The 72,089-nt window shown below is 34.2% G+C and overlaps 2 protein-coding genes across 5 annotated transcripts in view; one reads left to right on the forward strand and one right to left on the reverse strand.

Moving 5' to 3' along the window:
• Positions 1–13,369: 13,369 nt before the first annotated feature.
• LOC134275334 (uncharacterized) lies at positions 13,370–40,173 on the forward strand. Of its 4 annotated transcripts, none has more exons than XM_062757614.1 (4): positions 13,370–13,478; positions 19,179–19,331; positions 35,250–35,633; positions 38,149–40,173. In XM_062757614.1, the coding sequence occupies exons 2-4, from the start codon at positions 19,289–19,291 to the stop codon at positions 38,661–38,663; spliced, it is 942 nt and encodes a 313-aa protein (XP_062613598.1). In that variant the 5' UTR covers positions 13,370–13,478; positions 19,179–19,288; the 3' UTR covers positions 38,664–40,173. The 4 variants fall into 4 exon arrangements, with proteins under 4 accessions (XP_062613598.1, XP_062613612.1, XP_062613604.1 ...); XM_062757628.1 differs by lacking the exon at positions 13,370–13,478 and adding an exon at positions 18,182–18,201; XM_062757620.1 differs by lacking the exon at positions 13,370–13,478 and having other exon boundaries at positions 19,171–19,331.
• A 29,209-nt stretch (positions 40,174–69,382) lies between these two features.
• Positions 69,383–72,089, reverse strand: part of LOC134274733 (uncharacterized) — a 4,470-nt gene continuing 1,763 nt past the window's right edge. Inside the window, exons 4-7 of the mRNA XM_062756971.1 lie at positions 71,830–71,834; positions 71,288–71,538; positions 69,971–70,435; positions 69,383–69,454 (exon numbers count right to left, since the gene is read on the reverse strand). Coding sequence (XP_062612955.1) covers positions 69,435–69,454; positions 69,971–70,435; positions 71,288–71,538; positions 71,830–71,834 — 741 coding nt within the window. The 3' untranslated portion in view covers positions 69,383–69,434. The remainder of the gene's footprint in view (positions 69,455–69,970; positions 70,436–71,287; positions 71,539–71,829; positions 71,835–72,089) is intronic.

Raw genomic sequence — 72,089 nt, forward strand, 5'->3', positions numbered from 1 at the left:
AAAAATGAATAGCAAATGTGAAATATAAAACCGTATCTCAAAATTAAGAGACCTCAAATATACACATTCTAGGATCAAATAACTTAAATTTTGTTAAATAAAATATGTTTAATACATATCAAGGGATAGTTATATGAAGACTTGATAGCTTGAGTCATCATAAAATGATCAATCTAGAATAAATTATTAAATTAACCATAGGGTTCATTATGCCCCCTTACTCATAAGAAAAAAAATCTTTGAAACGTTTTTATCTTAAGAACCCTTGATTTTGACTTTACATGATTTTGAAAATGGGTTTGCTGAAACTACACAAAGTATATCAAGTACGCAGAAAATCTTAGGCTTAACGCTAATTTGAGAGACTGAACGTCAAAAGCTTTCCATGATTTGGTATGTACCAAGCACTACAAAGTATGTTAAATTAAAGACTTTTTAAAAACTTTACTTTTTGAATAACTGCACATTATTAAATATTTTTAATTTAGACTACAGAATTTACTATTTAAACACAAAAAAAAAATTTAAGAATTAATTTTGTTCGTAAATTATATCTTTGAAAGGAACAGAATGTTTGAATCAGTTTGATGAAAAAAGGTGAAAATAACAAACATTAGTGATCTCCTAAAACTATAAATAATGCAAATCTGTGAAAAGGGCACAAAAATGGACCCCTGCAAATTTAAGAGGTGGATCAGGTGCCAAGGAGGAGTAGGCGTCCTTAGATATGATAAATAAAGGATAATAATTAAAATGATATAAACATGTACTTCGCCTATAAAGGACTTATAGGAAATATTAAACAAGAAAAGTTAAACTAATAACATTCAGTATTCAGTATACAGTTAAAGTATATCATTGAGGGAGTCAGCAAGATTCCAGTTCCCCAAGAGCAAGTCTATTTCCCGAGGCGCTTGCGCCGAGGGAGATATGCTTGCTCGAGGGGAACTGGAATCTTGCTGACTCCCTCAATGATATACTTTAACTGTTTTATTATACCGATACAAACAAGACATTTGAAAAAGTTATGTTCAATACTGTATTCTGTAACAATGTTTAATTCCAACAGGAATAGATAAAAAATACGACAAAACAGAATACAGTCATGAAAGAAATTCCATTTTATCAATAAATCAGTTCATTGTCCGAGTTTTCACTTAGTAAAATCGTACGAAAGCCCAGAAGGCTCATTCGAGATTCGAGTTTCCAAATACGAGATTCGAAATTCGAGATTCAAAATTCGAAATTCGAGATTCAAAATTCGAGTTTCGAGATTCAAGATCCAAACGAACCAATCAAAAGCGGGTTCAACATTTGATTACTTCCCTTTATTATGTTTTTACTATCAAGAAATAGTTCAATATAATTATATCAAATGGTTCATTTGATTAAATTACAATGCAAGAAAAAGTGTTATATATATTAGAAGGAAATTTATATAATTAATGGAATTTTGATCAGCAAAAAATATTTTAATTTATATTATAGATTCTTAAATATTAAATACATGGAGTATATACATTTTTGAATTGTCTACTAAGCGTCATTTTTATGAATTTCTTCTGTTAGGAAAACTACAGGTACTTGTGGGTGGGACCCCCCCCCCCCCGCACACTCTCTTTATATTCAACCCAAGGGCTTATTGGAAATTTTTTTCATAAGATATATTTATTTAACTTATTCATCATGTATACAATAATAAAAAAATGTAAAATCCCCAGAATAATCGCTCAACATCCCCCCAAATACCCACTATACATGTACATTATAAGAGAAAGATATGCCACTCCAGTCTGTTTACGTTGTACCCCCTCTGGTATTAAATGCATTTATTATGTTCCCCAAACGAAGTTGGGGAACATATTGTTTTTACTCTGTTTCTTATTATTATTATGTTCCCCAAACGAAGTTGGGGAACATATTGTTTTTACTCTGTTTCTTATTATTATTATTATTATTATTAAGGTCTTCCGTTTCCAACGGAAGACCTTCTACTGATTCTGTTGTTTCTTTTCCACTATTATTATTATTATTTTTTTTCTTACCGATTTTGTGCAGGCGATTTCTCGAGAACGCCTCGACGGTTTTTCATGAAACTTTCAGCAATGATAGGAAACTATTTGAACTTCATGCGTTTTTTTTTATTTTGCCGTCGTCACTTCCGGTCGCGAGATATGGCAATTTTTCTGTTTTTAAAGTGTCATTTTGTCCGAGAGTGTTCTCGAAAACGGTTGGAGATTGGGTCCTGAAACTTTCAGGGATGATAGATTATGACTCCGCAGCACAGTTAAGGTTACAGTAAGGAGGCGGGGCCTAATTTGTACGGGAAATGTTGACTATGACGTCACGCATAATATAAGGTCTTCAAAATACCACAAAATGAAATCATTTGCTATATCAAACAGCTGAATAACTGTATACTACATACAAACTTACTATTACATGCAGTTTTGTCGTTTGTTAAATCCCACACAACAGTATATAAACGATGCATCGATCGCAATGCACTTGTCAATGTGACGTCATCTCGCAAAAATGACGCAGTTTTTACACGGTCAAAGGCTGATCAAGTCACATTTTGTACAATGAAAAATGTCTTTTGTTCTCAAATGAAATATTATTTGCGGTAAAATAAAAAGCCATGAACTTGGATGCGATGTATATCTTAGTATTTTATTCATAAACTGTACGTGCATTTATCAGACAAGCGATACTGTCGTGTGTTTGTATGCAGATCCATTGAAAAAGTAATAGAAGGGCCCTAATAAATCGATTTATTGCAAGGGCATACCCTCAATATATCTTGTCAAAATTTTACACATAAACCCAAGAAGCATTAAGATATTTGAAAAGTGCTGCGAACCTCTTGAAATCTTTCAAATAAATTAATTATAGCTATATTCAATGCAGTTGACCAGCAAAATATTCAACCTGCCGTCCAACAAATTAAATTTTACCAATTAAAAAAGGGAATCTATATAGGTTCGCAGCACTTTTCACAAACTACATATAGTGTTGAAAAGGATTATAAAATAAACAAAGATTTTTAGCTTGGTTATGCCCTTGCAATATTGAAATTTATAGATGACCTCTAAACTGCAAGTATAATTGCCAAAGTCATGTGACGTCGACATCTTATGACAAGTCTAAATAAGAAATCTAAATGTCCCCAACATGTATATTTAAACCACATAACATTTTTCTGATATCAGTGAATTCCTAAAAAGATTCGCCCATCCTAATAAAGTGTGTATTTTTTATTTTAAAAAATCGCCGATATTTCCATTTGTAACCTTAACTGTGCTGCGTCCTAGATTTGAGAAGGCTATATGGTTTTTGTTTCCGTCGCGTCCGTCGTCCACCGGAAGTAGTTTAAAAATATGCAAAATTTTATTTTTTTCTTTTTAAAATGTTTCTTATGGAGGCAAATAGAGTGTCTCGAGTACTATTATGTCCACCGGAAGTTATTTTTTCTAAACCGGAAGTAGTCCAAAAAATGATCAATTTTCCTCGAAATTATCAGGGATGATTCCTTTCAAATCAGAAAGGAGTTATAGGTCATTTTAAGTACTTCCGGTCACACCGGAAGTGAATTATAAAGACCGGAAGTTGTTTGAAATTGATAGATTTCACTCTTGAATGTGTTCTCACGTATATTGAATAATTGATCTAAAGACATTTTTTTATTTAAAGTTGATTTATACCGTTATCAAAAATCGAACGGAAGACCTACTCGTTGCTTTCAACGAGATCTCATCTAGTTAGGGTCTTCCGTCTTCAGCGGAAGACCCTTCTATTATTCTTATGTTTCTTTTTCACTTTTCTTATTATTATTATTATTCTTTTTTTCTGCACAAATTTTGTGCAGAAGATTTCTAAGAGATGGTTGGATGGATTTGCTTTAAATCTTCAGGGATGTTGCAGGATAATCTGAAGTTTATACTGGCTGAAGGATTTTGTAAAAATCACTTCCGGTCTAGAGTTACCGCCCTTTTATCAAAATTCAGAGGACCTCCTTGTCCGTTCATTTTCTCGAAAACGGCTTGAGCTAGAGCGCTGAAATTTTCAGTAATGATAGAGGACATGTCCCCATGTTACTGGGAGTTTGGATAGTTTCCGGAAGTATCTAGTATTGAAACTCGGTAGGGGTCAAAATTTAGGACATGAATCACGAGTGATTTTTGGAGACAATTTGCATCATATCTTTTAAAGTATAAATATTTTGTAAGAACATACTGAACATCATTTGTGCAGAACAACGAGATCTTTCAAATGATATCAAGAAAAAAAAGCTGACTCATCACATTAGGGACAGAAAGGGGCCAAAAATCTTTAATCGATAACTCTTTATCAGTTAATATTTTGTAATATAATACTGAAGCAAAAATGTTTATCTCAACAATTTACAGCTATATATTATAATTTTTATGACGTATGGTACATAATTAGGGGCCACAAGGGGCCAGAATGCCAAATCTTTGACGCTTTATATCTCGAGAGTGAGAAATATTTTGATAAGTAATATTGAACAAAAGATGTTCAAAATAATGTTCTAAACAATCTGAAACCTTTCGTTTTTTGCTAAACGTCCCCATAAGGGAGTTGAAGGGTTGGCCCCTAAATATTTCTTGTCCGAATAACTCGAAAACGAAAAAGAATCTCTGAATAGTTGTTGAACAAAAAGTGCTCAAAATCCTAAGAGCTTAAAGATGAAATCCAGAAAAAGGGGCTGGACACTCAAATTAGGGGCCAAGAGGGGCCAAAAGTCTTTTTTCAATAACTTTTTAACAATCAATATTTTCCTAAACATTACTGAAGCAAAAACGTTTATTTGAACAATCTACAACTGTATATTATGATTTTAAAGTCGTACATTACACAATTAGGGGCCACAAGGGGCCAGAAGGCAAAATCTTTGACGTTTTGTATCTCAAAAGTGAGAAATATTTTGACAAGTAATATTGAACAAAAGATGTTCAAAATAATGTTCTGAACAATATGCAACCATTGATTTTTCGCTAAACGTCCCCATTAGGGAGTTGAAGGGCTGGTCCCTAAATATTTCTTTTGCGAATAACTCGAAAACGAAAAAGAATCTCTGAATAGTTGTTGAACAAAAAGTACTCAAAATCCTAAGAGCTTTAAGATGAAATCCAGAAAAGGGGCTGGACACTCAAATTAGGGGCCAAGAGGGGCTAAAAGTCTTTTTTCGATAACCCTTTAACAGTCAATAATTTGTAATACATTACTGAAGCAAAAATGTTTATTTCAACAATCTACTACTGTATATTATCACTTTAAAGTCGTATATTACATAATTAGGGGCCACAAGGGGCCAGAAGACAATATCTTTGACGCTTTGTATCTCAAAAGTGAGAAATATTTTGATAAGTAATATTGAACAAAAGATGTTCAAAATGATGTTCTGAACAATATGCAACCATTCATTTTTCGCTAAACGTCCCCATTAGGGAGTTGAAGGGTTGGCCCCTAAATATTTCTTTTCCGAATAACTCGAAAACGAAAAAGAATCTCTGATTAGTTGTTGAACAAAAAGTACTCAAAATCGTAAGAGCTTTAAGATGAAATCCAGAAAAAGGGGCTGGACACTCAAATTAGGAGTCAAGAGGGGCTAAAAGTCTTTTTTCGATAACTCTTTAACAGTCAATAATTTGTAGTACATTACTGAAGCAAAAATGTTTATTTGAACAATCTACAACTGTATATTATGATTTTAAAGTCGTATATTACATAATTAGGGGCAACAAGGGCCCAGAAGAAAAAAATCTTTGACGCTTTGTATCTCAAAAGTGAGAAACATATTGATAAGTAATATTGAACAAAAGATGTTCAAAATGATGTTCTGAACAATATGCAACCATTCATTTTTCGCTAAACGTCCCCATTAGGGAGTTGAAGGGTTGGCCCCTAAATATTTCTTGTCCGAATAACTCGAAAACGAAAAAGAATCTCTGAATAGTTGTTGAACGAAAAGTGTTCATAATCCTGAGAGCTTTAAAATGTTATGAAGAAAAAAGGGCTGATCCCTAATATTAGGGGCCGTGAGGGGCCAAAAGTCGATTTTAGAAGTCTTTTTTGTTCAATGTCTTTTTACAGAATATGGAAGATCATTACTTAAGAATGAAAATCTCAATCAAAATCTGATCTCATTTCATCAAGAATCGAACGGAAGACCCACTCGTTGCTCGCAACGAGATCTCATCTAGTTATTATTATTATTCTTTTTTCTTCTTATTTCTTCTCCGGTACTTTTTTGTCCGGAAGTGTTCTCAGAAACTGTTCACCAAACTAAGTTAAAACCTTTTTAGGGTTAGTAGGCATGTTGTGTAGATGTGCCGAACGAAGGTCATTTTGCGCGCATTCGCATGCACGTGCGGGCGCGTGCAATGAGTAAAATGACTGATATATTTAATATGGTTGTAACTTTTATATTTTTTGATAAAATGTTTTGAAACTCATTATATAAAGATATATAAGTTGTGTAGATAAGATGACATGGTCAAATTTGCATGAACTCACGCGCATGCACGTGCGCATTGCTCTGATTGGCTGAAACAGAAATCTTAATATCTTTTTTGTTTTATGATGAAATGCTTTGAAATTTATAACATAGACATGCATTAGGATGTACTACAATATGATATATAAAAATTTTCATGAAATCACGCGCATGCGCGAGCGCTGCAATCTGATTGGCTTAAACTTTAAATGAGTATAACTCCCTTGGTTTTCAACCAAACAGCATGGGATTTATAACATAGATAAACGTAAAGGACTCCTACAAGACGGTATAGTCACCATTCACATGCATGCACGTGCGTGCACGTGCGCTTTGCTCTGATTGGCTGAAACAAAAATCTCAATATCTTTTCTGTTTTTTTACAAAATGCTTCGAAATTTAAAACATAAGCATACTTTAAGATGTCCTACAATATGATATATTATAATTGTCATGAAAATACGCGCATGCACGTGCGCTGCAATCTGATTGGCTTAAACTTTAAATGGCTATAACTCCCTTGTTTTTCAACCAAACAGGATGGGATTAAGAACATAGACATACATAATGGACTCCTACAAGAAGGTATGGTCATCATGCACGTGCGTGCACGTGCAAATGAGTAAAATAGTGTAGACAAGATGATATCGTCATAACGCTCATGCAATCACATGCGCACGCCTGCATTGCTTAAATTTGAAATACTTGGTATACTTTTGGGAAAACGTTGTTTACGTCTTAAATGCATAGATTTTGCCTTCTTTAATGAAACTTACAGGGAATATGGCACGAGAAGGGAGTTGGGGAGCGTTTGGGGAACATCTGTAACGGTTCCCGTTACAATTAGCACTAGTTATGTTCCCCAAACGAAGTTGGGGAACATATTGTTTTTACTCTGTTTCTTATTATTATTATTATTATTATTATTATTATGTTCCCCAAACGAAGTTGGGGAACATATTGTTTTTACTCTGTTTCTTATTATTATTATTATTATTTTTCTTCTTCTTCCTGGGTACTTTTTTGTCCGGGAATGATCTCGTAAACTATACATCCGACTAAGGTGAAATGTTTTTAGGGTCAGTAGACATGTTATGTAGATTTGCGGAACGAAGGTCATTTTGCGCGCACGTGCTTGCAAGAGCGTGCACGTGCAACATGTGTAATGACCGATTTAATTGATATAGGCGTAACTTTTTAAATTTTTGATGAAATGCTTTGAAACTTATAATATAAGGGTATATTAGTAGCATAGACATTATGACATGGTCAAAATAGCAAGATCTCACGCGCATGCACGTGCGCTTTGCTCTGATTGGCTGAAACTAAAGTCTCAATATCTTTCTTGTTTTTTGACGAAATCCTTTGAAATTTTGAAAATAGCCATGCATTAGGATATCCTACAACATGATATATAGCAATTATCATGAAAACACGTGCATGCACGTGCGCTGCAATCTGATTGGCTTAAACTTTAAATAGCTATAACTCCCTTGATTTTCAACCAAACAGGATGGGATTTGGAACATAGATAGATATACTGGACTACTACAAGAAAATATGGTCACCATGCACATGCATACACGTGCATGTATGTGCGCTGCAATCTGATTGGCTGAAACTTTAAACAGCTATAACTCCCTTGGTTTTCAACCAAACGGGGTGGGATTTAGAAGATAGATAGATGTAATGGACATCTACAAGAAGGTATGGTCACCATGCTCATGTATGCACGTGCGTGCACGTGAAATGAGCAAAATAAAAAAAAAACACTTGAATGAGCGTATCTTTTTAATACTTTTGGATTAAATACTTTAATATTAAGTATATTAAAATATATAGATTGTGTAGACAAGATGATATGGTCATTACGCACATGCATTCACATGCGCACGCAAAATTTGAATGAACTTGGTACACTTTTGGGTAAACGTTATTCAAGTCTTAAATGCATCGAGTTTGTCTTATTTAATGAAGCTTACAGGGAATATGGCACCAAAAGGGAGTTGGGGAGCGTTTGGGGAACATCTGTAACGGTCCCCGTTACAATTAGCACTAGTTATTTTTCTTCTTCTTCCTGGGTACTTTTTTGTCCGGGAATGATCTTGTAAACTGTTCGTCCGATGTAGGTAAAACCTTTTTAGGGTCAGTAGACATGTTATGTAGATTTGCGGAATCAAGGTCATTTTGCGCGCACGTGCTTGCAAGAGCGCGCACGTGCAACACGTGAAATGACCAATATAATGTATATTGCCGTAACTTTTCTATTTTTTGATGAAATTTTTTGAAACTCATAATGTAAGGATACATTAGTAATATAGACAAGCTGGCATGGTCAAAATAGCAAGAACTCACGCGCATGCACGTGCGCTTTGCTCTGATTGGCTGAAACTAAAGTCTCAATATCTTTCTTGTTTCTTGTCATAATCCTTTGAAATTTTGAACATAGTCCTACATTATGAAGATCTACAGCATGATATATAAGAATGTTCATGAAAGCATGCGCATGCGCGTGTGCTGCAATCTGATTGGCTGAAACTTGAAATGGCTATATCTCCTTTGTTTTTCGACGAAATGCTTTGAAATTTAAAACATAGCCATGCATTAGGATATCCTCAAATATGATATAGAAAAAAATTCATGAAATCACGCACATGCACGTGTGCTGCAATCTGATTGGCTGGAACTTTAAATGGTCATATCTCCTTTGTTTTTCGACGAAATGCTTTGAAATTTAAAATATAGTCATGCATTAGGATATCCTTCAATACGATAAAGATAAAAATTTATGAAATCACGCGCATGCATGTGTGCTGCAATCTGATTGGCTGAAACTTCAAATGGCTATAACTCCCTTGTTTTTCAACCAAACAGGATGGGATTTAGAACATAGATAAATATAAGGGACTCCTACAAGAAGGTGTAGTCATTATGCACGTGCGTGCACGTGAAATGAGTAAAATTAAAAATACACTCGAATGAGTATATTTTTAATACTTTTGGATTAAATGCTTTGATATTAAGTAATATTAAAATTTTAGATAGTGTAGACAAAATAATATGGTCGTTACGCACATGAACACGCATGCAATGCCTATTTTTAAATATATTTTGTATTTTTCTGGGAAGACCTTGATTAAGTCTAAATTCCTTCAAGTATTTCTTATTTAATAGAGATTACAGGGAATATGGCACCAAAAGGGAGTCGGGGAGCGTTTGGGGAACATCTGTAACGGTCCCCGTTACAATTAGCACTAGTTATTATTATTATTATTTTTCTTCTTCCTGGGAAAATCTTTTCCGCGAATGATCTTGTAAACTACACGTCCGACTTAGGTGAAACCTTTTTAGGGTCAGTAGGCATGTTATGTAGATTTGCGGAACGAAGGTCATTTTGCGCGCACGTGCTTGCAAGAGTGCGCACGTGCAACGCGTGAAATGACCAAAATAATAGATACAGCCGTAACTTTTCTATTTTTTGATTATATGCTTTGATACTCATAATATAAGTATATATTAGTAGTATAGACGTGTTGACATGGTCAAAATAGCAAGATCTCACGTGCATGCACGTGCGCTTCGCTCTGATTGGCTGAAACTAAAGTCTCAATATCTTTCTTATTTTTCGTCATAATACTTTGAAATTTTGAACTTAGTCACACAATATGAAGATCTACAGCATGATATATAATAATTTTCATGAAAGCACGTACATGCGCGTTTGCTGGCAAGAGCGCGCACGTGCAACATGTGAAATTACCAAGATAATGGATGAAGCCGTAATTTTTCTATTTCTTGATGGAATTTTTTGAAACTCACAATGCATGAATATAGTAGTAGTATGGACAAGATGACATGGTCAAAATTGCAAGATCTTACGCGCATGCACGTGCGCTTTGCTCTGGTTGGCTGAAACTAAAGTTTCAATATCTTTCTTGTTTTACGTCATAATCCTTTGAAATTTTGAACTTAGTCACATATTATCAAGATCTACAGCATGATATATAAGAATTATCATGAAAGCACATAAATCCACGTCTGCTGCAATCTCATTGGCTGAAACTTTACATGCCTATATCTTTCTTGTTTCTCAACAAATCAGGATGAAGTTTAGAATATGAATAGGTATTATGGATTCCTACATGATATTGGTATCAAAATTGAATGCAAGGACGTGCTTGCATGCACATGCGCACACGCAATGCGTAAAATGAACAATATGTTTGAAAAACGGTAAAATTTATATTTTTATGACATTTTATTGATTTCTGGAATATAAAGATATGTTAATGGTTTAGACAACATGTCATGATCACCTTGCATGTGCATGCACGTGCGTTTGTGAACAATGCGTTAAATGACAAAAAAGTGATATTATTGTAGCTTTTAAAATTCTTATATGAAATCCAGCGATACTAAGCATATTGAAAAAAAGTTTTAAAGGAAATTTGCACAAAAATGGAGTTGGGGAGCGTTTGGGGAACATCTGTAACGGTCCCCGTTACAATTAGAACTAGTTTTGTTTTAACTTTAAATGTCGATTCACACTGCAGGCGCAGATCCAGAAATTTTTCAAAGGGGGGGGGGGGGTTGAAGTATTTTTCAAAAGCGGGGGTTGAAGGCGAAAACAGTTAAAACGTACACATACATATAGTTAAATAACTCAATAGAATATAGATACAGGGTGGAGTATGGTTTTTGAAAGTGGGACGTTGATCAATCTGGGAAAAAGTACTTGTATACATTACCAGAAAGTGTTTGAAAAAGAAAGGAAAATAAATCTCCGAACCTGAAAATCCTATTTTGTAAAGGGAGGGTTTTTATTTTGTTTTTACAACCGAATTTCTTTATATAATACAACATTAGCTTTTCACCTTACATTTCCTATAGTAAAAACACAACGAAAAAATTGGAACTTTCTTATTTCTCTTTCTCTTAAATTGCAAATCCAAAGGGGGGGGGGGGGGGGGTTGCAACCCCCGTAACCCCCCCTCTGGATCCGCCACTGCAGTCACTGTCTCTAAATATACAATGTATTTCTGTCTTAGTCCATGCTATCGGACTGACTCTGCATCACGTAATAATCCCACATTTTCTCCGTAAACAGCATTCTTTCTTGTAAAGTGGGGTAATAAAATTGTGTTTTTTTTTTGTTTTGTTTTGTTTTTTTTTTTTGTTTTTTGTTTTTTTGTTTGTTTTTTTTTTTGGTTGAGCGATTATTCTGGGGGTTTTACGCCAGCGATTTTTTCGTATTGTAAGGTTACACTTAACAGAGAAATAAGCCCTGGGGTTCAATATCAAGGGGATGGGGGTGGGGGGGGGTCTTGTCCACACGTGCGTTTTTCTAAAAATTAAGACAAGAAACATATATTGACGCAAGCGTCAAAAATCGGCCGCAAACCAATTAATTGTTCCTTTTATGGTCCCTCTAGATCCGCCACTACATTTCTTCTCTTTGAGTTGTAGCGGGAAAATTCTTGGCACATTGTAAAACGTGTTATCCTTGTCTGCTAAGGGCCAAATCTTGTAATATTCTGTAGCCTGCTAAGTCTTTTAATGAATTAACATTTAAACATATGTTTCAAAATGTTGATATATGTACACGTCATTTTAAAATAAATACGTACAACAAATCCCGTTTGAATAGAGAAAGTAAAATTGCGTAATATACATAACGCGGTCTTTGCTTTAGACTACGCCCAACACATGTCCTAATTTTCTCCGCACCTCAAACATGTCTAAGTTCATAAATAGGATTGGATGAAATATTTACCTCATTCTTCATAAGAATTTTTAATTTTATGTTTATGGTGCGTTCTTCTTTAACCTTAAGACGCTCTTTTTAATATACTACTATATTAATGTTAAATATTTTTTATCTAAATTGTTTTAACTCCGCAGAAACGCACAGCAACTTCGAACTTTCATATCATAGAGCCGACCGCCTCCTGGCCGGTACTTAGTTGACGATACAAAAATATATATACTCCTGATATATGTAATCTATTTAATATTTAAGAATCTATAATATAAATTGATATATTTTTTGCTGATCAAAAATCCATTAATTATTTAAATTAATTTACGTCTAATATATATAACACTTTTTCTTGCATTGTAATTTAATCAAATGACCCATTTGATATAATTATATTGAATTATTTCTTGATAGTAAAAACATAATAAAGAGGAGTAATCAAATGTTGAACCCGCTTTTGATTGGTTCGTTTGGATCTTGAATCTCGAAACTCGAATTTTGAATCTCGAATTTCGAATCTCGTATTTGGAAACTCGAATCTCGAATGAGCCTTCTGGGCTTTCGTAAAATCGAAAGTAACATTACGCAAATCTTGAGCTCGCCATTTCTGTTGTCGTTCGCTTCCAGTAAACTGGTTCTTTTTGATTGATATGGGACCAGTTGACTCGCGATGCATTTCGATTCATTAATGAATATTCATGAGTTTACTCGGAACATTTTTAAGTTTGTCCTAAGTTGAAAGAAAATGCTGAGGGTTCCGAATAGGTGTGTATCAGTTCATAAAAAAAAAACGTACTTTTTTGCAGGGAATCTCGGTTTATTCACGGTGATTTTCAGTAATCAGCAAAATATATCGATTAACTTTTATATAGTAAAAAATCAGTAGAGGTATAATAAAACCATTTATTATACGGGAATGTGTCAACATTTAAAGCCTTTGTAGATATTCTCAGTATAGCTAAGAAAAGAAAAGACTGATCTAAAATAGTCAACATATAAATATGACCCATTCAATCGTACAACACTCGAGTTCAGTTTCCGTCTTATCCATGTTTTAGTCTATGCCACTGCAATTTTTATATATGAAAAGACACTATTCGGAGTTACACGTGATTTAGATTGTCTCTGAGTAACCCCGATTAGTTCAGACTCTGTATTTCATGGATAACTTGTGTAAGAAATTGGGAAATCTCTAAAACGGTAAGTTATTTTTTTTATTCCTTACAGAGATAATCTTTTTACTACATACCTCCCATACAACAACGTCTCCCGATATGTGACAGGTTTACGAGAAATATATTCTGTTTATTGGTGTTTTGCATTGTAGGTTTAAATATAGCATGTATAAATACTATATTCCTCCGCTGATCATGAATGGGTGTTTAGAACATGATAAATAATAAATATTCAGAAAAAAAAATAGCCCAATAAAACAAAATTAGAACTTATTTCACACCCATTTTGATTGTAAACAGCTAAAGGAGTGATGTTAAAAAATTAACATGCAATGTTTTGCACAAACAAGGAAACTCGAGTTGTTTCATGCCCATTAACAAAGAAGATGAATGGCCCCTTATTTCTTTAAGACTAATTTATGTCACAAAGGATTAATTAGTAAATGCTCGCTGAAAGTGTATTTCTGCAAATGTTTCTTATTTCCAGTCATATATGGCTAGAGAATGACAAATTCTTCTTTTCAAGGAATCAAGAAGCGTAATTTCAAGATTAGTTGGAAAAGTGAACAAAAAAAAATTGGGGATAATGGGTAATTAGGAATCGTACATGCATCGACATGCACGTTCTTACTTCGTTCTAATTCATTACAACCATTTTTTTTCTTTGATGTCAGTCAAGGAATTGCTTTTATTCTTGATAAATTAATATGGATGATTCTCCACGAGAGTGCAAGTTTCAGAAAGGAGGCAGAAAATATGACAGTCTCTTGACCTATAATTAAAGATGTAGAGTGTACTTATTATTTAAACTTCATGTACCGGAAAACTGTCTTCCGCAGTCATTTTGCGATAGCAATATAAACAATACACTTTATCAATCTAACATCAAAGATATTGTCTGGATTAATGTGTATATTTCTTAAAGATGTATGTAGCTTATGTAGAGATTGGGTTTATAGAATAATTTCCCCTTCTTTCGGGATCCTTCAGATTAAAAGGATGAGAATTTAACACTAACTCATCTCTAACTAGAAAATATCATACACGACGTATCTATCTTTTTAACGTTAGTAAAAATAAAACTTAAATTAAACTTTTTAAATAATCAAATAACTATCATTATATCAAAGAAACGTAGGAAGCAATTTCACATGGATACTGAGGGGGGAATGGGGTAAGTATATGGAAATTCTTGACATGCAAAAAAGGGGAAGTCGTCAGAGATTACTGTAGAGAAGCGAGAATGAATTTACTTTTCTCTCCTATATATACATGAAGGAGAGAAATGGCGCAAAATTATTGGAGCCCCCACCCCCACCGCCCACCCTGATCCTGTGGACCTGTCATATGCAGTTGAAGTTATATGAATCATTTCTCATGTGTCTACTCTTTTCTTGTACTTTCTTCCGTATCATCATCAACTTAAAATTGCAAAGAAATTCCTCCTCCCTCAGGGCATTTAGGGTGCACAGTCGTAATGATAACAATTGAACGATAACAATTCTATGCATTCTTAATCCAAACAATTCTAAGCATTCTTACATTCGTATCTCCTTAACGCCACTTAAGGCTTTAACAGTGAAATGCGTTTTCGAATCATTCGTTACATAATAGTCACATCAGAGAATCAACTGTGGGCGCAGAGCGGAGAAATTATTGAGAAATAATTTTTTATTTATTGTTTAATTCTACTTGTGTAACATATACAAAAAAAACTCGATGTGTATTCACCATAAATCTTAGCTTTTCCTCGGCCCGCCTAAATACTGGAAGATAGCTACTATTACATTTCCCACAATATCTCTTTTTCGACGGACAGACATTTTGTGCAAAAGCATGCTAAGTGTTCCTATATCGCGCCTATATACACTCTCGAGATGTATATATTAAATTTCTATTTTCTAAATATTTTGATAAGATCACAACTTTCACTTTTCCACATTATATATACCATGTGTAGAGACCTCAAATAAGATCTTATCTAAATTTTTACGGCACGACGTTTGAAAGCATGAATTAGGGTTATTATTCACTCGCATCGAAAGCCAGAGGTCGTGTTAACATAGATTTGCAAATGTATGACATTCCGACAATTCATTCAGAAGTTTTCCGCAAGGTCATCAAAAATGTGCCATTACGAAAACGTCTGAATTTTTAGAATTCTTAAAAAATATCTTTTAATGATAAAGTTATTAGGTGATTATGTCACTGAGTAAAGATTTTCAAATTTTCTGCCAAAAAAAAAAAAAATCTATTTGAGGTCTAAGAATTTAATATCGATAGTGTCTTATTTTGAATCATTATGTATAACACTACACTTGATTAGGGAAGACGATGATACAGTATTACACTGTATGAAAACAGCTTTATCATAAAATCGTCAATGGCAATATCAAACAAGCAAAGGTTCAAATGACAATAAAGTCATAGCTTACACTTGTTCGTTTATAAAGGATGGTTAACGATACTGATGCAAAGTGCGTTCCAGATTTTATTTTGAATGTAAGTGTCAGATATCATCAAATCATATCTTAATGGATATAAAGTTCATCTTCATTGTCTGTTCAACCAAAGAAATCTTGGTGAAAGTAATAATTAGCTTTTCATTGTCTTCCTATGTACAGGAGATCGTGTATTTATGATCAATTTACAAGATGCGTAGGAGACATCTTATCAGTACCAGATGCCAGTCAGTGGAGTGGTCATGCAGCGCATTCTTGTACATTGTCCGATTCCTGACAGTGTATAAGAAGCAGAAAATTTGTCCAGGGTTGTGGGGTTTGTGGTGTCTGTGGTTGAAGTCCATTCAAGAATATTTCCCTGATATTGATATACCACCACTTACCGGTAGAAGGTTGCAAATTTAGAACTTCAACAGCGAGGGGATCTTTTTCGTGCCAGCATCTACTGCGGCACGCGAGGCCTCGGCTTATACTGTCTAATTCGAGGGTCAATGTCCCGCAATGGATTCGAACCCGTGTTGTTTGTATTTATTAAATATCTTAGCAAGAAAGAGGACTTAAATATCGACAGAAAATACATAATATTCATTAAGAAAATATGGTTAATACATTTACGAAAATATAAAACTGAACATTATTTGTAATAATTATTAATACTTGAAATATTACTGAATTAAATAGTAATCAAATTTATATTATCATTGTGTAACAGTAATACATAACTTAAGGTTGCTATACTCAGGGATAGATGAAACGTTATAGAACAATTCTGCTCTTTGAAAGATTTTTTATTGTGTGTGTAACGTGGTACTTTTAAAATTAGGTAAAGAGTTCAAAAAGTATGTCTTTTTTTTTAATTGAGCTTCATATAACACTGCTTTGTGATGCACGCATGATTTATGTGATAAAGTCTCCTTAAGTATATAGCATGTATTAGGAAGGTCGTATTTTCTGATCACTGTTTTTTAGAACTAAATTTTTATTTTCTAATTACATGTACAAAATTTACAATTAATGTGAAAAGATAATATATTCATATCATGACTTATTTTTTTAAAAAAATCAAAGAAGGGACTAAAAATCTTTATTTCTTAGGTCATAAATTAGCATCATTTGCCTAATTTTTCAGACAAAGTGCACAACAGTCAAAGAAGAGAGCTTCACCCCTTTAAAGTCATTAACATGACGTTTTTTTTTCATCTGTTGACCTTATATAGAGGTCACGTGATAATGAACACTAATCACTCTCTCTGACCTTTGAACTCTTGACTCTGGAATCAATAAGTTCCTTCCCTTTGCATCAAACATCTCATTTAAAGATAGATTCTGTCCACAATTTCTCATTGATGAAGTCGTTGTTGACTTTCGACCTTTTGATCTTATTAAATAAACGAGTCGGTTCCTCCGGATGATCACATAAAGGGCATTTTGTTGCTTACTGTAATCCTATACCACTCTATATATCACGTTCATTACATAGTAAGACATATATTTCTATTTGTTTGACCTTGGAATTTGACCATTTGACTAAATGGGAATATTATTTTTAAAATACATGTAATAGTTGTTTTAATTGTGACTTATGTTGTGGGATTGAAAAAGTGAAAGCAAACATTCATTTCGCTCCTAAAAACTTAAGGGTACTTCGACATTGAGTTTTGTCTTTTTGACTCATACGTTTACATGTACATATTGATAAAAAAAAAGTTAAATATAAATATAATTAAAAGATATATTAACCCTCTTTTGAATTTGTTGGTTTGGGGGTTGGTAGGGGGCTACATGTAGTAACCGGGTGTATTATGTTTATGACATATGCATAAAATGTTTAATTCTTAACTACGACATCATTGCAATAAGTTCGCACTTAGAAATCCAGGAATTTTTTCCTGAATTTTTCAGCTCCAATTTAAACCTAAGCACCTGAGGGTCCATTTGCATATTAACGATCTGTGGAAGGTAGTTACACACTCCTAATAACGGAGACAGTTCATAAATAACAGAACAGTTCGCGTGTGGGATTTAAATCTGCCGTCCATTGTAAACATTGAGTCAAATGCAAATGAAAAAGGTAGTCACAGAACACCATTATATTGTGGAAATCTTTGATATAGTGCGATATAAATCGACGATTTATAAGGCTAATAAATAAGGGTTTTTTTTTTCTTTTTTTGTAAGATGATGTTTATTTTATTTATTTATATATTATTCTTAATTCTTCTCTTGACTTTCGTGTACTGGAAAATTAAAATTTATGAAGACAACTTATACGATTTTTTACTCAAGGTAAGTTAAAATTCTTTCTGTAATTTAGCCGTTTATGCAGCATACGTTTTCTACATTATAACAACTGGGGAATTCTACTATTTAAGACAAAAAATGTGATACAAATTATTATAACAAAATGTTGGCTATATGTCAGTGCATTATTGTGAGAGCATTTGAGGTAAAAGATTGAACATTTACTCTAAATTCTTAGATCTTAAATATGTATGTATTGTGGCAAATCACAATCACACGGAAATCTTCTTTTTATAATTTATTTTGACAATTAAAGGCAAATAACAAATCCACAGGGGATAACAATTACAATACCACATTGGCAAAGATAATCAGAATGTTTCTGATATGTACTCAATTTTTCTTCTACCTTGAATCAATAAACTCAATAATTTTTTCAATATATATTTAAGATCACAAAAACTCTCATATATATAGTATTACTGAAATATCTTGAAATAGAAACTTCTATAAAATTCTAGTCATTACATTCTGACATATTCTAAAGACTTCTTGATAATTCATTCTCGTAACATATAGAACATTCTAGATTATACATGTACATCATCAAAATTCTAGAAAATACATTAAAATTGCGACAGTTCGCAACATGTATCATCAGAATTTTTAATTTTATTTTAGTTACTACTCCAAGTAAAAATCTATATTTACTAAAAATGAAAAAAGAAAGAAAAAAGCAAAATATCTTGTGAAGCCAATGCTTCGAATAGTTTACCAAAATTTAAGATTGATATAGAAATACATGTACATAATAAAAAGAACAGAAAAACATATAAAGTGTCTTCAAAGAACAGTTACATTTCAAAGGAGAACGAATTCCAAAGCGTTTCACTATACAAGATTAAATTCATCGATAGTTTTATACGTACTCTCATTATTAACGACATAGTGCAGTTTGGAATTTCTAGCATCATGCTGCGTTACGCTAACTTGTAATTTTTCCCATATGACTTTCTTTGCAGATGTGTGACAATTAAATGAAGTCTTTAACAACTAAGTGGATTGAAGATGACTGATGACGTCAAACGATGCTGTAGAACACAAGAGGAAAATATAGGTCAAATCTTTTTCAATGGTCCCAAAATGGCCAATAAAGTCACCCTTTCTGTTAGTGGGTAAGCCTACGATTTAACATTTCTACACAATAATTATCCAGCTTTTAACAACAGTGATAATGCAATTCTAGCGTATGGGAGCTTTAATGAAAATTTCAATGGAGCTGAGACCGAGATAGACATTGGGCCAGATTTGTAATTATCACCCATTCAATGATTACGATGTTTCTTTAGACTTGACAACGATACCCAATTTAACATACCAACAAGAGGAACTTGTATGTTCAAATATTATCTTGGGTACAAAATTATTATTATATTTTAGGTTTCTACTGCAAGGTCAGATCTTTGGAAAAAATCACACGTTTTCGAAATAATATTTGTTTTGAGTTCTGATATTGTCTTTAAAATTGCTGTCCGCGAACTCAGACCTTCGTATCGCTTACTACAAAGACAATTTTAGATATCCTTTTTTAAAGTGTCACTCCTGCCAGAATTTATTTTTTCAATTTTGCCCATTCCAGCGCCTCTAAGCCTGAATGTTACAAGACAAAGCGCATTAATTTGTAAATGAATCATTCTCAATTAATCGATCCAACGATTACTATCCTCAATGACATAATATTCTACACAATGCCGATAAAACTTCACGGGAGCAACTGGAACACGTTCAGATTCCAAGATATGTAAACCGTGAGTAAGATTTACTTGTTTTGTTTAACTCTAATTCCGCTTGCAATTTGCTAGCATGTTTTCAGATATGCAACATTTTTCGTTACTTACTATTGCAGTTCCTTTAAAGTATTTAAATGAGACTAGTTCTTAGATGGGATTTTTTTTTTTTGCTGAAGATTGAACTTAAATCCTAGTATTTGGAATATTACTCAAAATTTATATTTCATTTCTTTGGCTTTTTCGTAAGGATTGGTCAATATAAAAGATGCAGTGCATGCGCATTTCAAATTTCGGTATATAAACCACAAGCTCGAACTGAAGAAAAATGAATGAAACAAAATTGATAAAATCCTTTATATTACTTACAATTTTTACATAACTTTGTTATCTAAGTAATGATAATAAGCATTGAAGTAACAGCTACTGAAATAGAATCCAATTATTATGCACATTAATTAATTACTTCTACATTAGTTTTTAGTACGTACATATTCCTATCGGATAACAGATTTGAATACGTTTTCAAACCAGTTTGTGTTGTTTCTCTTATTATGTCGAAAAATCCTAAAACTTACATCTATAGATACATGTGCATTATGTAGACGCTGTTCAATTAAAATTCACCAGCAAGGTTGTTTATTTATGATAAATAGGTATAAATATTTGATACAATGGCCACTTTAACGCAGTAAATAAATAACTGAATTCGTTTGCTGTAAAAGATTTACATTTACTACGTATTTTTAAATATCTTAAATAAATTAAATGCACAACCATGATTGGAAGAACGTTGTGCATTTTTTGTATAATAGTCATTGAGCCATTCAAAAGAAAAAAAGAGATTTGTTAAAGCAATATTTTGTTATATACTGAAATACATGTACATGTATTTACTATTTAGGTTTAAATTCAGCGTTTACGTTTTTAAAAGCATTTTTTAAATCAAAGCCAGGGGAAATGTTACTATTTCTTTCAAAATTTAAATAGAGTAAAATAAATGTTAACAAGAAAAAGTGAAAAGGGATATAATTAGAGTAATTATACTAAAAATAAATAAAGGTCTGATCCTATCTTTTCATTTCGTGTAAGTTACAATCTAAATAACAGTTGTTCAAATATTATTTAACTTTACTAAGTGGCAGGTCAATGTTAACTTCCAAAAATAGTTATTTAAATTCAGTTTGACTTCTGAATGAAGTTTGTTTTTTTTTAACCCCAATTATGCACTTGTACACTGTACAGTACATTTGCAAGTTTGTGTGTGTGAGAGAGAGAGAGAGAGAGAGAGAGTTAATAGACCTGCATGGAGCCCGTTTCACAAAAGAACTTAACGACTAAAACCAAAATCAAAATCTTTAGTTGAAAGTAAAGTTTTGTAGAATTATTCATTCTTTTTGAAATTGCTTGCATAGAAAATGGTTTGTTCTTTTTCAAAAGATAAGACAAAATTAAAATAAATGTAAAATAGAAAGTAATGAGCAGAATCAAATTTTGGTCTTAGTCGTACGTTCTTTTGTAAAACGGACACCCAATTCTATAACATGTATGACTGACATGTTCTCTGCAATGTAATTTTTAAAAGTCATATAATTAAATGTGCTAACAAGACTCATTCAACTTCATAAAACCCCATTCTATTATCAGATCTCAATCTTATAATACTGGCGTGAATGTTCTTTATTCATTATTACTTTGTTATTTACCTCTGCGTTAGTGACGGACGATCTCGAAGATAAAAGAACTAAAAATTGAATCGTCACTAACCCTATGATATTGACAGATGTTAGTGTATGAAATCATGTTAGCTATGATTACTTTATTAATGGGGCTTCTGGGTCAAGAGTTTTCCTGGATAAGATTTTGTGTAGATAAATAAAAAAAAAACTTCTGTGATAAAATAAACCGGGAGAAGGGGAGAAAGTTCCAAAATATATATGATGAGCTTTTGTAATTTGAATTGGTATACAAAATGATATGTAATCCCAAAAAATTTTTGGCCCTTTTTTGACTCATAGGGCCAATAAGTCTGAAAAAATCTAAAACGTACTACATCCATGAAGATATGCAAATCAATCAGACACAAACGAGGACCACATGACACATGTTTATTCACGGACCCTAAAGGGAAGGGGGGATATACAATTATTTAATTAAAATATCGTAATGCTATAGGGTTATCAATTGAACTTAATTAAATTGGTGAATATGGGCATGAGTTGCCAATATTAACAAAAACGTAGGGCCTACAATAGCCCGAAATATCTCGTTTTCCAGGCGTTTTTTAAAATTTTTTTAAAATATAGTTTTCATATTTTACATGCCTGGAAATATCTAGATATTAAGGAATAGGCCTTCAATTAGTAGTCAGGGTTTGACAAATGGTGCACGGGCCGGACAGATTAAAATAGTCCAATATCAGTGTCTTTCCTGCAAGTATTTATTAATTTAATAGCACATTATTCCAATAACCAGTCCAATAGTTTTTTATTTATTTATTGAAGTTTTTGAAGGTACTTAGGCCTAATTAATAATTTCAATATGGTGTGAAAATGGACACATCTTACCTTGCTGCCACTTTTCTTTTTTAATATTGTCGTTGAGCAGTTGCATGACCAGACGACATTTTTTTCTGTTTTGTTTACAACGGGGCGTTTGGTATTGAACGCTTGTACTCGGAATGTTTCGGGAAAGATTTTAAAAGTTGTTTTTAGTATATCATTAGCAATAAAATAAAATTTATATTTTTCTATCATGGAGGTAAAATTGACAGATGTACAATACCAATTGTAAAGTTTGAAACTCTCCTGAAAATGCAAGATATTTGATATACCCACAATTGTCTAAAACTGTAGAGAATGCTTTGATTTACTAAAGCAATTACATGTATTAATTAAAAGCATTATTGCAAGGTATAATATTGGAAATTTTCCTGCATGTATACATGTACTAACGATTTGACAGTTGATAATAAATTTTACCCTTGGTGGCATTTAGATTGTTTAATTCACTTCCCTATTGGGATGCTAATCGATTGCTCAAGCTCCCCCGACACAGATAAATGATATTTATTTAGAATTCGGACCATATTATGGCAAAACATTACAGATTTCACTATTTATCCCTAGGGCTTATCCAGATTGCTCTCTCTCTCTCTCTCTCTCTCTCTCTCTCTCTCTCTCTCTCTGAACAAACATGCATGAAACTTACATATAAGAGAGAGAGAGCACATAACCTCGGACGTCAACGGTGATCTACCATCTTGCTGATTCAGTCATGTGATCTTATTTGAATTTCATTCAAATTTCATACAATTGATATCGGAGTTATTTTTGTGGTACACTCACCAGTTTTTTCTTGCTTTCAAAGCATATTAACATGAGGATGTAATAAAAACCTGTTCACGATAAAGAATTGCACAAATTAAGAAACATTTTCGAAGAACGTTATGCAGAGCGAAATATGAAATGAGTGATAAGGCACGGAGAAATGTAATGATTCCTCCACCAATCACATCCGAGGTTTGAATGGAGCGGAGCGGAGTCAGCCGAGGATTGCCGATTGACTATATACCTTTAGTTACGTGTTAGTTGATTATACTAGTAATGTCTCTTTCGAGAATTTTTCACTCATATGGAGAAGGCACCGTTTGCCGGTGGAGAGTTGCAAATGTTGTCCTATACTCGACACTCTAGGCCATTGAGCAGTGAGGGATCTTTTTCGTGCCAGCATCTACTGCGACACGGGACCTCGGTTTACACGGCCTCATCCGAAGGACCGGTCTCCACGTCCCACAGTGGAATTCGAACCCCCGACGTTAGGATAAACTCCGCGACTTTAGAGCAGACTCTCTTACCAATGCGCCAAGCGGGCGATAAAATGATTCTTACAATTATACCATGACCTGTGCTCTTCTCAGAGATCGAAGTTTACTTATCAAGTTCTTGACCATAGTTGATAAGTGACCTTGGAGTGAAAGGTTCCGACCTTGATTCAAGGTCCTCTAAACAAGTTTTAAGAAATTTGTACTTGGCGAAAAAATGTATTCTCGCTTTATTTTCTTTCTCAGACAGAGCTAGAAGGAACACATTCTTCTTAGCTTGAAATATGGTTTATACATGTAGCACTGACCTAATTCGCTACTAGGACAATATTTTAAGTGTACTTATTTTCTTAATCGCGTGATGGCAAGTAGGAAATTCTTATTCGGAGTAAATCTTAAGAGAGAAATTAGTCACGGAGATAGAATGTACTGGAGGGATTAAACTGGATTTAGGATACGCATGTCAAATGTCAAATTTAAGTCCAAATAAGGAAGACTGGAGTCGCCTAGACAAGAGAAGAGAAAGATGTTAATACTTTATGGACTTTAACAGAAATTTAGCTGTCACCTGTGTGGCGCAGTGGTTAGGGTGTCTGCTCTAGAGTAGCGAAGTAAGGAGTATTCCAATTAAGTCGCGAGTTCGAATCCCCTTTTGGGACGTCGAAACCAGTTCTTCAAATGAGACGTATAAAACCAAGGTTCGGTTTCGCAGAAGGTGCGGGTACGAAAAAGATCCACCACTGCTCAATGGCTGTCAGTGCAGAGTATAGGACAAAAGTTGCAGCTCTCCACCGGCAGATGGTGGCTTCTCCATGTGAGTGAAAAATTTTCGAGGAGGTCGTAAAACAACATACAAACAAACAGACAGAGGTATTGGGCAGTAATCTTTATCTTGTCAAAGCTTACCATGAATCGTGGCACTCGTTTTTAAAGTCTCATACCGCAACTCTCGATTCAAAATGTTGTGAAGCGAAATACATGTACTTTTGAACTGGTCATTTTTTTTCCAAAGTGTGTAATTATAAAGTCCACCTGAAGCTAGGAAAATTGAAATATATGCCTATATCATTTGTTTCTACCTTGTTTAAGTACTCTGTCGTAGTTATATAAGAAGACCTGTCTGGCGAAAAGGTAAGAGATCCGATACTCTAATGTTCTAGATGTGTTCAAGAAAGTCAACTGAAATTCATTAAAATCTTAGGAACAGACTTAGGCTATACAAAAGAAAATAATTTTTGATGTATGTTTTTTTTTTTGTTTTTAATATTTGAATATCAGTTTTGTAAATTTTGTACAGTGGATAAATTGCTAAATTTTAATAAAGGTCAATTGTGTATAATTCATTCAAATGGCGATATAGTATTATGTTATGTATGCTAGATATTTTGACTTTTCGAAATACAGGAGAAAATCAAAACATAACCTTCATTCAAAACTTATTGGCTATAATCTTCACTGTGTTCTGTCCTGTTTATTGATTAATTAATTAAATTAATATCTTGAAGGTAATTAGTTTTTAGCTAGGTTAAAGCTGTAAGATAATGCACTTAAGTTTAAGTACAATTTTCTGGGTACCATCTGGTGCATGTTATTTGTGTTGACAAATATGTGTGGTGTACATAAATGTAAACATTGTCGTATTCCTTACACAATGTAGGTTCGAAGCAATTAATTAACCAATTTACCACTTGTCAGGATCTTCCCATGCAGAAATAATAGTTAAGTCTTTTCATTGCATATTCCCAAAAATATGAAGAAAAAAATCGTAATTAACATGATACTTTTGAAACAAATTTATTAAACAGAATGGTTGTTACTAAATACCTCTCACACTGGTACTATTAAATATTAAGAGGTATTTACATTTCTGTTCTTTTAAAAAAAAAAATACTTTTAATTGCAGAAAATTTGCTAGTATGACCAACCCATAAACCGCAAAAACCTCGTAAACACTAATTTGAGAATTTATCAAAGAAATCTCATTAGTTACAAGCAGCATTTTATAAACCAGGTAACCTTTGCGTTTACAATATACATTGTACTTGACTTATCCTTACATGTAACGATGGGATTGTCTTAAAGGTCTTTTAAAAACGTAATTATCTGCTTGAGCTACATATACACTATTACAGTGTATCTACTACTTTGGACTTAGAATTATAGAAAAACAGTATTAATCTACTTTGAAACTTAAAACCAATAAATAGATAAAATGTACCAAGGTTTATTAACATAGGAGGAGTTGCGTTTCGAAAAGAATTTCAAAATTTTCGGATTCATCACATCACCGAAATGAAAGCCACATAAAGAGGTCTATGAAGTAAATGGAGATAAATAACAGTAGTCAAGCTCAAAAGTCCAATAAACAATACAATATTGAAGCAGAGCAAACACGGACCTCCAACATAGAGGTGGGATCAGGTGCCATGGAGGAGTGAGCATCCCCTCCCGAACGGTCACACCCGCCGTGAAAATTGTGAAACAAGTCTCTTTTTTTCTCTGTTAAAGCCCTTCTTAAACTAAGATGTCACTCCTGTTTATGTCAACATAACTTTTTCTAGGACCTCTGAACAGAATATCCTGAAGCTCCGCGAGCTTCGTCCAACTATTATTTCTACTGGACGGCTATTTAAGGTTTCCTTAGAAGAAAATGTACATTACCATTCGTTCTATAACATGTAACGAGGATAACATTTGCCTTATTTTAATGATACTTTAAGAGATTCTGAGTGCCATTTTGCAACCTCTATATTTTCGATCAGACAAATATTTAATATGATTTCCCATTACAAAAAAAGAGTAGATTTTGCCATATTACACTCGAGGGAGGTGTATGACTTTGTGAACTCTTACACGTACCTCAAAGTACATCTTGTTTTAAATTTATTGTCGGTCGTACTCTTTACGTGGGGATGGATACTTTAAATTTAAAATCAAAAAATTCGAAACGACAGCAAAAACTTATTCTTTAGATCTTAAAAAGATGAAAGATTTTATTCTTTGTGGTACTTATCAAACTCCACAAATACCTTTTCTCCAATGTTGGATAAAAATGTTTAATTTTTTTCATCCAAGCTAAAAATGAAAAAGATTGAGAAATACTTCATGGAGGTAGACCACCTCTACAGTCTACCTCAAAACATGAAAAAAAAATCACACAGTTAGAACTTAATGGCCGGTAGGTAGGAAGAAAAAGGACAATGGTCATCGCGTTCATGCCAGAGCTGTGGACAGCAGTTATCAGCGTAAAGATCTGACACCCCTTGGATTTTAACAAGGCCTTAATAAATGTCGGCTAAAGAAGACGTTATTAGTGATGTCTGAATTCGAGAGAGATTTTATCAGTCTAAATCTCACCGAATCAAGTTAAAATTGATGTTTACTAGAAGATGGAAAAATTGTTGCGCCTTGATCAAATCTTAAGAGAAATATCTGATGCCATTGTACACGGTTGAGTATTTGTATACCACGAGCAGAGCAACATTTCGTGCACTTGTCCGTCTATGTTGTCCGTCTGTTCAATTGTTTTGTTGATTTAAACAGCTTTTACATAAGAAGGTCATTTAGTGTCCTCTTGTCTGTCTGTTTTCATAATGCTTTATTATATATCTCTTTTATACCAACTTATAAAATGACATAAAGTGTCAACTTGTGTCTATCCCACAAATTCGTTGTTGCCAGCGTGGCTTTGGAATCGCGAAGTTAAGAGTTTCTCCTTACGTCGCAGGGTGGAATCCACTGGGGACGTGAAGACGGGACCTTCGGATAAGACCGTATTTAAGCTAAGTTCTAGTGTCGCAGTAGGTTCTGACACGAAAATAGAAGAACCCCTACTGCTCAATTGCCCTTAGGGACGAGTAAAGGTCAAAATTTGCAGCATTCGATCGGCAAGTGATGAAGTCTTCATATTAGTAAAATATTCTCTAGAGGGACGTTAAACAATAAACAAATCATTTTTTTTTGAACAAGAGGTGCAAGGACTGTCTGATTTGCTTTCAGCAAGTCTTTAACAATATCTGGACTTGGGTTGTTAAGCGACATTCAATCATGTAAAATATATATAGTTATATACATCTACTGAGTATTGCATGCTCTGAATGTTTAAATCTATATGAGTCACCAGAAAAGATGACAAGATGACATTGAACTTGACCATTGCCCTACCAGCCTGCCCTAATGTTTTCGAGTGTGTGAAATAAGGATATACTGTCAGTGAGTCTCTTTACTCTGGAATCTTGTCAGCAAGTACAATCTATCATTAAAGCCGTGTGTTAACTTAAGTTTTTCAATATTTTCAATGATTTGTCTACGGATCTCTTCGTTTGTCTTGTCATGAAACATATGGATATTATGAAAAAGGAGCACACGTCGGGGAAGTGTATGCTCGGTCGACAGGGGATGCTATTTTCTCCATGGCACCTGACCCAATTTCTGACGTGTGTGAGGTCTGTGTTTGCTCTGCTCCAATTTTTTATTTTTTCAGTGGACTTTTGGTCTAGATTACCCTTAGACATGTTCATATTCCACTATAATCACACAATGCTATTGATATTTCAACAATCCTGAGAATAAGTTTGAATAAACATAATTATGTGAAAATTTTGGAATACGAATTTATTTAGGATGGGTGGTTTTGCAGTGGCATCTACTTTTTTTGAAATATTCACACAAAGTGGGAACACAAAGTGATTTGGGTGACATCCATGGGATTCAAACTAGCAAGTCTTGTAAGCAGCTTGGGTGTCACGAAATATGATTTTCGGAACCTTCACATGAAGAGACCCCCCAAAAAAGAAAACTCCAGATCTTGACACAAAATCCGCGTCTTATTAACCCCCTTCCGCGCAGTCACGCATTTTAACGCATATACCATTTCCTATTTTTAACGCAAAATCACGCACATATCGTTTCCCCGCAATCACGCATTTTCACGCACTATAAAAAGTTCATATAACCGTTAATTTAATGCCAATTTCCTTTTATTTTATTCTTGCAAAAATCTCATCAAAAAAGAAAAAGTTATTTTTGTATTAAAATATAGCGTCATAATATCATTTACGCTAAACTTAAGAGAAACGTGTACCACGCTAAAAGGTGCTTGCGGGGAAATGGTAAATTTCTATTTCTATGAGTAAATATTTATTGTATGTTGCATAACAGTTCAGTAAGTTGTAAAGAGTTAACAGGGAAAGCGAACTGAAATCTTTAAAAGGTAAGAATATTCAGTACCTGACGTACATGTACACTAACTTCGGGTAACTATAATAGTTGTATGACTATTGTCACGTACATGTACGTAGTTGGTCTATTGTCATGACAAAAAGGACCCTATGACGCGGCCAATGTACGCATTAGCCCGGAGTTGTACTTACAGAAATGGTATCAATTGCCAATTTTCGGGTTCTTTGCACTCATTAAACAGATTAATACGTCTGGTCAGCAAAGACAAACAACATATGGTGAGCGGGAACGTGCACCTGGATAATGTATACAATGTACAAGTTTTAAAACCAAATCTGATCCAAATCCTTCGGAAAAGAGGCTTAATATGTAGGACAGGCGAAGGTTCTTAGTCATCGATGCTCACCTGAGTGTTGATCAACGATGATGAAAGTAAATCTAAAATCGAAATATTTTATTTTTTTTTTTTTTGTATGTTGTTAAACGTCCCTTTTCAATTTTTCAATCATATGGAGACGCAACCACTTGCCGATGAAGAGTTGCACAGATTTTGACCTATACTCGGCACATACGGCCATTGAGTATTGAGGGATCTTTTTGTGCCAGCAACTACTGCGACACGGGAACTCGGTTTATACGGACTCTTGCGAAGGACCAGTCTCCACGTTCCACAGTGGGATTGGAACCCGCGGCACTCTATCTCTCTGTTAATTGAGATGCTGCCACTGAAATGTAATTCTGAGTATCAAAAACATCCGTCATTCAATGTAATGTCATTTCATTTAATATTTGTAAAACCCGTCGTCTAAACACATGTTGATTGTCATATTGTAAAATGTTAATAAAAGAATACAATATAATATATTTGAAAGTATACATGTACATATATCGGTGGCGGATCCAGGAATCTGGAAAAAAAAGGGGGGCAAATTAGGGACCCACAGCCACACCATAGAAATTGATTTATAAAAAACAGTGTATATTTTGGACACAAAAGCCTCCCCCTGTCCCCTCTAAATCCGCCAGTGTATATCAGAGAAAAGAAAACCAAACAATGTGCCCCTGGCGAGCTAAAAAAGAAGAAAAATGAAATACGAGAAAACTTCATTGATACACAATATGCTCGGTTGATCCGACTTTCAAAATCACCGTCAGAAGCATAAGGCCTTCTGTACTAGGTGGAATAAATCGGCTTAGTAGTTGATACGTCTTCCATCGAGCTCTTTACAAATTAATGTATTATTTATTTTGAATTAACCGGTTTAAAATGATTGTTACCCGATTTTAAATGTAAATAGTAACAAACCACAGCGACTTTTGGTTTTACGACAAATGTTTAAAAATAACGTAAATTGCTCTTTGTGTCCATAAGGCTATTTGTACATCTCTGATTTGTAAGTATACTTCGAATGTTTAAATTTTCTTTTTCCATACCTCTTATACATGTTGTAAAATATAACTACTGTGTTTTGTATTTGATTTATGTTCCTCTGGGTGAATATGGAATTCTTTGGTAAAAGATTAAGCCGTGAAAACCTGAATTATTTTTTAAAAATTGTTCGAAATTCGATCAAATGCTAGTATAGCGATGAAAATACTATCTACGTTGAAAATAGTATATAAGATTCTAAATTTGTGGATCAATTATGCAATTTAGAGGAGAAAAGATACGACTGCGTTTGGCCTTTTTTTCTCGTAATTCGCTGCCGACACGGTTTCTGAGGTAAAAAAAAAAATGTCAGTTCGCTTGATCATTTCACTTTTTCTTTCATGTAATTCTCAGCTGTCAAGTTTTCTAGGGTTTAATTAATTTGTTAGCAGAATTCTACCTGGGGAAGGTAGGGTGTTTTGAATATTTCAATTCAGTTCAGTAAAGTACTAAAATGGTGAAAGTGTTTGCTTTTCAAAACTAAGTAAATAAATTTACTTATTTCTACTGTTAACGTAGCAGAGAGAGAGAGAGAGAGAGAGAGAGAGAGAGAGAGGATACTTTTAAACGTTGCCGCGACGTTCATATCAGATACCTGCATTAACTGAGTTTCTGTAAAGAATTTTAGCATCTTTATAAGAATATTGTAACGTTCACAGAAATGTGTGGGGGATTTCGCTTATACTATATATTAATTGTTAAGCTACACATTCTGATGGACCAGATGCGAATTATGTCTTCAGCGATGCTCATGCCGAAATGTTGAAAATCTGAAATGCTTGAATTAAGAAAAAATCTTAAAAGAGCAAAAAAGTACAAGGGGATGTGAAAGACTGGAGCTAAATACATCGAAGGATCAGAGCTACGTATTGGGGAAATAATCATTAATTGTGAAATAAAATTCTACACTCTAATTAAATCAAATTTAATATAAAACGCTATTTTCAAGTTAGTATCGAAGTACTTAGCTACTGGGCTATAGAGACCATCTAGGACTAACAGTCCACAAGCATTGGCCTCGACCCAGGGGTCAAAAATCATAAACGTACCAAACTGGATGCACAAAATGGGCAGTTCGACAAATTATATCTCTTCGGTAATGCTCATGCAGAAAACTTGGAAATCCGAAATATTATTTTAATGAAATCTTGAAGAGATGAACAAGGGGGTGCCAAGGCTGGAGTCTAATACGTCGAAGGATCAGTCAGAAATTCCTTGACTATCGTTTTGTCAGGTTATACCTCTTTTTTTCCTCGGCCTTCGGTTTTGTGTGTGAGAGGGTGTGTTTGTCGGACCCAGTTATAGCTCTTTTTTCAGCGTCGATGGCCGATTCTTTTCTAGAATATTCCGTTAACCAATCTGCTATCATCGCAGACGCTCTTCGTTTGGTCAACATTTCTAAAGGTATTCAGTTTTTGTCGGTCAAGTAAAAACATCACAGCTCGGCTCAGTGCTCGATGATCTGGCGACTATGTGTCGACTTATAAATGCTTAAACTTTTAAAATCGTCGGTGTTCCTAGGACGACGAGTCACTTGCTACCAGTGTCGGTCTATCACGTTTTCAGCCGACAAAATACCAGAAAAATTTAGTCGCCCGACATTCGGCGTAAATGTGATCAGGTACATGTCTCTGGCTAGAGATGTGGTCAATAGACTTCTTGTCTCTAAAAGGATTTCTTAGGATATTCGTATTGGATTTTAAGAAATATATATATAACCTAATCGACGTACATAAATTGTCTAAATATAGTAACTGTGTGAAGAATCACTGCAATAATTACATGTACGCTTCCAAACTAGGTTGCTTTGACATTCACCCAAATTTTCCTGATCCAATATTGATTCATTCTTCACGGCTCAGTCATATCTGTTAGTTGATTGTTATTTTGTGTGGGAGAGAATGCATACAGAATTCGGGAATATGCATGAACTTGGTACTGCAGAAAAGAGGAAGTTTGCAGAAAGATTAATATGCATGATATATTAGTATCACAACTGATATAACCAGTGAATTACAAGGTCAAATTCTAAGGCCATTACTCTCTGAAGAGGCGGTGATATCTTGTAAATGGGTGATCTATTATTTATAAGTCATCGATATCGTTTTTCAATTCTTAGATGATTTCCATATATTTAGGGATCATGCTTTGTACCACATCTCTCAGCTTTTTCTCAAACTCTGTAATTTTTTTTTTAAACTTTGGATTCATTCTCGATTACATTTCCAAAGTTTAATCAATTGTTATGAGGGGGACTATCTTAGAATTGTAAAAAAGGAATGTTTATTTTCAGGCCCGTATCTTTCCATCCTCCATTTTTTGTATCACGTGAGTTGACGTCAAAATTAAGTTCTTTTTTTTTAATTTTCGAATAGGTTCTTAAAAACATCTTTGCCATTTTCTTATTGATATGCATAGAAGCATACTAGTATTCAAATTGTTAAAGCCATGACACACTGGGTTAGGGGAGCCCATAATGTTGATTATATACATCTTTTATGCATATTTAGAATTTAATTCTCTAGAAAAGCCAAGATTTCCTTTAAAGCAAAAAGAAAAAGGTTTGTTCATGATCCCTAGGATGAAAATAACTTAGGATTATGGGGAGGAAAATAGGTCATCTTTAAAAATTTGTTTCAGGTTGCCCATTTCGACCGATTGAGTAAAAAAAAAAAAAAAAATGATTTTTAGTTGTTTAGGGTGGACCCAACCCGAAAAAAAAATTCTGGATCCGCGCAAGAGATATAATTTATAGAAAGTGATTCAGTACGATTTTGTTCGTTCATTGGGTCATGATTTAACGAGAGATGAAATAGGATACTTCGACCCAACGTTAACACAATCTGAAATTCAAGACAACAGAAAGCAATGTTGCATTATGAAATCGTAAAAAAATATGAATACACAATGTACAACCACGGTCAGACTAAATGTGTCATACTGTTTTCCATGAAATTCGATCAACGATATTAATGTTGCTCTGTTACATTTCAGATTAATTATCACGTCTGTGACTTACTCGGCAAGTTGTGATTTTTTTGTAATCTTTATAGTTATAAGTTGCCCGCATAGCGCAGTGGTAAGGGTAAGGAGGTTCTTACGTCGCGGGTTCGAATCCCACTGTGAGAGTGGAGACTAGTCCTTCGGGTGATAGCGTATAAAGCGAGATTATATGTCGCTGGCAAGTTCCTACACGAAAAAGATCATTTACAGAGTACAAATTAAATTTTCAGCCTTTACCGGCATTTGACGGCGTTTCAATATGTACAACTGTATACACATGTACATGTATATACGTGAAAAGCGAAAGGGGCGTCTAGAAACGAACAAATGGTTATTTGAGAAAAGTAAAATTAATCCAAAAGATCATTATTTCCTAGGATTAACTTACTAGATATTATCGTATATTCTAAGCTCCTCTTTCACATAACAGGAAAGCGCATCATCCGCTTACTATTTTTATAAAAGAGATAAATGACCTTCATAAAGTGATACACGAACTTTTCGTCTAGTTCATAAAGAAATACACGAACTCAACGTTTAGTTCACAAAAAGTTACACTTACCCATTAGTCTAGATCATGAAGTGAAAAACGAACTCTTAAAGACTTGATGCACGAACTTTAAGTCTAGTTTATAATGTGCTATAGCTAGGAACTCTAAAGTGTATCCATAAAGTGTTTCACTAACTCTAAGTGTACTTCATAAAGTGTTTCACTAACTTTTAAGTCTAGCTAGTTCATAAAGTGAAACAGGGTCTCTCAGTCCAGCTCATAGTACAATTCTCAGTCAACCTTGGACTTTCAGTGAGGCGTGGTATACTCTCGACGTTACCAAACTAGCGTTTGAAATTTACATAGCATTTCATTCACATTTGAAATAAACATTCCGACGAATGTCAGCGAGTGTAGAAATGACCCAATGATAAGTCTTTCGTACGGCAAAGAGGTGGGGCTTAAGTCATCTCATCTTTGTCTACATCAATTTAAAGTTGTTGATGTTATTAATTTCTTAACCAATGAGAATCTATTCGCCATTTGAGAGACGCTTATTACGTAGTGTCGAGAAAGTCACGCCCTCCTGAAAGTCCAAGGTTGACTGAGAATTGTACTAATGTGACGCACAAATTCATAAAGTGCTATAAAAACTCTTTTAAGTCTACAGTGTAGTACATAAAGTGATACACGAACTCTTTAACTCTAGTTCAAAAAGTGTTCAAGAACTCTAAGTCTACTTTGTAAAGTGCTAAATAAGTCTTAAGTGTTAAGTTCAAAAAGTGATAAACAAACTCTGTAAGTCTAGTTCATGAAATCCTACCTTAAATGTAGTTTGGAAACTATTATGAGAAGTCTTGAGTAATAAGTTAATTCATAAAGTGATATACGAACTCTTAATTTAGTTCATAAAGTAGTTCAAGATGCATCACCTCTACGTAGACCCCTTGATGGATCATTGACAATGAAAGTGGCAGCAGTTAACACAAAGTCTTGTTGCTCACAGTACGGCAGAATCATATAAACTGTATATCAGATCTCAGAATGACTATTAGGGGAATCATTTGTAACCCGACTACTCCAAAACGTCAGATATTACATTTGCATATATTGGACACATGTTTATTGATTTCATAAGCATTCTGAGGTAGTTCCCAGGATAATGTAGACTATTAGTTAAGAGGATTTTCTGATCAGCAGAATATCAACCGGTAAATTTTGAAAGAAAAAATATTTACATTTTTATACACTATGTTAGTCGTTTGATATAATATGTGAAATTCACAACTTAATCACATTGTGAAAAATTCCTCGTTCTTTTTGTTGTAAAAAAAACCTTTTTCTTTTTTTTCCCTTCAAATTATGTTTTGTCATTTGCAGGCAGCCGGTACTATTCTAAAGAAGGCGAAATGGATTTTAAGGGAAAAGTCTCAGTGACAGGAATATGGATATTTTTATTATATACGACCACTGTGTGTGTTACTCGCGCCTTTAGATTTCCCCAAAACTCCAGTCCCTTGAAACGAAATTGCAGTTTATCATCACCATGTAAACGGGTGTTTGAGCTAACCTTTGCGGAGAAAGTTCGCATTGACATGCTAAAGAAACATATCATGAACGAGTTAAACATTCAAGATAACTCGGTGAAGGGTTCAAATAGAGGAACAGTGAAGAAAACGAAGGATCAGGATGTTCCGCCAAAACCGGAACCTGAGAGTTTCCTGCAGGAAATGGCGGAAATTGTCAGTTTCTCCGAAAAACCAGGTTTGTTTTTACTTCATTGCAACTTATTGAGCCACGCTCAGGTACACCTTATTCATTGATTCAAAATCGAGGTCGGTCTAACCGATTCGATAATATAGGATATTTAATGTAAAAAGGCTCTTTATAAATGCATGCAAAGAGTATGACCTGTTAAACGTAGTACATTTAACGAAAGACATGTCTAATTAAAGAATTTAAAAAATCATTTTTTATGGTTTTTAACTTATATTGCTCAACCCATTCAAATGTAATCTTTTAATCTGCTCTTGAATAAGCTTTCAGAATAAGGATGAATTACATAACATAGAAGTGACGGATAAAAAATGACGTGATGAAATTTATGTACATAGGAAACAAAAAGAGTACCATGGTTCAATCATATCTCAAATTTGAAATGTAAAAAGAGACCATCGAAATTTATTCTATTTCAATCCTGTAAAACTTCGATGGCGGTGTCCATTCATAATCTTTTATATTGAATTTTAAAAAGCACTTAATCAGTGAATGGATGCAAATTTCTACAATCTAACAATCGGTGCCAGGCCTACGTTTTGTCCTGGGACATCAATAAATACAAATACAAAAGATGGCTATTTAAGTATGACAATAATTGCGCAAATTAGCTTTAAATTCTACAGTTTAACCTATTTTTGGAGGGATTACATGTGTACTTTTATAGTTTTTGTTTGACATAAATTGAGAACTTCGACGAAGCCTATTTAATTGAAGTCATTTTTGTTTAAAATTATTTCTTTTAACGAAAGAATAAAAGGGTTGCATAGTAGAAAAGGCATTCTGAATTAAGTTCTTTAAAATTATTCAAACATTAAACTGCGCTTAGAAAAATTCATACTTACTCCTTATTTGTAAAGTTTTTATTCAATTTTTTTTTTACATATTCACTTGTTATAATCAAATCTATGGTGAACCGGAAGCAAAGTATGAAATTTATCATCTATGGTGAACCGAAAACATTGCAGCATCAGTATTTTCATCATTCAATGGGGGGATATTATTCGATTTACCCTTATCAATTCGGAAAGGAAGAATTCTCTGAGTTGTCAGAACATCTAAAATTAAAATTCCCTCTTAGGTTTTTAAGAAATATTGCTTTCCCCTTAAGGAAAATAATAACCCTACCTGACTTTAACCAAGAGGTTCTTTCACCCCATTGGTTCACCACAATATCCGATTAGGCATATTAATATAAGTAAACACGTGTGTTGAAGTACCATTCAAGGTTATTTTAATCTTCAATCACATAATTCGTCTCTTTGAAGTCGACTTAATTTGTTTGACCTAAATAAAGGCTCGTTGACCGACTTTCTTTAAACATTGTTCCTGACAGTTGATCATGTATACACATACACTGTATATTTATTTATGTAACATATAGAAACGTGAAAATAAGATTAACTAAAGTTCAATTTATTATTGATTAATTAAGAGTAATTAATCGAATGTGTTTCAGGTTATTTTTAGAAGTTGATATACACCCGTAATCGAAGATTTGCGGCTTAAGGTTTTTGCGCTGTCCGTCTTTCTGTGTATCTGTTTGTGTGATTTTCCGCAAAATTTATACCTTTTCCATTATACCCTAGAGTGGATGAGGCTATGGCTTTCAAATCTCATAGGTTTATGCCTTTTGACAAGAATTTTCATTTTGTACTACCAAAAACGACCATCTGACCTTGACCATTACCAAATATTCCCGAACTTTAACCAGGGGCATGACTTTTGAAGAATTGGCGCTAGGGCTTTTATACTTCACAACTGTATTCCCAATGACAAGACTTTTCATAAGATTTAAAAATATTTGACCTTTTGACCTTGACCTCAGAGTTTGGCCTATTTTAAAAAACTAGTAAGCTTGGCCATGACTTTTAAAACGTAAGTACTAAGGGTTTTATATTTCACAGGTGTATTTCTTGTGACAAGACATTGAATGATTTCCTTTGGATATCAACAATTTTGACCTTGACCTGGGAGTTCTACTTGCATTAATGAAATTTTAACCCTTGTCATACACTGTTGTACGGGGGCATCAGTGTTTCACAAACAAAAGTTCTTAAAACAAGCAATTATCAAGAAAAATTAATTTCAGAACTTTTTAAGGCAAAGTAGTTCAAATAATAGGATTCAGTGAAGACTTTTCTTAATTATTCAACATAAAATCGGAATTAACTGATCCATTTGATATAATGTATCTGTTGATCATTTCTAAAGTCAAGTCAGTCAAGAGCAATTATATTATACATCTAGATCTGCTAGTTAAAGATAATGATGTTATTTATAACTTTGCAAATTTTGAGTACACTCACATAGCCCTTTTTGAAATTTTGATGAGATAAAAAATTAATTTCAAATTTCTTGTCACATTCTAAAGAAAATCGAATAAGAGAAATATATTGACGTAAATGCTACAAATCTGGCATTCATTAGTCTTGTAAATCAGATACCAAAGTAAGGGATAAATTGAAAGCTCATCTAATACCCAAATCATTGTTTTTTTCAGAGAACATCTCAGAGCGAAATGTTCTGTCGTTCACCATTGACGTCAGTACCAAACCGAGACAAATAGAAGCAGTGAGTGCACATTTATGGATTCTTATGAGAAAACGGAAACGAGGCAGGTCAAAGGGCAGAAAGGTCATACTACGAGTTATGAAGGTACCCAATCAGAAGGAAGAGAAATTTCATTACCTTACGGCTTTAAGAACTAGGGTGAAAAAATCAAGATGGCAGAAAATTAGCCTACCGGTGACACTTATACAGTCAATGTTAGATTCCAAGGACAAGGCACTGAATCTCAGGATATCTTGTAAATTCTGTGGTAGAATGGTGCGCCCAGTATTATTTCGACGGGAAAATAAAAACCTGACAATGAAAAACGGAAAGACCCGGAGAGGGAAAAAACGGCGAAGACGTCGGAGACGCATGCGTAACAAGAAAACCAACAATGAGAATAATAGAATTCAACCATTTCTCGTTATAAGTACTAGATACCGTCATACATTTAAAAAATCATGAAATCGTCAGATTACTTTTGAGAGATTTAAGCTTACTACCAGAATTGTGTTCACAACGTATATATCGTGGCATGGATATTTATATCACCGTGAAAAATCACTTGCTCTTGGGAGTCACGTGATAAAGAGAGATGGAAGTCACGTGATGAACAGAGAAGGAAGTGACGTAATGAAGAAAGATGAACTGGCATTGCAAAAATTGAGAAAAAATGACACGATATTTATTTATTATTGTCTGCGTTTCGTAAAAATCGTGATGCAAGTTAAGAATGATGGGTGAATGTGTATGTATATAATTATCATTTCAACCTTACGAAGCAATTGTGAAAAATGCTGCAATTGCCTCTAACTTTACTGGCATTATGTTAGTGTGAAACTTGTAGTATGAATTTAGTTTTCCTGTCAATCATTAAGAAATTTCTACTTAGCTTCACATAGCATTACTTTTAATAAGATGTAAACTAGGCAAAACAAATTTACAAATGTATATAATTATTATAATATTTCCATTTAGATTGTTACGTTTACCTATTTTATATCAGAAGTTAAGGTACTTGAATGAAATGGCTGACACATGTGGTGTGGCGTCGCATTTTGTTTCGAAGAATTGAATACATGAAATATATGGAGTAAACGAACAGTTTTCAAGCTCAGTCTATTAAACATTACAAATTAGGAGCATAGCAAACACAGACCTCTAAAACATCAGAGGTGGGATCAGGTGCCATGGAGGAGTGAGTATCTCCTGCCATATGTATAGTTTTTAGAGTCTGCACAATTCAAAACTTAAAATAAGTTCGCTATTACTTTATGCACTGACTATATTCTTTTAAATTATGTTGTTTTAATTAAATGGCTGTATTTACAAATTTTTCGGGAAGCATAATTGATACCCACTGTAAGATTTTTGATGACAAGATTCCTTGGACTTTGTAAACTTTATATTCATTCTGCCTTTTAAAATGGCACCACCAGTCCATCAGTACATTATGTCATATTCCTTTAGCAACTGCACAGTTCTGGACAGGTGATCAAAGGCTTTAAGAAGTTTAAGTAATCTATGTACTGTTATGGAAGGTAATTGAACTAATCTTTTACCTGGTTCATAATAATCCAATAAAGAGATTACATGACTGTGTATTTTTTTTAGTATGGTTAGATAAATGAACTGAAACTTACATGTATGTCCTCAATTCGAGCAGCTGAATTGTTTAATATTGTACTAATCTTTAAAAATTTGTATTAAATTGTCTGTTATTTCACATGATGAGCTGAAAGCTTTACAGTAATGTTTAGCATACACATGTAATTTGTCTGAATTTATGGGGTTTTTTTTTTTTGTCTTTTTACCAAAAAATGATGGGTTTTTAGAATGACATTTCCAAAATACACTGTATGTATTTCAGATTTAAGAATTGTCGATAATCATTTTATCACCTTTGTGATGTATGCATGTTATTACGAAGAAGAATAAATGAAATAATGTTTGAATTAAAATATCAAAAATATGTTTTAGTCGAAATTTTATTCTCCACTTTTCCAGATGTTGCACTTAGACCACTCTTCTTTGATTAACTGAAAGTCTACGAGAAAACCATTTAAATCAGTATCAAGTTATAAATACTTTTTTCTTGCAAATGAGTTAATAAGATAAGCATTATTATTCTGGAATATCAAGAAATGAAGAGCTGTCCATATTTATCCATGCACATCAATTAAGGAATTAAAATTCCAATAATTCTATATTTACAGATATTTCTAGTTGTAGATAACAAATCAAAATCATGCATTCATCAAAATAAAGAAAACATATGAAGCTAGAACAAAGTCCTGACAACTTGCATTCAGTGATGTATTTAAATTGGCAAAAAAACCGTATTAAGAGTAAAGTTTTGAAAGAATGATAGGCACAGCCATGTCAAGTATAAAGTAGAGATAATGTGAGGACTGATCTCACTAAATGATACCCCCCCCCTTTCCGATATGATAAAAATGTCAAAATCCACGTTTGGATCTTGGAGACCCGAACTAAGTGTCAGATCAAATAGGAGGTCCACAGTGGCATTGTCTTTGAAAGCGAAAAATTGATCAGATCATTTTCTTCATTAAAAAAAATCTTTCGCCGAAAAATACAATTTCTCATTTCAAGCTTTTATTGCACGGCAATGTGTAAATGGCATCGTAAAATTCAAACTCGCTGCAGGAACTGGAAAAGGATGCGGAATTTTATTTTTTTTAAAAAGAACAAAACTCATAAAATTCTACTCAGAAGCTGAGGATTAAACCCCCATAAGAAAATTTCTTCCTGTTTGAAAGAAAAAAATCATCAAGATCAAATGGGGTGTGAATGAAATTTTAACACCTGCTCCCCTTTCAACAAGCACACAAAGGAATAAATCCTCAATGCGTTCAAATATTGGTACATATTTGAATAATAGATATTTGGTTTATATTGCGTTTGTTTAAAAAAATATAGAGATAAACCCTAATCTGCTCTGTGTATGAACTTAAAATGTATTCATGTACATTTACATATTCTCATATATGCTATCTTATTAAAAAAAAACAGAAATTGATTGTGCAAAACTTTTGTTGAATAAAAACAAATATGTACGTACATGTATGTCTAGAAAATAGAAAAAGACAATCTTAGATTAAAAAGAGCAGTTAAGTCTAATTTTTAAAGAAAAAAAGTTCTTATTATCTTATCTTATATATTTAAAATTTTAATGAATTAAACATAAAAGTACTGAATGAAAACAATTTTGAATTCTTTAAATTATTTAGCTACTTAGCAATTGGACAATTAAAAAATAGAGCCAAGAAAAAATAGAGATATTTCCCTTTCTGTGCTTAATTCAGCGGGGGAAAAATATGCATACGTGATATAAATATATACTAAACCATTTAATACAGCATAACTAATGCGCGATAGCATCAAAGCGATTTGTGTGAACCCATGCAGCTGCATGCAAGATCCTGACCCAGATTTTACCGTCAATTTGACCTATATTGAAGTGACACCATTTAAAAGTCGAGACAAAAATTGTCTGTACGATCATCATTCTGGGATCAAAGGATGGTTTATGTCGTTTTCTCTAATAATGAATAACCCATAATTTGCCTCCATATGGTTTTTCAATCATAAAACGAGCATTAAACTTTGACGGAATAAATTTTATTTTAGGTCTATCGTTTGTTTATATATCTATTAAGAGATTTAATGTAAAATAAATTCCAAAATATATTTTATACCCGATATTTTTCGCCTTAGGAGGATGTCAAAAGAGTCAATGGTAAAAAGTGTTTTGATGCAAAAAAAATTGCTGACAGTTTGAAGTGTATCCGAAGTTTCAAGGAGAGCTCATATTTAAAATGTATAGTTTTTGTTACAACAACTTGATTAAAGAGGAAACCGCCTTGTTTAAAAAGAATCTTCATGTATGTGCAAAATTAATTAAATAAAATTAAATTAACAAGTAAAACAAGATGTGTTGTGAAACACTGATGCCCCCGTATTGCAACATGCCGATACTGCATTAAATTTTCTCAAATGCAATCAAATATGTTGATACACAAAGTAAGGCTTCTCACAAGAAATACAAATGTATGTGAAATATAAAACCCTAGCACCACCTCTTCAAAATTTATGGCCCATGTTAAAGAGTTTTTAAAGAAAGGTCAAACTCCGGGTCAAGGTTATTGGTTGCTAAAGAAAGGTCTTGTCTCAAAGATTATATATGGGAAGTATATATATGAAAGCCTTTGTCCTTACCGTTCAAAAGTTATTGCCCAGGTTAAAGTTTTTATTGAGTAGATCAAACTCCAAGGTCAAGGCCAAAAGGTCAAAGTTGTTGGTACAGTATCTAATGGAAGGTCTTGTCACAAAGAATACATAATCATGTGAAGTATGAAAGTCCTAGCCCTTACCGTTCAAAACTTATGACCAAGGTTAAAGTTTTTTTTTCAAATGTAGGTCAATCTCCAAGGTCAAGGTCAAAAGGTCAAAATTGTTTGTATCCAATGGAATGTCTTGTCACAAAAAATACAAATGTAAAGTATGAAAGTCCTAGCTCCAACCGTTCAGAAGTTACATGTATGGCCAAAGTAAAAGTTTGGAATTTTTGTGTAAAAGTAGGTCAAACTCCAAGGTCAAGAGGTCAAATGTGGTGGTACCCAAAGAAAGTATCGTCACAAGGAATACACCTGTGAAATATGAAAACCATAGCTCCATCCAGTCAAAAGTTATAGTCAAGGTTAAAGTTTTTGTGGACAAACAGACAGACAGACAGCTAGACAGACGGACGGACGGACACGACAAAAACTACCCCCGAAGCTTCGTTTACGGGGGCATAAAAACCGTTGTATTGCAATATGAACTGCATTTTTGAGAATTATATTTTCCTATTTAAAATTTGCCATTATAATAAATTTGTGACTAATTTAAACCTTTATGATTACAATTAAATATATAGTGTTATTTAAGGAAACAATATTGTACAGGACGACAATAATGTAATGTAATTTTGAATCATTAAGAGCTTGTTAAAAGTTTTTCTATTACAAATATGAACAACAGAAGTTGATAAATATTCTTTTACTCTGATCTTGAAATAGTTAATGACAATTCTGCACCAGAAAACTTTGACATCAAAGTTGAGGATCATATTGCTATAAAGATCAAAAATACATGCACATGTAGAGGGTAATAGTTTTATTAAATTAATTATTAATAATAAATTCAAATTAATTTTAAAAAATATGAAACTGTCAATGCGCTTGTATTGCTCCTGATATGAGTTCAAAAGTTAAGAAACTCAAAATATGATACTTTTTTATATCTCATATATGATCTTAAAAGCTTATATGAATTTATTTATTAATTTTATTCTGGAAGGAGGCGGGCTACGAAACAGACTGTCGGGATCACTTCAAAACACATATATTTGTCTTGACAACATGGAAACTTGCCCGCTTCTGAGAGAGTCCCTGATTTGTCAGAAGAGATACTCTCCCTCGTAGGTCTATATGTTATTGGCCTTGACCAAGTCCATTTAATTACAGAAACTGTCCGTCAGTGACCGCTAGAGCCCCCCCCCCCCCCCAAATCCGAAGGTCAGTATTGAGTACATAGAGGTCACGTCACTGACCAGTAGAGGTATTTCACCCCAAGAATCAATGTGATGGAATTCACTGGCGGATTTAGAGGCGGCGGATCCCCTCCTCTTTTGTCCAAAATATACAAAAGATTTTAATGATAAATTTTTCTTTTTTTTGTGCGGCTGTAGGCCTCTACTCCGAACCCAAACTGGTTGCACCCCATTTCCAAGTTTCCTGGATCCGCCACTGCACATTGCATTTTGGGCGGACTTTGAACTTTGATTCAGATCGAAGAGTTAAATATCAAACATGCTTTCCATTTTTGCCAAAAAAAATTTAGACAATTTGAAAGTCTTTTTAAGTTAACCTTACAGACAAGACAAAGTCTGTCCGTTTTATGTTTAAATATGGTGCAAATATATTAAACACAGTTCAGGTCTTCTTCCATTTCATATGTAAGTTGAATGAGATGATATTTTTTAGGTGTTGGAAATCATCAAAATGTTGCGTTCATCTATAACGAATATTTATGAAAAGTATCAGATATTCTTATACATTGCTAGCGTGGTTAATTAATTACTTCTCAATATACTACGTATATTAATTATCTGATTCGACTAAACTGAATGACGGTTTACAGAGCTACTGGCAGCGATGATTTGCATCACACAGTCCGTGGAATTTTATTTACTATATATGAGTCATTTTTCCTTGGAATCCAACACTGTTTCTCCTTCGGATGCCCTCTGGCTTTATGTCACTTTTTCATGTCACTGACCACAACTGACCGCTCGTCTGAAAAGGCCTGCTGGAAAATAAAACCTGGACTCGTCTGATTTGTCTGACTGGAGTAAAAAAAGAAGTTTTATATTTGAACTACTTGTTAGTACATACGAAGGCTGTGCAAGAGGTTCCTGGACTGATGCGATAAAATCAACACTATATACTGAGTCAATGCAACACTGCATACAAAATTTTTAAGGAACATCAAATAACAAAAGTTAAGGATATGTTGAAAATTTTAGCTTAATACCCTGATACAACGTAAACAAATGTGACCACAAGCCGATATCAACCCATCTGACAAAATCACAAATTCTTCAAGTTTCGTCCGGTTGATCCCAAAACCTTTTTCGGAACTTGATATCGACTTTTTTAACTACATGTACATGTATATATGTTATATGTTTACGTCCAGTGGGCCCTGATTTGGTATAATGAATTCTATTCTATTCTATTTCAAATATAATCCAAGGTGTAGAAATAGAAATATACTCGCAATATGTTGCCCTTAGACAGCAAAGACGAGATAAGACGGTCCACCCCCCCCCCCCCCCCCCCACCCCCACAAAAAAATGCGATATAATTCAAGATAATTTATTTGAATAGTAAATTATTTGCTTAGTATGATTACTAAATGTAATTCAGGCGTGAATACCAATATATAATATCTGAGGGGAATAACTTGCTACTAGCTTGAAAAGACATCTTTATTTGCACTCCTTCGATAACAGCATCGTATTCCTACATTCATAGGAAATAGATGCAAAATTATCCTAAAATAAAAAAAAAGACATCATATGATCCCCCGGCGCTGTCGCCATTTATAGTTTCATGACGTAATTGTTTCTCGATGTCCGTACACTTATCTTGATGAGATTCCTTGGATAATTAAAGATTTAAACCGGTCTTGTTTATTTGATTGTACAATGTCATGAACAGCTGATTTCAATGCATATAGTATTGTAAATAGATCTATACATAGGGAAAGATCATCACTTGATTAAAACAGTTTATTTGCTTGTCCGACTTCAACATATATCACACATTATCAACGTCACTTTTCCACGTGACAAACTTTGAACACCCTTATTACAAATCGACATTTATTTTTACATCTCTCGTCGCTCTAATCTTTTGGCATTTAAAAACAGTTACTCTGAATACATTTTATTTTTTCAGTAACGTTTTTTAAATATTTCCTAGATATATGCCCGTTTTTCCCAGGGGTGAAACTATATAGAAGATTGGAAAAAGAAACACACCCCTTACAACTTTTTAATTGTTTGGACATTGCATATAAAATTTACGATAAAATTTCGAAGAACTTATAGCTATAGAATGGGGTAAAAATTGCAAATTATACAATACAACTGTGTCATAATTAAGTGCATGAGTGAATTAAAGGGATTTTTGGATGACAAATGCTCATGCATATTTTAAAAAAAGTTTTTCTCAGTCACACTTAGGTAGAAAAATATAATCTTCGATGTTGCGCCGCCTGTGTATACTATTGCTTTCAAAAACATTTACATTTCATTAAAAAATAAAATTATGTATAATTTATAAAATAAATTTAAAAAAAAATGATGCTAATTAACCGTTGAAAAAAAATCTTTGATGTATCTTAAGCATTTTTAATTTTATGGCACTTGTCCACGAACTTTTTGAAAAACCCTTGTAAATGTAAGTATATGTACATTTTGCATCACAAAACAAATTCATATTAAATATGCTAAAATTAACAAAATTTGGAATTTTATGTGGTGTTTGCTAGCGTGGCTCAGTGGTTAGAATGTTAACTCTAGAGTCGCGCTGTGAAGAGTTGATCCTATAACGTGGCTGGTTCGAGTCCCATTCCTGAAGGTCTTTTGACAAGGACCATGCATTTAAACCGAGATCCCTTGTTGCAGTATGTGCTTGCAAAATAAAAGAGATCCCGTCACTTCTAAAAGGTCGTGAGTGTAACCCCCTCCAGCAAGTGCACGGTGCCGTTTCAATATAAAGAAAATTATCGAAGAGACCTCAAACAAAGAAACAAAACGACGCCTGAATAATATAACATGAAAAAAGACGCAATTCTTTCTTCATATGTTTCTTTGTATTTTTTTTACCTGGCTCAAATTATAAGTATGTTATAATTAATTATAATTAATGTATTATTAATTCTTTTTCTTTATGCGATTTTAAATTGCAACTATTAAAGAAAGGAAAAGATCATGAGCTCGATTCTCCTACTCAAGAAATAAAACCGAAATATCATGAATTTCGTTTCCTGGAACAGTATACAAAAAATAAGTCTCTATGAGTATAGCGTGTACATGTATATATACCTATATGATCGACAACGTTAAAATCTGAAACTTTACAAAGTTGTATTGAATAAGTGATAAACAGATGGTCTGGTAAAATCGTTGACGAGACTTTTAATTTAAATTTTTTATCAATTATTCGAAAGCAAATTTTTAAAATCAAATTTCACATATATGCTTAGTGACGTTTTGTTTCTTTGCCAATGACATGAATGAAGTCACAAAGTAAATGTATTTCTTTCGAGAGCATGCACATGCGAGTTTTGTCTACAAAGAGCGGTAACTCCTATCCAAATAAAGAATATCAATGAATCGTCAGACAACTCCTACTCCTGCTTTGAAGTTGTGAAAAAAATATATGCCCCACTCGTAAAATAAATTCCATATTCGACTACAAAACATTGAATATCTTGAGTTTTATCTATCTTCCAAAAGATAATGAAATTTTCATTATGCAGCATTGCCATACAGCAATCGTAACATCTCGGTTCTCCCCCCCCCCCCCCCCCCCAATGCGATTGGGTCCAAAAATAACATGAACCAGCCTGATAATGACATCTTTCAGATTTTCAAATACATATCTTTCTTCTGCAACAAAGTAATTCCGCAATCTAAAAAATCAGACTTCTTACATGTACATCCGCGCCGTATATAGAAGATCTTACGCAGAGTGTATACCGCGCAGATTATTGGACACAGACTGCCAATTATTTTGCTATACATTCCTTTATGATATAAATAATGATTATAACCAGAAGTCTCTGCTGAGACTGTACAGTTTAGCTCTACTGGTTTGTATCGTACCAGGGGCGGATACAGGATTTGTGGTTAGGGGGGGCGTGGATAACTTTGTTGAGGCAAGAGGTCTGGGGGCCGCCTTAAGGCCCCCAGTGGGTCCAGGGCGAAGCCCTGATGGGGACCTAGGGGGCGAAGCCCCCGGAAGCTCCTGGGTTTTCGTGTATTTTAGAGTAAGATCAGGCACAATAATGTGCATATTTTTCAATTATTTTTGTTAAAAGTATATAGCATATAGATGGTGGCCCAGGGGGCGAAGCCCCCGGAAGCTCCTGGGTTTTCGTGTATTTTAGAGTAAAACCAGGCACATATTAACCAGTGCATATTTTTCAATTATTTTTGTTAAAAGTATATGGCATATAGGTGGGGGCCCAGGGGGCGAAGCCCCCGGAAGCTCCTGGGTTTTTGTGTATTTTAGAGTAAAACCAGGCACAATAATAGTGCATATTTTTCAATTATTTTTGGTAAAAGTAAATAGCATATAGGTCCGGATGTTTAAATAATAAATGTATTGAATGTTTCTCAATTCTCATTGTATTGTAACACATGCCACTATATAATAAACGATTTACTTACTTATTACTTACTAATAGTGGTATTGGTTAGTGATGTACCAAAGTACGACGTGTTTAATACTAGTCATGTCATACTTTGAATAGTGGGGGCCGAGGGGGGCGCAGCCCCCGGAAGCTCCTGGATTTTTGTGTATTTTATGAATAAAACCAGGCAGAATAACACTTATTTGGTTAGTTTTGTACCAAAATGTGGCTTTATAAATATTAGTCACATCATACTTTGAAAATTTTAGGGGGGGCGTGCGCCCCCCACGCCCCCCATAAATCCGCCAGTGCGTACTTATAATAAAGAAAGAGGAAAGTAGCAGTTGAGACTTAAAACTTTAGAAAAGCAATATATAGAATAATGACAAAAACCGATACACAGAATTATGTATCTTAGTGTAGTCTACTTGTGTGTCAAGTTATACTGAAATCAGACCAAAGCTGTTGGAGTAGCATTTTAAATGCATTTCAAAAAAAATTCTGTTTTAAGTACCAACGGCAACACCGTTCACCGAAATCAAAAACTGATAGAAAGAATTGTGTACCTTGGTGCAGTCTACTTGTATGCCAAGTTATATTGAAATCAGACTTAAACTGTAGGATGAGTAGCATTTTGAATGTTTTTCACAGAAATTTCTATTTTTAGTAACCACAGCAACACCCTTCATCGAAATCCAAAAAAAAAAAAAACACAGAATTATGTATCTTAGTTAGTCTACGTGTGTGCCAAGTTAAATTGAAATCAGACTTAAACTGTAAGAGGGGTAGCATTTTGAATGTTTTTTCACAGAAATTTCTATTTTTAGTAACCACGGCAACACCGTTTATCGAAATCAAAAACAGATAAATAGAATTATGTATCTAAGTGTAGTCTACTTGTATGCCAAGTTATATTGAAATCAGACCAAAACTGTTGGAGGAGTAGCATTTTGAATATTTTTAAAAGAAATTTCTATTTTTAGTAACCACGGCAACATCGTTCGTTGAAATCAAAAACCGATATACAGGTTTATGTATCTTAGTGTAGTCTACTTGTGTGCCAAGTTATATTAAAATCAGACCAAAACTGTTAGAGGAGTAGCATTTTGAATGTTTTTCACAGAAATTTCTATTTCTAATAACCACAGCAACACCGTTTATCGAAATCAAAAAGCAATATATAGAATTATGTATCTTAATGTAGTCTATTTGTGTGCCAAGTTACATTGAAGTCAGGTCAAAACTTTAGGAAGAGTAGCATTTTGAATGCATTTCACAGAAATTTCTATTTTAAGTAACCACGGCAACACCGTTCATCGAAATCAAAAACCGATATATATAGAATTATGTATCTAAGTGTAGTCTACTTGTATGCCAAGTTATATTGAAATCAGACCAAAACTGTAGGAGGAGTAGCATTTTGAATATTTTTAAAAGAAATTTCTATTTTTAGTAACCACGGCAACATCATTCGTTGAAATCAAAAACCGATACACAGAATTATGTATCTTATTGTAGTCTACTTGTGTGCCAAGTTATATTAAAATCAGACCAAAACTGTAGGAGGAGTAGCATTTTGAAAAATTGTTTATAGACGGACAGACAGACATCTAGACAGACAGACGGACGGACGACGGACGCATTACTATCGCATAAGCTCTTCTGGTCTCTGACCAGTAGAGCTAAAAATTACACCAGCTGAACTTACCTGAGACTTGCACAGAGTAAGAAGAATTCACGTCCAAAACTTTTACAGTCTCCAGGACCGTAGCATCGATTTTGAAAGGGGGGGGGGGGGCAGCCACTGAAATTTTTTTTTTACTTATCTGAAAAAGTTGACAAGCAAAAAAAAAAAAAAAAAAAGGAGGAAAATTGCCCAAAGTCGAAAATCCTATTTCGTTGGGGGGGGGGGGGGGGGGGGGGGGGGGGGGTAGAGGCAGACTTTTTCCACTACCAGTTCCTTTCGGTATCCATTTTTAAAGCTTACAATACTATATTTCCTTCATATTACTTTACTTCAGTATAAAGTGGGAGGGCCAACCAGCCTTTCAATGAACATTTTCAATAGTAAAAATATTGTTGGCAAAAAAAGTGGCCCCCTGCCCCCCCCCCCCCCCTTGGCCCCCCCCCGGTTGCTACGTCCCTGGTCTCTCAGGAAAATTCATTGCATGCAATTCCTGCTAAGGCATCGCAAATAACCCCTATCCTGCTTTTTTTTCACTTTCTCTTCGGGGAAAGGGTAAATATGGGCCTCTTCACCCCTTCCTATTACGCGCTTAAATGCAAAATTTCACATATTATCAATTATATATTTTTTTTCAAACCCTCTCTTTTCCATCTATGCCCAAAAATAACATCATTCCACCCCAAAGAATTTTTAAGAAACAAACCTCTATTTTTAAACTGGAACTACTTGCGTGGTCAATGAGGGGTAAAATTAGTAGTCTGTAACCTAATATAAGAAGTATGATTTGAATTGCATATAAAACTTCAAATTACCCGCCCCTGAAATAGGTGGCGCATGCACCATTAACATTCAACACTCTGTTTTACTCCACGATTAAAGACCACTTTCAATATCTGAATGTATCTGAGTAGTCCAGACATGCAGTGTATTATGAAGTGAAAAAAAAAACTACACATGTTCATACCGGGTAAGATGATGTCATTTTTATTCGGGTTTGTTAAGAATTGAAAATAATATGGATTTTTAAATGATAAATTGTCTTTGAATACTCCTTTGATGAATTAAAATATCTCTCCTAGAGGTGGCATATTCTTTAAATTAAATTAACAATAAATTAACCACCAGTTATATATTAAATTTTTATATAGGGTATCTTTAGCTGTCAACTATCATTTGACAAAGAAAAATTTCATGCATATTAGTTTTAAAATTTGATCATTTTTGTATATCTTTATATGGAGTTCTTCTTCTAACGGAGATCGAAATAGTCTAAAAATGGCCACGACCACCCAGCCCCTTTAAATTCTGAGAAAAAAATATGCGCTAGGACCTCCTTTCATAAAAATAAAATATACAATATGTTAGTAAGTGCATTGCACGCATCTGAAGAATCTACATGTACTTGCATTTGATGATTTCTTTATTCTTAGTCGAAATGTAAGTAACCACTGGAACAACTTCAAACACGGTTGGTACAGAGTATCCCTCGCTGAAGGAAATTACGATTGTTTGAATGAAGGTCACACACTCTTTAAAAGGGATATAAGTAGAAAAAAAATTAATATTCAATAAAAAATATGAAAATTAATTCTACAGTTAAAGCTCCATTTCTTAAGTGAAGATTAAACTTTGTTCCAATCGTGACCTTGGGGGAAGGGTGGGGTCACAATTATAAGAGATCTAGGAAACTATAGCAAATATCTTATAAATCTACGTCTAAACAAAATAAAATCCATTTTCTACACTGAGAGAAATACATGTACTTGTATAGTTAATTTTAAATTAACTAGTGTGTCTCGTACGATAGTAGCTAAATGTCACGTGGAGCGGGGTCGTATACATAGGCGTCGGAGGCAAATTAAAAGTGGGGGCTAATCTCGCAAAAAAGTTTCGACTAACGGTCGAGCACACACACAAGCTACTCTGAGTGTCTACTGAATTTATATTTCAATTGTTACTGAAACTACAATAATTTAGTCGCGTGGAGCAGTGGTTAAGGAGCCCCTGCTCTAGAGTCGCGGAGTAAGGAGCTAATCATTACGTCGCGGATTAGAATCCACTGCGGGACATGGAGACCGGCCCTTTGGCGCAGTGGTTATAGAGCCTCTGCTCTAGAGTCGCGGAGTAATGAGCTGATCCTTACGCCACGGATTAAAATCCGCTGCGGGACATACATGTAGACACGGGTCCTTTGGATGAAACTATATAAACTGAGTCGGAGGTTGCGTGTCGCAGTAGGTAATGGCACGAAGAAGATCCCTTCCTGCCCATTGTCCCTGAGTGCCGAGTATAGGTATAAACTTTTGCGAAAATCCACCGACACCGGCAAATGGTGGCGTCTCTATTCGAGTAAATTATTATTTAGAGGGATATTATACAACAAAACAAAAAAAAATATTTTGAGTGAGCTTCAGGAATTGGCTACTGACTTATCAAGATGGCACAATTTTCAGTCCTTTGTTTCATTAGAACTTTCCAAACACGGACCATCTGTGTTCACTGTCACCAAAAAATTCATTTGCGACACCCCATAGATCGAGATTCTCTTTTTCTTCTTGATATACGTGAAGGATCATCAGGTTATTTAGTCTAACTTGGGTCATAGTTGAGCGCAGATAAGATTTGTTTCGGCGCAGTGCGCTGAACGCTTGTGGCATTTGCTGCCGGTGTAACGACGAAAAGTGACCCCCGTAGAATATTGACCAGGGGGTCATTTTTCTACATAGAAAAATGACCCTGGGTCAATATTCTACGACAAGTACGGTCATTTTTCGACTGTAGAAAAACATTCCAGACCAGTAATTCTACGACTCCACACACGTTGAAAAATGACCCCCATAGAATTTTGACCCCCTACTTTTTTATACAATAAAACCTTATATATGTGTCTCCTGATATTTTTTTGATACTTTCAAATGCAAGTAGGGGTGATTTTTTTTATGTATTTTAATCCTCTTCAACATATATTTGATTGCATATCTTATTAGTATCATCACTATCAATGTATCTGATATGGATTTATTTTTGGCTCGCAGAATCCCAATGAATATTTATTCATTGAAGAGCATAAATTTATTATTACATTTTGGGGTGTTTTTTATCATTTAAAGTTTTGTTCTGAAAATGGAATGATGTGTTTCTGATAACAATAAACTTTGAAATTTTTTACAAATCCAAAAACAGCATAGAAGCAAGAGAAGCAACGTTAATTAATTATACTAATTCAATTCCCTTACCATTACATTTAAACGTACGTAGTTACCCCATATCATACTGTTGGTTATGTGTAGATACCCGATGGGCGTGGTCATAATGACACGAGGGAGCGTAGCTCCCGAGTTGTCATTATGACCACGCCCATCGGGTATCTACACATAATCAACAGTGTGATATGGGGTAAATGACTTGTACCATAGTTTTCAAAAATCATTCATATGTAAGTCAGCTTAGGAATCGTTCGGACTGGTTCGCGTGATTGAAACATTAAGTGTTTGGTTTCAAAGATGCATTTGGATTTTATATGATTTTACGCTCCTTCTTGTCCTGACCACGTCCATCGAATATAGGGTAAGTGATTTGTATACAATACTTTTCAAATTTTGCTACACATTTTGCCCTATACTCGGCACTCAAGGACATTGAGCAGTGAGGGATCTTCTTCCTGTCAACACCTTCTGCGACATGGGGCCTCTGTTTATAGTTTTTATAGGTCTCCACGTCCCACAGTGGGATTCAATTCCTTACTTCGTGACTAGGGCAGGCGCTTTAACCACTTGGCCACGCAAGCGACATAAAAATTAAACATATCTAGGCCCGTTTAAAAAGTTTGATTCATGTAATTGAAAAAATAACGAGATTGGTTTCAATGTGTTCAATATGTTAAATTGATATGATTTTTTTTCTCGTAAATTTCAAAATTACAGACTAGTTATTTGAATTGATTATGAACTTGGTTTAACTTAAATTTTTGTAAACCTGATACAAAGTTTGCTTTGCACAATGGTACGTTGATTGAAATGTTTGTTAGAGGTTATGTATATTTCAATTTAATGAAAATTAGATCTTTGATCGGCTAGATCCGCAATCGAAAAGGTTATTTAATAAGTACAGTAGTGTACACTTGTTTTTACGTCAAGTACATCCGTGTTTCCTTTGTTGGTTATCAAAAGAACGATATATTGGAATCTACTAAGCTAACGTCACCCTGGTCATTACACTATTTTAAAAAAATGTTGAAAAAATAACGCGATTTCTGAAGGTTTTTTTTCTTCACTTTTAACTAAAGTTAAAGTATTAATGACCGTTTTTAAATGTTATTTATTACAAAATGCTGTTTACTCTCCTAAATTTGTTATAACAAGCCCGTATGATTGTTTCATTGAAAAACCGTGCATGATCGTTTTGTAAATAGTTCTCTTGTCCTGACTCGATGGGCGGAGCTATAGAAAAGTGTGGGTTATGTACAGAAAACCCACACTTTTAACAAAAGAAATCACACCTAACTATGGTACATATACATCTGTATGGAAGAAGGATATGGAGATAACGAACAGTATTCAATATCAAAGTCCATAAAACAATACAAAATAGGAGCAGAGCAAACACGGACCTACAAAACATCAGAGGTGGGATCAGGATCCATGGAGGAGTGAGCATACCCAGCTGATCGATCACACCCGCCATGTGATCCTTGTCATGATCTAGAAATAACGGAAAAATCCGTCGTCAATTCAATGTAAAAAATAATGGAGTAACAATCAGCACGAAAAACGCCAGTCTGCATTTGGCTTAATGATAAATTGTATTTGCGGACAAGGTCATTGTATCGACCATAGAACTTACGAAATGATGACTTTAAACGAATATTCTTGTTTCATCAACTTGCTTGTCAATGAATTACCTCGTTTGAGAAAATGTTCATTCGTAGATCATGCTCTTGCGAATCGAATCAACTGTGATACATAAACTCGTTTATTGCTGCCTGCGTGAGTAAGGGAAGTTGACGAAAGAAAAGTTAAAGTCATCACGTTTATTATAGAGCTTGGTTGCTAGATTACCATTAACGTCTTTTTAAAGTAAAATGTCCAAGTATGAAACAGATGTGTCAGCCTCTTTGGTATCTTTTATCTCAAGCTCTTCAGGATATATCGTATCGACGTAGGAATGGAAATTACTATTGTTAATTGACAATACGACGTCACTACATTTAATATATCTTCAGAAATGTCGAGTTGAAGGCCACAGCAAGTGTTTTCTTCTTTTTACGTATAAGATCTTGCACAAATTCTGCTTCATATGAATACAAAAACAGGTCTGATAATAACAGAGCGCAATTGGTACCCATGGAAATTCCAGTAGATTGTTTGAAAACCTGGTCTCCAAAATACACATAGATTTTTCAATCCGAAACTCAAGCATCTTTTTGATGTCAACTTCAGAGTACTTGTGTGTGTGATCAGAGTGCGTTTTAACAAAATAATTTTGCAAATGACTAATTACCAGGTGAGAGAATTTACGAGTTCTAATTTTACTGAAAAAGCAGCTGTCAATGATATCAAAAAGTCTGGACTTTAATTTATCGTGGGGAATGGTTGTGTATAAAGTTGAAAAGTCGTAAGTTTTTATGCTGTTGATTTTGGTAAAATCTTGTGGTTTCAAGTTGTCTAAAAGTTCTTTGGAATTTTTGAGTATCCACATCTGATTCACACCACTTCTTGAATATATTGTTGCACAGTACTCTTGAAGTTTTTCCTTCATTTATGTCAATATCTTAGTGAGATGTAACGAAAGAGGCATGGTTGAACATTTACTGGAACCCGCAATGTATCTTTGTTTGTAAGGATTCTTATGAAGTTTCGGAATCCAATATATATAAAGGGTAGTTCAAATTCATTTTGGCTTTGTGGAATATAAAAAATATTCAAAACTGACATATGATTTTGAAGAATTTCTTCCTCAGAAAGGGAAGTATGAGTATTACCACTTGTAGAATTAAATCCTTGTCTTCTAAAGTACAATTTGTATAATGAGCATTACAAACGAAGACAATGTTGTTACACGCTTTGTCGGTGGGGACCAGTACGTACTGACCATGTAATCTATCTAATTCTTAATTTACTTCTGAATTATTGAACACAGAAGGATAGATGGTTTTCATATTGCTCAATCTTTTAATATGCGACTTAATCATGGATCTGATACATTTAGTCCATTCTGACAAAGTGTCAACTCTTCATTTTCATATCTGGCCCATTGTCTGGCATAATTTTCAATAGAATCCATAATATTTATGAAATTCCAACGCCAGTTGAAGGAACAGGGTTATGCATAATTTATTATATTATAAAAAGTACTAATATTTTTTCATGTATATACAGGAAATACCACATCGAAAACGTTCTTATAATATATTAAAATTCCTCCAAAACTGGCAAAAATTTACCTCCGTGTGAATTACAGTTCAACCTTCAGAGATATCTATAAATTGAAAAAAACCTTCTCTTTTCAACACTTTTTAGCCCACGGACACCTGACCAATGGTTGCTGTTACATCCCCTTTATTCTGATATTTTATATACATCATCTTTGCAAACTAATGAACTCTGTTAGTCTATCATGCCATTACTTCGACATAAAGTCCTAGCACATACTGTCGAAAAGTTAATGCTAAAGTAAAAGTGTGGAATTTTGGGGAAAAAGTGTCTCAAACTCCAAGGTCAATGTCATAAGGTCAAAGTTGGTTGTACACAAAAAAGGTCTTGTCATGAAAATACAACTGTGAAATATGAAAGCCGTAGTCCTACCCAGTTTAAAGATAAGGGCAAGATTTATGCGGACAAATATACAAACAGACAGACGGACAGGTAAAGAACTATATACACCCGAAACGTCGTTTACGGGGGCATAAGTATAACATTAAAGTAACAACTTTTTCATCATCCAACATTTGTTTTTTTTTTCTACTGGTTAAAAACTCCTAAAATCATTGTAGAACGGAGAAAACATACTATATGTGCCAATCATGTTTTATGCTACAACCCACATTTTGTTTAGGTTTTGTTGACACTAGCAAACGACAAAAAACATTTTACAGGTTTTGGGCTTACCACATTTAATTTGTTTCCCTCGTATCATGGGTCAGAGGCAATTTAATTTTGTACGTTTTTTACAAATCAAATCATCGCTAATTTTTTTTATTAGAAGTTTGAAACTTCCTTCATAGAAAACCAAACATTTTTATAAGATCCAATTTTCTAAGCTATTACCCTTTTTCACGCCAATTTTAAAGAAGGGATCAAAAACGTTAAACTTTTGAAAAATAAAACTTCATTTTGATTTTTGCAAAATATTTATTCAGGGTAAAATCAAAGAGATTTATAATTAATTAATTATGAAAATATTTTCTAACACCAGCTAGAAAATAACCTTTTTTTTAAGATTAAAATGACAACTGTGAAAATTACTGTATAAAATGTAATAAACGTTTCTATGAATGCGCGTATCTTTGCTCTAATAGCCTATAGTTAGAACATTTTAATATTGTTTTCCTTAATGGGGGTAAACAGTTTGTATTATTAATGTAAGGTATTGTATAGCTTTGATTTCGTTATCTAAGCTTAAAAGCTTTCAGAAGTAACACTTCAAAGCATAAGGAAGCTTGATATTACCCGTATACATTCACCTAACAAGAATATTCCTACCAAAACGAATGTTTTTGCATCAAAAAATGACAAGGGGTCATTATTCTACGGGGTCATTTTTCTACAACACACGGAGAAAAACGACCCCAAGGCCATAATTTCTACAGAAAAGTGGGTCATTTTTTACGTAGAAGTCTATTACCAGGGGGTCAAATTTCTACGTAGAAAAATGACCCCCGGTTTACGGGGGTCACTTTTCGTCGTTACACCGGCATTACTGTTTAAAGTTTCAACCACAACTGCAATTTCGCTTTGTTTCATTAGAACTTTCCAAACACGGACCATCTGTGTTCACTGTCACCAAAAAATTCATTTGCGACACCCCATAGATTGTAGATTCTCTTTTTCTTCTTGATATACGTGAAGGATCATCAGGTTATTTAGTCTAACTTGGGTCATAGTTGAGCGCAGATAAGATTTGTTTCGGCGCAGTGCGCTGAACGCTTGTGGCATTTGCTGCCGGCATTACAAGATCGAGAAGTTCAACCACAACTGCAATTTCGCTATACAGTAATATGCCTTCTATTTTGATGAATTCAGCTATTGTCTGAATGGAAGGAGTGATATCTTTGGGGAGATTACACCTGAGTGCTTGAAATTGAACTCTCAAATTTTTAGCATTGATGTCTTAACCGTAAAATGCTGTGACCAACTCAAATTCCTTATCAAAATTCTCTCCCCTTGCCCCCTTTAGCAATAACAACTCCAACTGCATATTCTGGCTGATCAGAACGATTTCTAATGCCGTTCACAGGTAAATCAATTGCCTCGATAGTTGTAACTCTATACAAATCTTCACAATTGTCATGGTGATACACAGACCCTTTGTCATTTTTTTGGAGGACGTCTTTGACGATGCACTGCAGGACCATCAATATCAAAATCTGTGGCTCTTTTTTCGCATCCTCATAAAATAAGAGAAAAGCTTCGTTTGTTCTTAGAGACTCCAGAGTTTTACTGTGCTTTGAGCCATTTTCTGACCTTCTGCAGCAGAGAGAGTTTTTGTCTGTAGGGCTTTGCAAAACATATCGCTATGACGGAGCAACTGTTCACCCAGCAGACAACCAAAAAGGAATTCAAATTTGTTCACGTAGGTCATAACACCTCTTATTCTACATCTCATCTCAGATACTTTTACATATTCCATTGATTCCTCCCATACACCCAATCATACCTTGTAGTTGAGTATAACACTCTGGAGACATCTGCCCGAACTGTCTATCATTTTGGACACAATACTCGTATTCCACGCGAGTAAGTCTCTTAATTCTCGGACTCTTTCAAGTTTCTAAAAATTGCTTTAACTTCTGGGCGACTCTTTGATCAATTTTGTTATTTCAGGAGTTACGTCAAGGGCATCTCGCATAATTGTAGATTATTTAACAGCATCAGAATACGCCAAGGTTAGAGCATGACCATAACAATACGAATAAAGAGCTCTGCTCTCTTTCTCTAAAATTTGTTTTGCAACTCCACTCTTTGACCCTGTCATTGAGGCAGCCATATCATAACATTGACCCCGTAATTTATTAAAAGGAATAATGAACCTGGTTAAAGTATCAATGATTGCAGATACGATTGTATCAGCTTTAATGTCGTCGACTTCATAAAAGCCAACAAAAATATCCCGTGGCACAAACTGGTCATCGATGTATCGGAGGCAAATAACGAGCCGTTCCATACTTAGTATTTGAAATGTCAGTAGTCTTATCGGCCATTGTAGTTAGAAATTTTACATTATCTAAATCTCTCATAATATTTCTTAGAACCTGATTTACTTACTTTAAGTGCATCGTTTTGAACTTGCACTGAAACATATTTGTCTGTTTTTCTCTGAATCCATGCCTGCAAAACAGGATCACTCCCTGTCTGCAGTTTAACTCTCCTGTTTCCCCCCTGATCGGAATATTTTGTTTTGCTAGAAATCTTAAACTCCCAAGTATTTTCAGGAAGCAATCTCTGTTCTCTTTTTTCTGTTCAGAGTGTTGTTTATTGAGAGATTCTCCAACATCCCTTAATACCTTTGGAAGTGTAATCGATCTCTCAACTGCTTCTCTGTGATACTTGCTGTTGGCAGGCTTCTCGAGAGAATGGTAGTTTTTTCCCAGTTACGGAGTACCGTTGACAAAAATGCCTTCCCTTTTTATGATTTGACAACATACCACCCTTGTAAGCTTATATACAACAGAAACAAAATGCTGCATCTTATGACACATCATAGTGCAGCCGTTTCCATTTCTCGCACCAAGATCTCTGAAAAGATCTTTTCCGACCCCCTAAGCTTGATAAGGGAAATTTGAAATTATTGAGTTGATTGAAATAAGATCTTGCTATTTTGACCATGTCATCATGTCTATGCTACTAATATATCCTCACATTATGGGTTTCATAAAAAAATTTAAAAAATAGAGAAGTTACGGCTATATCTATTACATTGGTCATTTTACGTGTTGCACGTGCGCGCTCTTGCAAGAACTAGAAAGTCTGCTATTGCAGGCAATAGCGTATGTCGCCCCGAACTGAACAAGACTGTCATTTTTTCATCACTAAAACAATACCTATATATTTAAATATGGACAACCATCAACTCGTAAAAGTCCTAAAAGTTACGTGCAATTTCAAGCATATGTCGGTCATTTCACGGTTGCACGTGCGCGCTATTGCAAGCAATAGCGTGCACGCAAAACTGACCTATTTCCATGGCAACTATTGATAATTTGATTTTTTTAAATGCATCGCACAACTACAATTACTAATCATCAATATCAGAAAGTTTCATGATGAATGTTCAAAGGATGTGTACTTTACAAAATTCGCTATTTTTCACAATTTTCCTTGACAAGAAAAATAATGACACAACAAAACTACAAAACAGTCTGTTGAGGAAAAGGAATAATGTCCCAAAGCCAATTCCGAGAAACAGCCTGGAAAACAAAAACATGCGTACAATCTTATATGTTCCCCGACTATTGACAATTTGCAATTTTTAGTGCAGATCGCACAAATGCAATAATAATAATAAATAATAAAGTTTCAAACGAATGAGAAAAACAGAATGTTCCCGGACAAAATGTGTCGCCTTTTGCAGGTTTCCATGGCAACGGTAGCCATTTTGAAACTGAATGACCACACAACAAAACTACAACAAGGTTAGCTTTTTCAAAAAAGCTGAGAGTCAGCCACTGGAATACAGAAAGTTTCTCTCTTGTTTTTTAATGGTTTATGTGTTGCATCATGTTGCGCGCTTAAATGTAATAAATGCCATTGAAAGAAAAGTTAAATTCCACAAATCGTTTTCATTTGTAACATAATGCTGTACATAAATAATAAAAAGGTTTTTTATTCTACATCGTGATCATTACAGTGATCTCCAATAAATTCTCTCCGCAGACAAAACAGTACCCAGGTAAATGAACAAAAGTCACTATGGACTAAGATCTGTTAAATTGCAAAATGATATAGATTATGATGAATAAAAGGACAAGACTTTGTGTTAGATTTTTTTCATCACTAAAAAAACCCTTTAGTTAAGCTTGGACAAGCATCAACTCGTATCAGTCCTTTCAGTACTTTGATTTAAAAATCAAAGTTAAATAATTTTCACTTTCCTCTGGTTACCATGGCAACAATCGATTATTTGAAAAATTTAAATGCGAATTGCACAGCTACAATTACTAATCATCAATATCAGAAAGTTTCATGATGAATGTTCAAAGGGCAAGAATGAACACTTCTGGACAAAATTCGCTATTTTTCACACGTTTCCTTGACAACGGTAGCCATTTTGAAACTGAATGACCACACAACAAAACTACAACAAGTGATCGTCTTTTGAGGAAAGTTTCAGGAAGATTGTCCCAGCCAATTCCGAGAAACAGCCTGGAAAACAAAAACATGCGTACAATCTTAGTATGTCGCCCCCGACTTCGTTCTGGGCAACATAACTATTTTTTATTTTTTCATCACTAAAACAATACCCATTAGCTAAGCTTCGACAACCATCAACTCGTATCAGTCCTATCAGTACTTTGATTTAAAAATCAAAGTTAAAGAATTTTCACTTTTCCTTTGTTTCCATGGCAACTATTGACAATTGCAATTTTTAAATGCAGATCGACAAATAAAGATAGTAATCATTAAATCAATAAAGTTTCATGACGAATGCTCAGAGGACCAGAGAGAAAACTCCCAGACAAAATTTGTCGCTTTTTGCAGGTTTCCATGGCAACGGTAGCCATTTTGAAACTGAATGACCACACAACAAAACTACCACCAATGATCGTCCTTTGAGGAAAGTTTCAGAGATTTTCCCAGCCATCTCCGAGAAACAGCCCGAAGAACAAAAACATGCGTACAATCTTAACATGTCGCCCCCGACTTCGTCGGGACGACATAACTAGAGAGTCTGCTATTGAAAGCAATAGCGTATGTCGCCCGAACTGTTCCCCTATTTCCATGGCAACTATTGATAATTTGATTTTTTTAAATGCGAATCGCACAACTACAATTATTAATCATTAATATAACAAAGTTTCATGACGATTGTTCAAGGGAACAGAGAGAGCACTCCCGGACAAAATAATACATGTAGCAATATGTCGCCCGCCTTTTTTGACGGAAGACCTAAAATTCGTCACTTTTCGCATCTTTCCATGGTAACGGTATCCATTCTAAAGCTGAACGTCCTCACTGCAAAACTACAACAGTTACTACTGATCATCTTTTGAGGAAAGTTTCAGGAAGATTGTCCCTGCCATCTCCGAGAAACAGCCTGGAGATTCATGTGTACAATCGCAATATGTCGCCCCCGACTTCGTTCGGGGAGACATAAAAAGAAAAAAAGATTTGGGAGAGACGGGATATTCTTCCATGATTCATAGGCTTCATCAACAGTTACTAGTATCTGCATGATTATTGTTTATTGATTATAGGCAATGTACTTATTTGCTTCATTAATTCATATCATTGATGGAGGATGTTATTCATTCAAGGAGATTATTTTTTTTAACACTACATGCTACATTTATATGGAAACATCCTTGAGAAGTGTTGATTCAAGTTTGTTGAAGTCGTTTTCCTCAGAGAAGTTGGCGAACATCTTTATTTTTTTCTTCTTAAAACAGCAAAGCCATTTTTAGTCATACGCAAATGGAAGCATCCTCAGATAAATTGTATTCACCTTTGTTCTTATCAACACACTTGGATTTAGGATGGGGCTGGAATATTTAACATATGAATAGGTATATTGGTGAGCGAAGAACGGGAGGACCATTTTGAGTCAGGTGGTAGCCCCTGGGCCTCTTGTTTTATTTTGATATTTTTGCAATAGTCATACGTGTTTTCATGTTTGGAAAAAGTTTTGCCGATTTTAAAAAAATGCAAAAGGGAAGAATTAGAAATTTTATTTAAAAAATTATTTGAAGGACTTTAATTTGTAAACCCTATCTTTAGAGGAAGAATGCACAGACCTCTAGAATGTCTTCTTTTTTGGTCATCCCATGATGGTGTAACGAAAGGCATGATGATAATATTATTACGCCAAATTTTTAACAAACAACTGTACATGTGTGTCAAAATAATTATGCGCCAAACGAAATAAAAACACACGTTTTTGGTCATATTTTTGTGCTATGTTTGATTTATAAGTCTTTAAGACTAAAAAAAATACACTTATGTAGTCTACAAGTTTTTTTTTGTTATTTATTCCCTAAATATAATTTTAGCGTGATTTTGAGGAAAAAAGAAATTGACGAAAAAATAGATATGTTGGGAATAATTATTACATTTCTTTCTTGTAGGTATGCAAGAAATAATAGTCTTGATTTACAACTTGATACATTCAAAAGATACATGCACCAGAGATATTAAATCAATTTCCAACTCTGTATGCGTGCACTGACTGTTATTAGTATTTTAAGTACATAGGAGTTGTCACGGATTGGTATTTAGTTCATGTATTTGCTACAGTTCATCATAGATATTGATTTTTCTGAATAATCAAAAAAAAAATCTTTACATCTTCAACACAACTGAATAATTCTATAAAAGATAGAGAAGCTGATTCGGTTTTAATAGGCTAGTCACATTCATAAAACTTGTAAATCAAAGCTTTCAGTACAAGTATTTTTTGTACCCCGCTTTCACAAAAGTGAGGTGACATTAAATCTCATTCGTCTGTCCGTCAGTCTGTCCGTCCGTCACAAAAAACTTAAACCTTTCCCATAACTTTTGATTAAGGTAATACGCAACGTAGTTTGAATTTTATTGGGTTCTTCCCTGGAGTGGAAGAGTTCCACTTTGTGAAGGGCCTGTGTGCAATACTTTTAATGTATATACAAGTTGCTGTCCTTTAAAAAAGGACTGCAATACGTGGACCATATGCATGTTTTTCTAACTTAAATTCAATTAAGAAAAAGTCTAGGTGTAGGGAATATCCATGTTGGTTTGTTCACATGTTCTACAATATCTGCCTACATATGACTGATTGTAGTCTCAAAGCAAAATTGTTAAATTTTTATCTCTGATTAGCGGCCTTTAGTTTTGTCAGTTTAAAAAATCGGGCTACGTGTATTTTGATACGTGTAACCCATACTGGCTGGGACTTGAATTGGATTTATACGGAAGAAATCTATCATGCGAAAAATAGCACCCCCCAATTAAAAACCGTTACTACAGACCTCTATCAAACGATATTTAGATTGCTGAAATATTAGATTATGTTGCGAGCCTTGATACACAAAACTAATGCCGGTGAAAAATTGTTCTATCTTTTAAAAGCTAGAACTAGTAGTTGAATGACGTTTTTCATTCAAGTTTTTAAGTCTATGTACATGTATCTATAAACAGCAAGTTCTTCCTATTTTTTAACTGCTTGTACCATAGAATCAATGTTTAGTTTGTATATAAAAGTATATGTAAAATAGAGAAATCGGATCGCCAATGAATATGTATAAATGCAATATGCAGGTTTAAAAGCGCGATTTGCCAATGAACGGCACATTTTAATTCCAACTCTCTAGCATTCTCGAGCATGCGTAGCCTGTCGTTTGCCCATGGCATCCGGTTTAACCTCGCTTATATATTTACAGCGTGGACCTCAGGGTCCACGCAATAAGTATTTGTACACCTCTTCTAAAACAAATTTTCATGGAAAAATATCTGGAATTTATGTTTCGTAATTTTTGTACATTTTTCTTTGAATAATGCAAAAATTTTCATAATTTGATATCTTTTCAAATTTTCTGCTAACCATGCTGATTAATTTGTCTTAGAACATGTACTGGTATTAGTTAAAATTTAGAATATCTTGAAAAATTATCAATATGTAAGGTACTTGCGTATGTCCTTAAGTGGAGCTATGACTTTCATATTTCACATGTGCATTCCTTGACCTTTTGACCTTGACTTGGAACTTTGGCGTGTCAAGCCATCGGGGTTTGGCGCAGACCATCGGACTTTGGCGTGACCATCGGACTTTAGAGTCCCATCGCACTTTGGAGTCCTATATTTGGGTGTAGCATAGGCATCGGTACCGTGAGGGAGGGGGCTTAGGTACACAAACATTTTGCAAAGATAAACATAATATAGGCATTGAAAATTGGGGCTTACCTGGGGGAATGTGCTCTGATTGCTATTAGTATTTTAAGTACATAAGAGTTGTCACCGACGAGTATTTAGTACATGTATTTGCTAGAGTTCATCATAGATATTGATTTTTCTGAATAATCAGAAGACAATCTTTACATCTTCAACACAACTGAATAATTCTTATAAAAGATAGAGAGGCTGATTCGGTTTTGATAGGCTCAGTAGTCACATTCATGAAACTTGTATAAATCAAAGCTTTCAGTACAAGTATTTTTGTACCCCGCTTTTACGAAAGTGAGGTGACATTAAATCTCATTTGTCTGTCCGTCGGTCTGTCCGTCCGTCATAAAAAACTTTAACCTTGCCCATAACTTTTAATTAAGGTAAAACGCAACGTAGTTTGAATTTTATTGGGTTCTTCCCTGGAGTGGGAGAGTTCCACTTTGTGAAGGACCTGTGTGCAATACTTTTAATGTCTATATATGGATTTGTACACCTCTTCTAAAACAAATTTTGATGAAAAAAATATCTTGAATTTATGTTTCGTAGTTTTTGTACATTTTTCTTTGAATAATGCAAAAATTTTCATAATTTGACATCTTTTCAAATTTTTGGTAACACATGCTGATTATTTTGTCTAAGAGCATGTAATGGTATAAGTTTAAATTTAGAATATCTTGAAAAATTATCAGTATGTAAGGAACTTGCGTATGTCCTTAAGTGGAGCTATGACTTTCATATTTCACATGTGTATTCCTAGACCTTATGACCTTGACTCAGAGATTTTCATACTTATGAAAAAACTTGAAACTTAGCCATAACTCTTGAATGCTAAGGGCTTTCATGCTTAACATATGTAATTCTTATAAAAAGATCTATCATTGGATTTCAAGAACATTGACCCTTGGACATTGACCTTGGAGTTGGACACTTTAAAGTCTTTAACCTTGGCCACAACATTTGAATGGTAGATACTAGGACTTTTATATTTCACATATGTATTTCGTGTGGCAAGACCTTTCATTTGATACCAACAACTTTTACCTCTTGACGTTGAAGATTTCCGTAGTACACTTATAAAGAAACTTTAAATCTGTCCCTAACTTTTGAATGGTAAGGGCTAGGGCTTTCATATTTCAAATATGTTATCCTTGTGAGAAGACCTTTCATTGGATATCAAGAATAACCTTGACCCTGGAGTTTGATCTACTTCAAAAATATTTTAACCTTGGCTATAACTTTTGAACTGTTAGGGTTAGGTTTTACATCTTTCACATATGCAATCCTTGTGACAAGACTTTTCTTGAGAAATCTACAACTTTGATCCTTTAACCTTGTTTCACAGGCTTCGTCAACAGTTACTAGTATCTGCATGATTATTGTTTATTGATTATAGAAAATGTACTTATTTACTTCATTAATTCATATCATTGATGGAGGATGTCATCCATTCAAGGAGAGTATTTTTTTATCACTACATACTACATTTATATGGAAACATCCTTGAGAAGTGTTGATTCAAGTTTGTTGAAGTCTTTTTCCTCAGGGAAGTTGGCGAACATCTTTATTTTTTTCTTCTTAAAACAGCAAAGCCATTATTAGTCATACGCAAATGGAAGCATCCTCAGATAAATTGTATTCACCTTTGTTCTTATCAACACACTTGGATTTAGGATGGGGCTGGAATATTTAACATATGAATAGGTATATTGGTGAGCGCGGAAAGGGAGGACCATTTTGAGTCAGGTGGTAGCCCCTGGGCCTCTTGTTTTATTTTGATATTTTTGCAATAGTCATACGTGTTTTCATGCTTGGAATAAGTTTTGCCGATTTTAAAAAAAATGCAAAAGGGAAGAATTAGAAATTTTATTAATAAAATTATCGAAGGACTTTAATTTGTAAACCCTATCTTTAGACAAAGAATGCACAGACCTCTAGAATGTCTTCTTTTTTGGTCATCCCATGATGGTGTAACGAAAGGCATGATGGTTAAATTATATCGCCAATTTTTTTATGAACAACTGTACATGTTGTACATGTCAAAATATGTACCAAACGAAATAAATGCACACGTTTTTGGTCATATTTTTTGGCAGTGTTTGATATATAAATCTTTAGAACAAGAAAGAATACGAGTATACTTTTAGTCTACAAGTTCTTTTTTTATTTATTCCCTTAATATAATTTTAGCTTGATTTTGAGGAAAAAAGAAATTGACGAGGATATAAATATGGAAAAATTGTTACATTTCTTTCTTGTAGGTATGCAATAAATAATAGGCTTGATTTACAACATGGTACATTTAAAAGATTAAATCAATTTCTTACTCTGTATGCGTGCACTGACTGCTATTAGTATTTTAAGTACATAGGAGTTGTCACGGACTGGTATTCAGTTCATGTATTTGCTACAGTTCATCATAGATATTGATTTTTCTGAATAATCAAAAGACAATCTTTACATCTTCAACACAACTGAATAATTCTTATAAAAGATAGAGAAGCTGATTTGGTTTTATTAGCTAGTCACATTCATAAAACTTGTAAATCAAAGCTTTCAGTACAAGTATTTTTGTACCCCGCTTTCACGAAACTGAGGTGACATTAAATCTCATTCGTCTGTTCGTCAGTCTGTCCGTCCGTCAAAAAAAACTTAAACCTTTCCCATAACTTTTGATTAAGGTAATACGCAACGTAGTTTGAATTTTATTGGGTTCTTCCCTGGAGTTGAAGAGTTCCACTTTGTGAAGGACCTGTGTGCAGTACTTTTAATGTCTATATATAGTTTTGAACACCTCTTCTAAAACAAATTTTGATGGAAAAACATCTGGAACTTATGTTTCGGAATTTTTGTACATTTTTCTTTGAATAATGAAAAACAATTTGATAATTTGATATCTTTTTAAAATTTCAGGTAACACATGCTGATTATTTTTGTCTAAGAACATGTAATGATATAAGTTTAAATTTAGAATATTTTGAAAAATTATCAGTATGTAAGGTACTTGCGTATGTCCTTAAGTGGAGCTATGACTTTCATTTCACATGTGTATTCCTAGGCCTTTTGACCTTGACTCGAAGATTTTGATACTTATGAAAAAACTTGAACCTTGGCCATAACTTTTGAATACTAAGGGCTTTCACACTTAACATATGTAATTTTTATAAGAAGACCTATCATTGGATTTCAAGAACATTGACCCTTGGACATTGACCTTGGAGTTTGTCACTTTAAACTCTTCTATTCTTGGCCACAACATTTGAATGGTAGATACTAGGACTTTTATATTTCACATAAGTATTTTTTGTGGCAAGACCTTTCATTTGATACCAACAACTTTTACCTCTTGACCTTGAAGATTTCCGTAGTGCACTTATAAAAAAAACTTTAATTTTGTCCTTAACTTTTGAATGGTAAGGGCTAGGGCTTTCATACTTCACATATGTTATTCCTTTGAGAACCTTGACTCTGGAGTTTGATCTACTTCAAAAATATTTTAACCTTGGCTAGAACTGTAAGGGTTAATTTTTACATCTTTCACATATGCAATTCTTGTGACAAGACCTTTCTTAAGAAATCAACAACTTTGACCCTTTGACCTTGGAATTTGACCTATCTTTCAAAAATTTATCCTTGGCCATAACTTTTGAACAGGTGGTGCTAGGGATTCCGTATTTCAAAATTGTATTTCTTGTGAGAAGATCACACTTTGGGTAATAATATATTTGATTTGCATTTAAGAAAAGTTTAATCTTTGCTGTGTTGCCATACGGGGTCATCTGTGTTTCACAAACCTATCTTGTTCCTTATACATATATATTGAAAAGAGATAGGGCTTCCATATTTGACATGCACATTACGTGTGACAAAATATTTCCGAGCATTATGATTTCTGACCCCTTGACCTTCACGATTGACCTAATTTTTTTAAAAATCAACTTCAGTGATAATTTCTAAATATGATAGGGCGGCATTCATATTTGACACAATGTCATAAAAAATGACATATCACCCACAAAGACACCGAAAGCTGGGGACTACAATTCTTTGAATTTGCTTGTTTTTCTTGCTCCTGCTGTTTGTTTTAAGTGTATAACTGGTTTTATTTCTTTTTAGTCCCAATATGTATATATACATGCAATACCCTCTCCCTCCAATGGGTGATAAATAATTAACAGTGACAGTATTTCAACATTTTTTTCATACATTTTATTACATAATTATTACATGTATTACATCATTTAGAACGCCAGTCATTGTCCCTCAGGTGTTTCAGTAATATTTCCAGTAACCTGAAAACACAACAATATAAAACTTACATTCGACAGTGATTAATCTATGCAAATGTGTTACGAAAGATTTTAAACAAGAGTTATTAACAGAAACCATAAATATTACATTACAAGTTATATCTTTCTGGTTACAAAATGAAAGACAGACTCAATCACTATCGACGTACAGAGGATGTAGTAATGGTTGCCTCCCCGCTTATAATTACATGTGATAGAATATTTTTTAACGGTGTCTAAAGTACTAGGAAATTGTCGCCGCGCCCTACTCACAAGTGAGTAAATTTAAAATGGGGCGAATTAAAAGAAACACTGATCAGAATTATTCCTTAATGAGAACTGTTTTTGGCGAAATTTAAAATGGAGCAGCGAACTTAATTATTTGCTAGTGCAAATGGGCGAAAATAACATGGGGGGGGGGAATTACCCTGTCTACAGTATAAATAAGGACGAAAATAACATGGGGCGAAAATAACCCTGCATGCAGCATATGAATTTAAAGGTTTATTTGAAAGATACCTTTCTGTTTGCAGAAGATGAAAGTCACTTTTTTATTCCATCCACTCACAGCCAAATTGGTGATATAGATTGGGTCTGCATCGACATATTCCATTATCTTTCCATATTTGACATTGGTTCCCTTTCCAACCTTAATTATAAGTTTCCCTTTGATCTTTTTCCAGGTCACCCAGAAAGGCAGAAACTTATGGCAGCTTACAATATCTTTTTCGTGATGTTCGTCCAGACATGGACCCTGCTTCTTATCCCGGAAGCAAGACTTCGTATTTCCCCATCCGCCAAAGACGATTTCATACAGAGGCTTGGAATCGTCGGCACCAGAGAGAAGGGCAATGTGAGCGTCGTTGCAGGTTTGTGCATAGAAAATGAGACCATTAAAACGACCATGCGATGCCAGAAGATGATTTCCTACGGCTTCATATTCGTACTTTGGAGGCGTGTAGATAATTACTGGTGCATGGGAATCTGCAAAATTTTAAAAGGTACGTCTGTCCTAGTTTTGCTGTTTATACGATTATCCTACTGATGTCACATTAAATCAGCAAGTGTCTGACAGATATTCTACTTTAAAGTGTCTATTTTCTAAAGTCTTCAAAGAAAACATGTATACATATATATATATAAAAGGGGAAATGAAATTCTACGATTTTACCGCATCGAATGAAGCAATTCCTTTAAAAGCGGTACAATTAATACAAAATTAATTATATACATTTTATGTTCTCAGCATGAAAAACCTTTATATTTATTATCATTTTACTAACAGCGTGACAGTTTGCTTGATAGGGCGTGCTAAAATTTTGTATGCTGATTATCATTTTACTCATCGATTGGATGTTTGATTTCAATGGAATCAATAATACTTTGCATATGAAACACAGAACACAGCAACATGTGAACGGACAAAGCAATTTTCAGTTTCCTATAATGATGATATTGATAGAGCTACGTACATAGTACAACAGAAGCAGAGTAACCTTACTAATTCCATTCTTTAAATTTTCTTATACGTATTCAAAAACTCATCCGGTTATATCACGACAAATATAATAAATTATACATGCTTTTTTAAGGACAGAAAACGGGCTTTGACTGACCACGTGTTGCTGGTGACTACAAATGCCGTACTGGTAAACAACCCTTCAATGTGATTGGCCAATATTATCAGGGGATTGTTGTATTCCGAGTTTCATATGCAAATTCGTATTGATTTCATTGATCCAATCGATGAGTAAAATGATAACCAGCATACAAAATTTTAGCACGCCCCATCAAGCAAACTGTCACGCTGTTTGTAATTTGATAATTTGCCTTTACCTTTCTCATTTTTGCAAAAGTAGAAATCAGCCGAGGCCCCAAATCCACCACTGACCGCAAAGTACCGGATCTTGATCGGATTCGGATCAGTGTATGACAGGATCTCATCCGTTCCCACGACTTTGCCCTTACCAACCTTAACCGTACCTTTGTTCCAACTGAACCAAAAGTACCGAACTTCATCGCAGTGCAAGACTTTTTCATGGTGATTTACCACACAGGTTGTTTGCTTTCCCGTTCTTAAGCAAGATCTTGTACGAGGGCCGTTCAAAAATAACGCGGACTTGTTGCACAGAAAAAATATTTGACGACATAATCGGGCAAAATGTCACACATAATATTAAAGAATCTTTACTTATATGGTCTTCAAAATTTCATATCAAAATATTATAAATTGGTATCGGTTTTGAGTGATTTATCAGAACATATCATTAAGTCACGGAGCAGCAAAATCTTCGACGTCACAGTCATTATAAAAAATGTGCGATTTAGCTTTAATTTTCTCAACATTTTCCCAAGAGTACTTGCACAGTTTTAGTTACCTTATCTACTAAACATCCAAACACCATTTCTTGTCAAGCTTAAAATCTATTAAACAAGTAAAGAATATTCTTTTTTTTTTGTTTTAAAACCAAAATATGCAGGTATTTATGAGATAAGAGAGTATGATATCGGTGACTCTCAATCACGTTCTTTACAGTCCGAATAAAGTTTTCGTCGATAATCATCTTTCTGCCCTCGCGTATAGACTCTTTATAGAGGTCTAACGGTCTAAAATTTCATTTTGCTGTTTGTGGACGAA

This window comes from Saccostrea cucullata, unplaced genomic scaffold (assembly GCF_032062105.1).
Source record: "Saccostrea cucullata isolate Sc308-1 unplaced genomic scaffold, CSIRO_AGI_Scuc_v1 ctg72, whole genome shotgun sequence".
Lineage (NCBI taxonomy): Eukaryota > Metazoa > Mollusca > Bivalvia > Ostreida > Ostreidae > Saccostrea > Saccostrea cuccullata.

Bases quoted from the DNA above. Each gene is read 5' to 3' on its own strand.
- LOC134275334 (XM_062757614.1), top strand. From the start codon at position 19,289: ATGGTCCCAAAATGGCCAATAAAGTCACCCTTTCTGTTAGTGG. The intron at 19,332-35,249 runs GTAAGCCTACGA...TGTCATTTGCAG, and splicing joins GTCACCCTTTCTGTTAGTGG to GCAGCCGGTACTATTCTAAA. The intron at 35,634-38,148 runs GTTTGTTTTTAC...TGTTTTTTTCAG, and splicing joins CAGTTTCTCCGAAAAACCAG to AGAACATCTCAGAGCGAAAT.